This window comes from Ursus maritimus, unplaced genomic scaffold, assembly GCF_017311325.1.
Source record: "Ursus maritimus isolate PB19 unplaced genomic scaffold, ASM1731132v1 scaffold_22, whole genome shotgun sequence".
Lineage (NCBI taxonomy): Eukaryota > Metazoa > Chordata > Mammalia > Carnivora > Ursidae > Ursus > Ursus maritimus.
The window spans coordinates 21,486,763-21,557,981 of NW_024424675.1; the positions used below are offsets into that span (position 1 = coordinate 21,486,763).

The following is a 71,219-nucleotide window of genomic DNA, read 5'->3' on the forward strand; positions in this document are numbered from 1 at the left end:
CAGCCAAGTGCCCCGATTCCCCCTGTTCATGGGCCTTGCTGTGCTACCCGTACTGGAAAGCTAAAACACTTCCTGACTCCCCTGCAGCTCGAGTTCCAGCAAGTGGACACACTTGCATGAGGTTTGAAGGTGGAAGTCAGACAGCAGCCAAATAGTTTCGGCTGTTTCTGCTCCTAAGTAAGGTTGTGGAGACACTAGTGTCCTGTCTCTGGCTTCAAAAACTCATTTCATTGTCCTGGCGGTAGAACTGGCAGTGGCCTTCTGATCCCAGCAGCCTGTCCTTGGATGGTGGCTTCAGTAGTGTGTCCTCAAACTCAACCTTTCTAGGGACAGCTTCCTGGCTGCTTTCTGTGAGAATCCTTCTGTGAGAGGTAGTAGCTCCTTTAGTGGGTCGGTTCAGTCGTGTTCTTGGAGTCATTTCTAATACCCAACCTAGGCTCCATCACCTTCTTCAATACCTAGAGTGGTTTCTGTTTCTAAACCTGGGCTTCATTTGGTTTCTAGAATCTACCATGCCTCCTCTCACCATAAGGTTGTTATACTTGTTATCCCTTTTGCCTAGGCTAATATACCCTTGCCACCTGTTAACCCCCAACCCCATCTCCCAATGAACTCCTTATATATCTTTTCGATTTCGGTTCAAACGTTTTCTCTGGGAAGTTATCCCTGACCTCCAAGACCAGATCCGTCTCTGTAGGTTTCTTTCAGTGCTTGATCATAGTTTGTAATTATGTCTTTGTGTGCCTCTAGAATTTGAGCCCCAGGGGACTTGACTCTGTTGCTGTATTTCATTGCCTAGAAAGAGTTGGTGCTTAATATACACGCTAAATAAGTGGATGGAATGGAGGTGGGCACACTGGAGGGGGTCAGGACAAAATAAAGCCTCTTAAGTAACACCAACAGGCCCTGGGTCGCCTCCTCTTGGCCTTTTCCCAACACATCTTTCAGTGACTCTACCGCCAGACTGAACACCCTGCGTGCTCTGGCCTCCGGGTCTCTGCATGTGCTGTTTGTGCTGCCTGCACAGCTCTGCACTCTTCACCGGGCTTCTTCATCTTGCAGGTTTCATTCATGACGTCATCATCCCTTCCAGGAGACCTGTACTTCAGACAGTTTTATATTCTTTGCATATTTTTTTCAGAGTATTTAAAAATACTTAATATTTTTAAAACTGCTGATTACTTATCCGTATCTAAGTAACTATCTTATTCCTGGGTGTACAAAGTGCCTTGCAGGAGGCTTTGGCTCTAATGGGCCTCGGTATGAAAGCCGAAAGAAAGAATGTCAGCTAGTCAGCCAGCCTCAGTCTGGGGATCTCTGCACACTCCCTAGGAGCCCATGAACAGTGAGGGATTGTAATTTGGGGGTTGCTAGATCAGGAGAGGAAGCTGGGGGAGGTTTGTTCCGTTCCAGCCCATGGCTCCGTCCCCAGACGGCCAGGCAGGAGGCCCTGGAGCAGATCCTGTGGGGGATGGGCAGGGAAATAGTTTCTTCCTCTGCTCAGTTCAGGAGAGTTGAGAGGGGGAGGGGGGAAGAGTAGAGAGAGGGAAGATTCCTTCCAAGGAGGCTCCTTGGCACAGTGCCTGCTTAGAGGGAGGGCGGGTATGATGAACGCAGGATGAATGCAGGCTTTCTCCCCCGCCTCTGGCCGGTGAAGGAGGGAAACCTGAGGCAGAGAAGGGAGAGATGAGGGGGAGGGATCGAGGAGGGAAGGGTCTGTTTGCTTTAGGAGACAAGAGGGAGGGGCTGAGAGGGCTAGGAAAGGCAGGGCTCCCAAGAGCCAACCAGGCCTCAACTACACCTTATCAGCTCTGGAAATATCCTCAACTCTCTGAGTTAGAGAATCAAAACACTGGGAACTTTAGTTCTTACGATGGATTATTTTAACGTCTCAGAGCTGAAAATCCTTCAGTCAGTTGTGTCTGGGGTCTCCAGGGCTGGCGTGGAGGAGTGTGTCAGCTCTCTGGGAAGTTTCCTGGACTCTTTCTTCCTCCCTTAGTACCTGAAGGGATGGCATTTTATTTTTTTTTAAAGATTATTTATTTATTTATTCGACAGGATAGAGACAGCCAGCGAGAGGGAACACAAGCAGGGGGAGTGGGAGAGGAAGAAGCAGGCTCATAGCGGAGGAGCCTGATGTGGGGCTCGATCCCAGAACGCTGGGATCACGCCCTGAGCCGAAGGCAGACGCTTAACGACTGCGCCACTCAGGCGCCCCTGGGATGGCATTTTAAAAAGCCCATAATAAATACTTTGCAACCAAATCGTGGCATTTACCGTAACTCTAAAATGATGAAGCTAACATCTTCTGCCTTCTGCATTGTAACCTCCTGAGGCCAGATCCATCACTCTCATTTTAGTACCATTCAGAACTGTGGTCTCAAACCTGGCTGCCAATCAGAATTGTTTGGGGATGCTTACTGAAAATATTTTCACTCACACCAGCAATTTTGATTCCTTGGAGCAAAGTCAGGGCTTAAAAGTTAAGTTTTTACAATGTGCTAAGTGAGTGCGGTGCATACCTAGGATTGAGGTAACAATTCCAAAGGGCCTGGCACAACACAGTAGGTGCTAAGCATTGCCTGCAGGGGTTGGAAATGTATTTGTAGGGTAAACAAATGATGTGTAGAAATATGGACTGAACGAGAGTCTGTGTACCTTTGAAAGGAGATAGGGCAACAGTGTTAGCAATACAAAAGATAAATATTTATTCAGAACAAAACTTTTAACAATCGATTTTACATTCTAAGCCACAAGGAAATAGCAAAACATAAAGCAAAGGAAAAACATCAACTAAAAGAAAAGCAGTGTACTGTCTTTTCTACTTTAACTTGGTAACACTTAGTTGACCCAATGCCCTCTTGCTTGACCTATTTTGCAAGCACATTTTAGAGTTAACAGCTTACTTATGATTCCAGGTTAAAATCACCTTTCTCCTGTGAGTCAGGAAGTTGTAGAGGAGCTCCAGTTAGAGACTTCTCTGGGATTTCTAGCTATTGAGGCTAAGGTGCAAATGTAAACCTCTGGTAGGTTTCCTTATTCAGGAACACCCCCGTTTCTAAGTGGTGGCAATGAACGATGAAGGGTAAGGCCCCAAAGGACTTGGCACTTTAATCCAGATATGATAACCCAGGGAGCAATGAGTACACCCTAGATTATGTTCCTTTGCCCCTTCCCTATTTCCCAAGTAACAGAAGCCCCTGCTAAATCCCTTTCTGCTTCCTCCCCGAGATGATTTCTTAGCATTCCTCTGGGCTCATCATTCTGGAGATATCAGACTTTCCGGGCCCTCAAGTGTTGAGGAAAATGTTGTGAAGTGTGAGAGGTAGTGGAATGAGCACCGGGCTTGGGGTCAGGGAACTCTACTCTAGGCTAGCTCTGGCACCAGACAGCTATGTGATTTTGACCCATTTAACGTCTCTGGGCCTGTTTCATCTGTTGGAAATCCAGGGAATTGGTCTAAACCAATTTTTAGGTCCTTTCCAGCAAGAAAATTCCAAATTCCATGATTCTGTGAAAAATGGCTTCTGAGCCACTGAACGAACAGCTGTCCCAAAGTCCATGCATTTTAATGCCATAAGAGAGGTCCTTGGCCACCATTCAGAGCTTATTGACTCAGATTACATACACTTCTAACAACACTGGTTTCACAAATTCTCAGACCACATAGATTAGAAGCAGCAAATTAAAAGGGGAGGGGGAAGAGCTGCAAAAAGTAGCCACCCTGACAGAAGCCACAGTCAACAATGTTCTCAATTCAACAAACACTGATGGAGTGCCTACCATGTGGTGGGCCCCATACCTAGTGCTGGGGCATAAAGATGAGCAAGGCAGCCCAATGGGTGAAAATCCCGGGAGAAGACAAAGCGTGGGGAGTAAAAAGTACAAAAAATCCCACACAAAAAACACAAAAAAACAAAACAACCCAGATACAAAAACGAAAACAAAATTTTAAAAAGGGAGAGGCAACACGTCTGCACACTACAGTTCTCGGTAGTTACTGATGACAGAGTCACCAATTCAGAAAAGGCTGAAATGGAGTAAACTCGGTTTAAGAAGGCAGAGAGAGATGTCTCTTGCAGGTTTAGAAAGATCTCCTTCAAAAACGTAAAAAATGGTTTAAAAAAAAGTTTTGGCACTTAAGAGGGGTAAGCTGGCTCTGTATTCACCCTGGCAGGCAGGCGGGTGTTCAGTGCCCAGCCACCCCGGTTAGCTGAGCTGCCACGGAATTGTGAACTGCTTTGGGACACTGGGCAAAGGCGTGTCCTCTCTTGCCACAGAGGTTACACACGATGCCCTTCCGGCAGTAAGGGCTCAGGTGCCCCTCCTCCCCGCACCTGAAGCACCTGTCCTGCGTGCAGCTGCCGCTCATGTGGGTCCGGGAACCACATTTAAAGCACGTCTTGGGCTGCCCCTTGTACCAGCTGTAGCCCCTCTCAGCCCCCAGGAAGAAGGCCCCCGGCAGGTGCCTGACCCCGCCCTCCCCCTGCCGCAGCTCGATCTCACACTTGTACTCCCCGGTCCAGATCCCAAACCTGTCGGTCACTTTCACGGGCACGGCCAGCACATCGCAGTGGCGCTTGAGCCAGGTCACGATGTCCTCCACGTCCACCGTCTCGTTCCGGAAGAGGATGAAGAGCGTCTTCAAGCTGGACTTGCTCCGCCCCAGCACCACAAAGTTCTCCCAGCAGTCCTCCTGCTCGCGCTTCTCCTCGTAGACGCGTAGGAACAGGGCCAGCTTCTCCGCCGAGCGGAAGCTCACGTCGAACTCGCGGCTGCCGGGGATCTGGATGACCGCGTAGATGTCGCTCGGGTCCATGCCGATGGAGCGCAGAATGAGCGCGCCCACAACGAAGTCCCGGGTCGGGCAGGCGCCCTCGTCTCCCTGGAAACAGATGCGCACCAGGAAGCGGCCCTTGCCCGGGCCCGCAGCTGGGCCCGACGCCACTGCCTGCTCGTCCTGAGCGGGCCGCTCGGCCGCGTCCTCGGCCGCGCCAGGCCTGGCCGGGCCCGCCATGGCCGCCGCCGTCTCGGCCTTCTTCCTCCGGCCCGCCTCGGCCGCACCCTTCTTCTTGCGGGGGTCCGCCGCCTCGCCGGCCGGGTCTCTCCGCCGACCCTTCGGGTCCCCGCGGCCGGCCGGGGGGAAGTCGCCGAGGCCCGGCGCCGCCAGGCCCGCGGGAGCGCCGAGCCCGCCGCCCACGCCGCTGCCTCCCTCCTCCTCCCGCCGCGGCGGCCGCGACTCGCGGAACTCGCCCTTTTTCTCGGCCAGGTTCTTCACCACCTGGGCCCAGCCCATCTTCTCGCGGCCGCCCTCGGCCTCCTCGCCGCGAGCCGCGGGCCGCGCGGGGGGCAGGAGCTGCGGCCGCCCCCGCTTCCTCTCCTCCTCCGCGCCGCCGCCGGTGGCCATTTTACCTCCTTCCCAGCATCCTCCACTCGCTCCCGCAGCCAAAGGGCGCCCATCCGCGCGCCCGCCCGCCCGGGGCTGTGGGGGTTTGGTGTTGTGTGTGTGTGTGTGTGTGTGTTGTTTTTTTTTTTTTTTTTTTTTTTTGAAATTCGACGCTTCTCTCCCCCGCCCCGCCGAAGGTATTTACCCGCGGCGCGCAGCGGCCAGCGCCGGCCCCGAGCTCTTGGGTAACGGCCCGGCCGCGTCTCCGGCGCGCGCTCCGGCCCCACCTCCTGGCGCCGAGGCGGGATGCGCCGTTTGGAGCGCGTCCCTGTCCCTTGCGAGGGCTTAGCAGCCCCGGGCCACGCTCTCGAGGATTCGCCCTTTCGCAAGCGGTCCTCGATTTCATTCAGGCAGCATCACGAACGGCTCTCGGCCCGGAGGCGGGCCCGAGCTGAGGAAGATCTCGCCCATTTTGTTTTCTTTTCTATACCTTTTCTGTTTATCAAGAAACAAAACGAAACTAACTCTTCCTCCTCCCAAAGCACACGACAATGCATTATTTTTCCAGCGGTGGGTTATGGACATGTTCAAACGTAGAGAAAGTTGAAAGAATTTTACAGTGGACGTTTTACCTTTAACTTTGGACTATTTTAACTTTCTATCATTAGAATTTTTACTATGCCTTATCACACGACACCTCTATCCATAAGTCCTTAGTTTTTTGATCCATTTCTAAGTAATACTGCATTTTTTAAAAAAGATTTTATTTATTTGACAAGAGAGAGACAGCCAGCGAGAGAGGGAACACAAGCAGGGGGAGTGGGAGAGGAAGAAGCAGGCTCACAGCGGAGGAGCCTGATGTGGGGCTCGAACCCAGAATGCTGGGATCACACCCTGAGGCGAAGGCAGATGCTTAACCACTGTGCTACCACTGCGCTACCCAGGCACCCCATACTGCATTATTTTTTAAAACACCCTCCATCATACTCATGATGACAATTATAATATATTGAGCTCTTCAGTGCCCAGTACTGTTCTAAGCACATTAGGACATTGCAAGCTTTATCACACGGAATCTTCCAAAAGCACGCTGTAATTACACCCATTTTGCGGGAGGCAGGGGCTTGGAGACAGGGTTAAAACACTTGGTGAAGTGGCAGAGTTAATAGGTGACCACATGAGGCTGGTTTATATTTCTAAAATCACTTGCTTCTGACTTTGTGGATCAAGGCTGTTTGCGTCAGTCTCTCCAGAAAAATCTGGTTAATACAAAGATTCTCAGCTAAAGTTAGCGCTGGACAGGATTTCTGTTCCTCCTTCATCTGTTCCAACTGGTGCTTTGGAAGCATTGATAAAATCTGGGTGCTTGAGGGGATGGGGTTAACAATACTTTTTGTTAGCTTTGTTTTCTTAATGCAAGTCTGTGTGCATTTCGGGGTGCTTCAATGACCACTGTGACTTTAGTGAAAGAAGGGGTGGATTGTGGAGACAGGGAGATCCTAGTGTGAATCTGACTGCATTGAATCTCAGCCTTGTCACGTGGGGCTGATGACCTCAGTTTTCATAGCTTCAGTTTGCTCATCCATAACAAAGGGATATTAATGTCTACTCTCAGAGGACTAATGTTGGGGTTCAAGGAGATAGCCTGTGTCAAAGAGCTTGGTCCACAATGGGTTTCCAGGAAAGGTTATTTATTCTTCCCTCTGTTGGTGTTGGATTCTTTCCTATTTCTCTGCCACATCTTCTATTTCTACTTAGCATTATGGAGTCCCTGTGAGTTCTTGTCTTAAGATCCTTCGCTTCACCCAGTTCCACATATTGATCTCAGGGAAGCCGACATCTCCAGCTTTTGTGCCATTTGGACCTTCCAATTCCCTCACAGTATAGCCTCTGGTGTGCTTTCCTCCATCCCTCCTCTGCCATACATTCCCATGATCATACTCAGATCACTACCAGAAGCATCAAACTCTTGGAGTCACGTGATCCACTATTTCTTCTTTCTGCTTGCCAGCTCACTGGGACCAAACAGAATCTATACACTTTAAAATAATCTCTTCCATTTCTCTTACCCTATCCTCCCACCCCAGGTGGGAGGCGATATCATACAAATATCTACAGGATCAGACAGGTACCTTAAATAAGGACAATGTGCTGGGTGAACTGGAGAGCAGGTATTCTCTGAAGGGGCAGTCGCAAGCCAACTCTAGCTGATCATTGCTCTCCATAAGTAAGAGCCCGCTGTAGCCAGATACTCCAAATTCTAAAGAGAAAACCGAACTCTATTTTATTTATGGGAAACATTCTTCCTTCTCCTTCCACAAGGCTGTCTCAGCTATATTTGGATCCTCTGTACAAAATTTAGAATCAGTCTGCTAAGTTCCAGGAAATCATTTTTTGGGATTTCAATTGGAATTGCATTGAATTTGAACAGAATTGCCATTTTATTTTGTTTATTTTATTTATTTTTTAAAAAACATTTTATTTATTTATTTGAAAGGGAGAGAGAGAACATAAGCAGAGGGAGCAGCAGGCAGAGGGAGAGGGAGAAGCAGGCTCCCTCCTTGCCAGGGAGTCCGATGTGGGGCTCGATCCCAGGACACTGAGATCATGACCTGAGCAGAAGGCAGACGCTTAACCAACGGAGCCAACCAGGCACCCCAGAATTGCCATTTTATAATACTAAATTGCTCCATCTATGACCTCTACGATATTTTATAGTTTTCTTCATAAGGGGCTTGCATAATTAAAAAAATATTCCAAGGTATGATTTGATTGCTATTGTAAATAATATGTTAGAAATTACATATTTGTTATTGGTATTTAAAGGGAACACAATTGGGGCACCTGGATGGCTCAGTCGGTTAAGCATCTGCCTTTGGCTCAGGTAACGATCCCAGGGTCCTGGGTTCACCCTGCATCCTGCATCTGGCTACCTGCTCAGCGGGGAGCCTGCTTCTCCCTCTCCCTCTGTCTGCCGCTCCCCCTGCTTGTGCTGTCTATCGTTCTCTCAAATAAATAAATAAAATCTTAAAAAAAACCCAGAGGACATATAATTGAATTTTGTGTAGTAGCAACAATGCTGACATCTTTTAAAATTTCCAGTGGTTTTTAGAATCACTTTGCTTTTCTGTGTTGACAGTCGTATTGTCTGAATAATGAAGGCTTTGCTCTTTCTGCTCAGATCTTACACTTTTTCTTGTCTTACCGCACTAGCCAGGACCTCTCACAAAACCAACATATTGTAGACTTTTTTGTTTTATCTCTGACTACAAAGAGATCTGTTTGTATTTTGAAAAGATTTGACTTGTGGTTTGGGTTCTGGCTCCATCTGAAATTTTAGGAACAACATCTCGTATCGTAAGGTTTTGTTGGTATGTGTATGGCCATTCTTTCCATCAATTCCATTTTTCTCAGGTCAAGTTTTGAAGATCCAAGATTTCTATATCCTCTTTTGGTTATTTTTGGCTTTATTTTTTGTTGATTATCACTGCCAGCAATTTTCCCTATGAGTTGGATAAAAGACTGAACATTTATATTTATTTCTTGGTGAATTTCTTTAAAAATTGTCAGTCATTCTCCTTAGCAGTGTTCTAGCCATCAGACTGGCCTGTTGTGGAGATCACTGAACCAGGAGCTACAGGGGCCAGGCAGGTACCCTGTGAACAAATCAGTCCAGATGGGCACCAAGGCCATCTACATAGGGGAGCCTTGACTCATTTCTGGCAAATTATTGCCATGGAAGGATACCAGAATTGGTCAGTTTGGCACCTCAGTCTAGGTTCTTATTGATAGACTTTTGGAATTGCACTTTTAAAAAATTTATTTATTTAAAAAATTTTTTTAAAGATTTTATTAACTTATTTGAGAGAGTGAGTGAGAGAGAGCACAAGCTGGGGGAGGGGCAGAGGGAGAGAGAGGAGCAGACTCCCCGGTGAGCAGGGAGCCCCATGTGGGACTCAATCCCAGGACCCTGGGATCATGATCTGAGCTGGAGGCAGGCGCTGAGCCGACTGTGCCACCCAGGCACCCTGCACTTTTTTTTTTTTAAATATTTTATTTATCTATTTTAAAGAGAGAGAGAGAGAAAGCAGGGGGAGGGGCAGAGGGGGACCGAGAGGAACAAGCAGACTCTGGAGCTAGGTGTGGAGGCTGACACAGGGCTCTATCACCACCCTGGGATCATGACCTGAGCTAAAACCAAGAGTCAGATGCTTAACCCACTGAGCCACCCAGACACCCCGGATTTGCACTTAAAAAAAAAAAAAAAGGCTAGTTTAGGAGACTGTGGAGAAGGAATTAATTTGAGATGGACCTTGAAAGAAGAAACAGGTTTTGGAGCACAAGAGAGAAAAAAATCCGTGGGCCAAAATTTGGCAGGCAGGTCTCTCTGTCCTGCAAGGTGGTGGTAGTCTGGGTGTGAGAGCAAAGGGAGGTGTGTGTATGTGTGGGTGGTGATAGTAAGCAGTATGATTCCAGATGCCCTTTGAAGGTATTGCTGACAGACTTGGATGTGGGATGAGAGGTGAATCAAAAGATGAATCAAGGGTGACTCTAGGAAGAGAGTTGCCATTTTGAGTTGGGGGAAAGAGGGAAAAGAGTTGCATGTTAGAGTGGCCTATTAGGCACCTAAGTAGAGATGTTGAGTAGTTGAATGTATGCGACTGGAATTCAGTGGAGACGCTGGAGATATGAGTCTGGGAGGCATCCAGGTAGAGATGATATCTGAAATCACAAGACGGGAAGGGAACTTGAATGGAGTGTGAGTGCATAGAGGAAAAGCGAGGGTCTGAGCCCTGAGACACTCCAATAATAAAGGGAGAAGAGGAAGAACCAGCAAAGGAGAAGAGAAGGGGTCAGGAAGCCATTCAAGAGAGTGGTTTCCGGGGCACCTAGTTTAGAAAGTATTTCAAGGAGGGAGTGATCTGCTCTGTCAAATGCTGCAGATAGTCCACGTAAGATGAGGATGGAGATGTGACTGGGGTGTTTAGCAAAGTGGAGGGCACTGGTGGTATTGAGAAGGACAGTTTTAGTGGAGATGTAGAGAATGAAAGTCTGTTTGAAGAGGTGGAAAGGAATGGGCAACAGTAGGCAACCTCTCTAGGAATTGTGCTGTAAAGTGAAGCAGAAATGGCAGGATAGCTAGATGCGAAGTGGTCACTTTTAAAGTTTTTTTTTTAATGTTTTTTTTATTATTTTTATTTAATTAATTTATTAACAATATTTTATTTATTTGACAGAGAACGCGCAAGCAGGGGGAACAGCAGACACAAGGAGAGGGAGAAGCAGGCTCCCTCAGAGCAGGAAGCCCCATGGAGGATCAATCCCAGGACCCTGGGATCATGACCTGAGCCGAAGGCAGACGCTTAAGCAACTGAGCCACGCAGGCGCCCCTGGTCACTTTTTTAATAGAAGAAATTAAAAAATGGTGGTATACCAATGGGAATAATATAGAGAGGGTGATAGGAGAAAACGGGGATTGCTGGGGCGGTATCCTAGAGAAAAACGAAGAGGGTAGGATTGAGCGTACAGTTGTCTTAACAGGCAGTTTACACAGTACAGGAGGGAGACAATTAGGTGGGTAAATGAGGTGATGTGAAAATGTGAGTTTACTGATCCCCACGATTTTCTTAGTGAAATAGGAAGCAAAGTCATTAGACAAGAGTAAGGATGGAGAAGAAAGTGATGGAGGTTTGATGGGAAGAGAAACATGACATAATTCTTTAAGATGATGGGTGGGGCCAGCTGAAGGATAGTATTTAAAGCCGCGTTGAGCAGGCTGTGGAGCTCCGTTTCTCCTTGAGAGATTAGTCCCTCTGGGCGCTCTGTAGTCTGCGTCCGTTTCCTTGGAGACGGGGATGAGGGACTGGTCTCGCTGGGAAGTTCCAGTGACCTAGGTTACCACGCGGTCTCCGGTGAGACCAGGAAGTCGGAGAAGCTGAATAATAAGTATCGCAAGAGGTCAGGGCTCCAAGAACTCACTACTCTTCTACCATTTTCCCCAATGGCGCGCGTCTTTCCGAAGTAGGTATAAGAAGAATCGAAGGGTGGTGGAGTGCGCATGCGTGCCCCCCTGCGCTCGGTCCCGGCCTGGGTGTCTTTTGACCCCGCCCCCTCCCCCCGCCCACATGTTCCTAGCCCTGCCTCCCCTCGCGCTCTCCCAGCTCCCGCTCACTCGGGTTCCTAGTGAACTGTGGTCTCTGTGGAGACTGCACGCTTGTTTCACGTTTGCTGCTTACTGTCCCAGGGGTTGGGAATGATGGAAGTTCTTTCCCGCCCCATCTCTTTCCAGACCCAACCCATCTGGGATTCGCTCCGCAATCCACAACTTCCAGAGTCTGGTGAGTCCTGGAGGGCTAGGGAGGAGATGGGGACTTGCTGACCCTGGGTCTGCAGTCCTCTTGCCCCCATGGCCGTGACTGTTCCGGCTAATAGAATCTGGAGACCTGAATTCCAGGCCTAGCTGTGTCACACATTTGCTGTAGGACCCGGAGCCAAGCCCCCGAACCTGTTTTCGCATCACCTTATCAGGATGTGAGGGTGTATTAGACTGCTCTCTTACTCATCTCTGATTGCTCCTCTGGTTTCTTCTTGGGTCTTTTCCATGCCTTGTGTTTAAGAACCGTGTGCCACAGTTCTTAGCACATCACAGCCTGGATGTGCTTAGTAAATTATGGCTGGCTGATAAAACAAGTGATAGCTAACATTTATGGAGCACTTACCACATGCTTTACAAGTATCATCTCTTGGAATTCTCCCATCAATCTGTGGAGGTAGTTTTTATAATTAGATCTAGTTTACAGATGTGAAAATTGAGGCTCAGACCTCAAAAGTCACTTGCTCAAGGTCGTAGATATCTGTTAGGGGCGAAGCTGGGATTTGAATCCATCAGGCTGTGTGACTGATTGTGTTATTTCTGGTAGGATTATGTTCCATGGCAGCAGTCCAAGCAGAAAACCAAGTCACCTACTCTGCCTCCCATCCTACAAACCAGAGGCCACCAGAAGAGCAAAACGAAGACTTTGACTAGCGTCCTGCCAGGTGGGCAGAGGCACTTGAGGGCGAATATGGGGACTGGGGACAGGATAGAGTGTAGCCATTGGCCTTTAGTGACATTAGTTATATTAGAGGAGGTTAATTGCTGTGACAAACAATCCCCAGGTTTCAAGTATTAGAACAGAAGCTTATTTCTCATTTATGTCAAAATATATTTGTGGATCTGCAGGGGAGGAAGTAATCTTTTCCACATGATCATTCAGGATCCAGGCTCCTTCAGCCTTGTGGCTCTGACAGTTTGTAAGGCTTTGAGCCTCTGCTAGATACTTCTGCATTCAGCTGGTAGAGAGGGAAGAGAGAAGGAGCAGGAGTATGGGTAATTTTGTGGGCAATTTTTTTTTTCAGGGCCTGGACTTGACATGACACGTATCACTCCTGCTCATATTCCAGTGGTCATAACTCAGTCATATGACCACCCTTAACCACAAGGGAAGATGGGAAATGTCCTGCTGTGGGTCCAAGAGGGAAAGAAAACAGGGTTTGGTCAGCTCCGGATAGTCTCTGTCACTTTGTTGTCATGCCATCCAGGGGAGTTCTCAGGCCCTTGGCTGAAGCAGACGCAGGTTCACATCCTGGCTGTGCCGTTTACTGTCTTGGAAAAGCCATTCATCTTTCTGAGCTTTAGTTTTCTCATTTGTAATATGAGGACCTGATAGGATTGTTGCAAGAATTAAATGTAGAGCATTGGTGCTCTCAACCTTATCAGACCCACTATTCCTTTTAATAACAAATATTTGTAATATTTCTTTAGTATCTGAAATAAACTTCATAGATAATGTATCCTACCTATGTATATAATTTAAAAACTTAATATAATGCCCGAAGTGTAAAGTACAGGAGAAGGAAAGTTACCTATTGTTGAATAACATATATTTCAGTATGTAAATGCCCAGGATGAGCTCTACCAGAAGACAGGTCAGAGTGGTCAGAAGCTTACCCACAGATGGAGTCATGGTGAATGTAACCATTGCAAATGCAGACTGACACATGGTGGGATATCAGGGACTCAAATATCCAGAGGGATGTTTCACGGTGGGCATGATTTCCAGAGTGGTGCCCATCTCTTGGTAGAGTTCTAAACAGAACAAAGTACAACCTTCCCTTGATTGTAGCTGCTTTCTTGGAAAATTTAACATTACTGTAAAACCCTGCAAAATATTCTTTGTGTTTATATGTGAAAGAGAGTCAGGTTCTGGGATCAGATCATTATAAATAAGGTTTTTTACTACATCAGTATCTGTTGGGGCTTTGGAAAGTCATGCGGGACATAGGAGAATTCTGTGTTCCATGGGGCTGTCCTGTTCTAGGGGATATCTAGTGTCTCTGGCCCCCACCCCCAGATGCCTGATGGGACCCCCAATACTTGAGAGAAGCACAAATCCTCCCTGCCAATGTATCTAAAACACCCCTGTCAAGAGTCTTTGATGTAAAGTGCTGAGCACAAGGCCCGGTGGTAGTGACAGAATTTTTGTCTTTGGCTCTAGACCCTATTCACACAGCATCTACAAGGAAACTTTTTCCTTTCCTTCACTGGGGTGGCAGTGAGGTATGTAACAGGTACAACCATGGTAAGAACAAGAGCAATTAACATATACCAAGCCTTTAGGTACTGTTCTAAGCACTTGACCCATATCGCTTCATTTCATCTTCTCAATAACCCTGTGGGGTGGTGCTGTTATTACCCCCTCCTCTTAGAGATGAGGTATGGGCAAGTGTAACTTTGAAGGTCACATAGGTAGGAGGGGGCAGAGCCAGGCTGTGACATTTGGCAGTTTGGCTCCAAGAGGAACAATCTTTTTTTTTTTTTACATGAGTGAGGGGAGGGTCAGAGAGAGAGAGAGAGATTCTTTTTATTTTATTTTATTTTATTTATTTATTTATTTATTTATTTATTTATTTATTTATTTATGTGGGGGGGTGTAGAGAAAGAGAGAGTGAGCATGAGTTGGGGGAGGGGCAGAGGGAGAAGCAGACTCTTCGCTGATCAGGGAGCCCGATGCGGCACTCAGTCCCAGGACCCTGAGATCCTGGGCCAAAATCAGGAGTCGGACACTTAACCAGTTGAGCCACCCAGGCGCTCCTCCAGGATGCACACTCTGTTTTTTTTGTTTTGTTTTGTTTTTTGTTTTTTGTTTTTGAGAGAGAGAGAGCAGGAGGGGGGTTGGGGGCAAAGGGAGAGGGAGAGAGAGAAACTTTTTTTTTTATTATATTATGTTAGTCACCATACAGTACATCCCTGGTTTCTGATGTAAAGTTCGATGATTCATTAGTTGCGTATAACACCCAGTGCACCATGCGATACGTGCCCTCCTTACTACCCATCACCAGCCTATCCCATTCCCCCACCCCCCTCCCCTCTGAAGCCCTCAGTTTGTTTCTTAGAGTCCATAGTGAGAGAGAGAATCTTAAGCAGGCTCCACACTCAGCATGGAGGCTGATTCAGGGCTCGATCCCATGACCCCGAGACCATGACCTGAGCCGAAATCAAGAGTTGGACGCTCAGCCCACTGAGCCACCCAGGTGCCCCTTCAGGATGCACAGTCTTAACCACATATCAGTGGGGAGAGTGTGGGTGCTGGAGAAACATAGACCTGAGCTGGTGTTCCGGTTTCCCTTCTTGCAATTCTATCAAGGTTACTTGTCACAGCCCCATGTCTACAAGGATTCCTGCCTTTAGGCGAAGTGAAATCATCTGTGTAAATTATAATGACGAAAATAGCTACCGCTTGCTCAGGACTTATTTTGTGTCAGGCTCTGTTGTAGAGGCATCATTCATTCATTCATTCATGTATTCGTTCAGCAGCATCCATTCGGTGAGCACCCATGTGCTGAGCATGGGGCTGGTTGTTGCTGACTCATGGTGAAGGAGACAGATTGGGTTTCTAGCTGTGTAGAGCTCATGGTCCCGACCTCAAACTGTAACTACGCAAAACTTTAAATGCACTTGAGATAGATGAATAGAAGGATGTCATCGTTTCATTCATTCCTTATGACCTGGGAGATGTTCTCATCACTATTTTACAGATGGAGGAACTGAAGCTTAGATTGGTAACATGTCTTATGCAAAGTCATGTCCTTGAGGGCAGCTTTTGTGTATTAAAAGAGATAAATCAGGGGCGGCTGGGTGGCACAGCGGTTGAGCGTCTGCCTTCGGCTCAGCGCGTGATCCCGGCGTTCTGGGATCGAGTCCCACATCAGGCTCCTCCGCTGTGAGCCTGTTTCTTCCTCTCCCACTCCCCCTGCCTGTGATCCCTGTCTCGCTGGCTGTCTATCTCTGTCAAATAAATAAATAAAATCTTAAAAAAAAAAAAAGATAAATCAGCTGATTCCCCCGAGATGGAGTAGCCCCCTTCCTTCTCGGTCCTGCATTTGACAACTAAATAAAGCCCTAAACTAAACAACGCAGTGAGCATAAGAGGACACTGAAAACTGGACGTCATGCTACATCTTGACAGGGGACTGGCTGAAGTAGGATCCAGACCCTTATTTAAAACATCAAGGATACAATAAAAATCACTTGTCATACCAAGAATAAGGAAAATCACAACATGAGTGAGAAAAGACAGACACCAACATCGACATGAATCAGATAGAATGATTTGACTGTTTTTATTTATAGGTGACATCCCGTCTCTGTAGAGAATCTTAAGGAAGCTACTAAATTTAAGAGAAACTGGAATTAATGACTGAGTTCATCAGAGTTGCAGAGTACAAAAATTGATCACATTTTTAAAGCTTCTTTTATTTATTTATTTGTTTATTTAGAGAGTGTGAGCATGAGCTGGGGGAAGAGCAGAGGGAGAGGGAGAGAGAGAATCGCAGGCAGGCTTCACACACCCAGCGCGGAGCCCCATGCAGGGCTCGATCTCATGACTCTGAGATCATGACCTGAGCCAGAATCAGGAGTCAGATGCTTAACCAACTGAGCCACCCAGGTGCCCCAATCACATTTCTATGTACTAACAATGAATATGGGGAAACCAAAATTAAAAATCCTTTTGTAATCCAAAGAAAAATATTTTTTAAAGATTTCATTTGTTTTTTCAGGTAACCTCCACACCCAACTTGGGGCTCAAACTCACAACCCTGAGATCAAGAGCTGCACGCTCCACTGACCTAGCCAGCCAGGTGACCCCAAAAATGAAATATTTAGGTCTAAACTTAACAAAGGAAGTATAGGACCTATATGCTGAAAATCACGTAATGCTAATGAAGAAATCAAAGAAGACCTAAATAAAAGGGGAGGCATGCTATGTTCATGATTGGAGCACTCAGTGTAGTAAAGATGCCAGTTCTTCCCAATTTGATTTATATGTTTATTATAATTCCTGTCAAAATCCCAGCACGGTGTTTTGTAAACAGACAGGTTTATTCTAAAATTTATATAGAAAAGCAGGGCCCTGGAGTAGATAAACTATTTTGAAAAAGAAGAGTAATGTGGGAAGATTCACTTTACCTGATACTAAGTCATACTATTAAAGCCAAAGTAATCAAGATAGCACAGTATTGGCAGAGAGATAGACGGAGATCAATGGAGCAGGCTAGAGAAACCAGAAATAGAGCCACGCAAATATGCCCAGCTGATTTTTTTTAAAAAAGGTTTTATTTATTTATTTGACAGAGAGACAGCAAGGGAACATAAGCAGGGGGAGTGGGAGAGGGAGAAGCAGGCTTCCCCACTGAGCAGGAAGCCTGACAGGAGCCTCGATCCCACGACCTTGGACTCATGACCTGAGCCGAAGGCAGACGCTTAGTGACTGAGCCACCCAGGTGTCCCTGCCCAGCTGATTTTTGACAAGGGTGCAAAAACAGTTCAGTGGAGGAAAAGACAGCCTTTTCCACAAATGGTGCTGGAGCCATTGGACGTCCATGGGCAAGAAAAAGAACCTTGCCTTAAGTCCAAATGTAAATGTAAAATGAAATAAAAACTAAACATTAAATGTAAAACTGTAAAACTTTGAGAGAAAAACATAGGAGAAAAAAATCTTGGGGACCCAGGGCCAAGTGAAGAGCTCTTAGACTTTCTACCAACAGCTTGATCCATAAAAGAAAAATGAAATAAGTGGATAAGCTGGACCTCATCAAAATTAAACACTTGTTCTGTGAAAGACTCTGTGAAGAGAATGGAAAGACAAGCTACAGACCTGGAGAAAATACTTGCAAACCACCTCTGACAAAGGACTGCTATGCGGAACGTATCGAGAACGCTCAAAACTCAACAATTTCTTTTTTTTTTTTTTTTTTTTTTTTTTTTATTTATTCAACAGAGATAGAGACAGCCAGCGAGAGAGGGAACACAAGCAGGGGGAGTGGGAGAGGAAGAAGCAGGCTCCCAGCGGAGGAGCCTGATGTGGGGCTCGATCCCATAATGCCGGGGTCACGCCCTGAGCCGAAGGCAGACGCTTAACCGCTGTGCCACCCAGGCGCCCCAAAACTCAACAATTTCTAACAATAGAATGGAAAAACAATTCGGTTAGGAAACGGGCCAAAGAGCGGCACCTGGGTGGCTCAGTTGGTTAAGGGTCCGGCTCTTGATTTGGGCTCAGGTCATGATCTCAGGGTCATGGGATGGAGGCCCGCGTTAGGCTCCGTGCTCAGTGCTGGGGCGGCTGGGGATTCTCTCCCTCTCCCTCTGCCTCTTCCTCCCACTTACTCATGCATGCTCTCTCTCTCTGAAATAAATAAGTAAATCTTAAAAAAAAAAAATGAGCCAAACATATGAAGGGACATTTCCCTGAAGAGGATATCCAGATAGCACACGGAAAGATATTCAACATCATTATCCATTGAGGCTATGCAAATTAAGCCATAATGAGTTGTCACCACACACCTATCAGAATGGCTAAAGTGAAAAATGGTGAAAACACCAAATGCTGGCAAACAGGAGAAACTGGATCATGCATGCATTGCTGGCGGGAATGCAAAATAGTGCAGCCGCTCTGGAAAAAAGCATGGCAGTTTCCTTTTCTTTCTTGAGAGACACAGAGAAAGAGAGAGTGAATGAGAAGAGGGGGAAAGGGCAGAGGGACAGGGAGGGAGAGACTCCAAAGCAGACTCTAGGCCCAGCGCGGGAACCTGACCCAGGGCTCGATCTCATGACCCTGAGATCATGACCTGAGCTGAAATCAAGAGTCAGATGCTTCACCGACTGAGCCACCCAGGCGCCCCAGTATGGCAGATTCTTTTTTTTTTTTTTTCCTGATGTGGGGCTCGATCCCATAACGCCGGGATCACGCCCTGAGCTGAAGGCAGATGCCCAACCGCTGTGCCACCCAGGCGCCCCAGTATGGCAGATTCTAATGAAACTAACATGCAGTTCTCATCATCCTCCAACAGTTGCGCTCTTGGGCATTTATTCCAGTGAAATGAAAACTTATGGTCACACAAAAACCAGGGCATGAATGCTTCATAGCAGCCTTATTCGTAATACTCTCCAACTGGAAGCACTCCAGAGGTCTGTTAATGGTTAAATAAGCTGCGGTACATCGGTACCACGGAATACAATCCAGTAATAACAAGCAAAGAACGATTGATACAGTCAATAGCTTGGATGAATCCACAGAACTTTGCTGAGTGAAAAAAACCAATCTCAGAAGTTATATACTGTCTGATTCCATTTATATAGCATTCTGGGAATGACAAAATTCCAGAAATGAACAGATTAGTGATTGCCAGGGGTTCGGGACAAAGGTGGGGGGAGCATGGTAAGGGGAGGGAAGAGAGTGTGGCTATAAAAGGCAGCATGAGGGATGCTTGGGGTGATGGAAATGTTCGCTATCTTGTCCATCAGTATCATGATTCTGATATTGTAGTTGGTTTTGCAAAATGCTACCATTGGGAGAGACTGGGTTAAAGATACATAGGAGTTCTCTGTAGTCTTGCTTTTTAAATTTTTTTTAAAATTTAAAATCTAGTTAGTTAACATACAGTGCAATAATGTTTTCAGGAATAGAATTCAGTGATTCATCTCTGTATTATTTCTTTAAACTTCATGTACTTGAACTTGTCCCAAAATAATAAGTTTAATTAAAAAAAAGATAAATCAGGGCTACTACCACTAATGAAAATAAATAGTCATTATAAAAGCTTACAAATCTCCTTAAGTATTTAAATTCAAATTACTTATCTTATAATTTTTATGAACACTTCTAAGGGGAATTTTGGAACTTGGTTAATTAGGTTCCCCTAATCCCTTTGAGCCACATTTTAAAATTTAATACATTCATTTTTCATTTTCAAGTAGTTCACTTGTCTGATTAACAAAAACCATTGAGCATTTAAATAATTCTTGTACATCTCTGATAAATAAACTTCTAGACATGGGTAATCTATGTTCTCGTAAAAGTTTCGGTAATTTATACACATTTCATAAAAATGTCTTAAACCTTTATCTTAAAACAAATCTAAATCAAAATCTCATTTAAATTAGAACCACAAGATTAATCTATTAATCATTCCATCTTTTAAACAATACAATTAAATACCCGATATATACAGATAATTCATAACTGTAACACAGAATTAATCATCACTTCAATAGTTAATACTAAAACTTTCCCGGATTAGCTGTATAGATTCATTAAAGAAATCATATTTTCTGAAAAGTACTGTGTTGTACTTGGAGTGGGGATTTTGGTGGGCGTCGAGAACGTGGCCTCAGCATTTGAGATGATTTGGGCCATTTGTCTCAGGCTGGTGCCCGAGAGGAAGCAGGGGTTCTGAGAACATGCCCTCCGAATGCCTTATTCCGATCTGAACTCTTTCCATACAGTCCCTCTCTGGAAGGACCACAGCTTTTACAGGTGTTTCAGATAGCCAGTGGGAGTTTTGCACAGCTCCTGTGCCTTTGTGCGGGGCTGCGGTCCTGATGTCAAGCCTAAGGTCATCAGTAATGACAGTGACAATGAGGATGGCATACTCAGCGCTGAGTATGTGTCAGGCACTATTCCAAACATTTGAAGGTATAGTGACATCTTATTTAATCTTTGGGACAACCCTATGAGGTAGGCATGATGATGACTCCTGTTTTATAGGTGGGAGAAACCGAGGGGCGGAGGGGTCAGGTGACCTGCCCAAGCTCACATGGCTAGTAGAAAGCGGAGCCTGGAGTCGAACCCAGGCTGTCTGGCTCATTAGTTCTTGCCCTTAACCCCTGCCCCAACTGACCTTGCTACCGGCCAGGCTGGTGGGAGAGACTGTGGGCACCTGGCCATCTCCTGTTCCTTCTCCTCTCCTCCCCTCTGTCCATACCCACGGTCACGTGGAAGTCCCCTGCACACAGTGGGGCCTGGGAGCTTCTTGATAGATGTGAGTCCCATGCTCTGTCTCACTGTCACGTGTTATAAGGTCAAGAGTGGGTGGGGCTGGCGCCCGGACCATCTCCTGGATGGTGCATTCCCTGAGACCCGCCGCCAGGCCTGCCTGTACCCTCACTCCCTCTCTGCTCTTTCCCATGCCCTAGGGTTGCATTCCAAGCCCACCACGTTGATGACAAGCCAGCTGAGGAATCCACAAGAAAAGCACAGAGGGAGGTTGGACTCTGGGAAGACACAGGCCAAAATCCGGCTATTGAAGGTATAAGCATCCTCCCCACAGGCACCGGGGCCTGGGCTAGGGACAGCGGGGCAGGGGTACGGTGATAGCAAACATGCACTGAACACTTCGCGGGTGCCGGGGTTGACTCATTTCCTTCTCAGCAGTGCCATGGGCATTATCATCACCCCCGTTTTACAGATGGAAAACTGAGGTGCAGGGAGATCAAGGACTTGTACAGGTCGCATGGCTAGAAAAACGGCAGTACCAGGGATCAAAGCCGGTTAAGCTAGGTGTTTGCCTTAGTGTTGAAGACCAGGAAAATGATCAGAATCACTTTTCTGTTTCACTGCATTATGAATCCAATCTGGTGGCTTGTTCATTTAGAAATTTCCAGTAAATTAACCCTTCATGGAATACAGTGGACCGCAAAGCAAAGCTCAGAAGCTCACTATTACATTTTTCGCGTCGTCTCATACAGCTGTAGATAATTAGTGTTCCCACCATCTCTTGCTTTTTTTTTTATAGCTTCTGAACGATGTTTTGAAGTATTTGAAATGACTAAAGGAGGAGGAGTCTTTTGTAGAAAGTAGAATACTAAATACTCTAAATGCTACAAAATACTGGAGAAGAATTCATACTTTTTTCAAGAAAGTCTTTAAGAGCTCCGTGAACAACGACTACTATATAAAGAAATAGGGAAGAATGTATTTGCTTTGAAACCTTTTCTTCCCTTTCACCTTCAATTTTGCAGAACGGTTCAGAGGCAGCCCAGTGTTCTTAAAGGAGGAACTCCTATTTCTGACGTTATTTTTATCCTGACTTTAAAACTTGGACAATTTGGCTCTGAATCCTGGGGTCCCAACCAATGTTGTCTCTTGTGATTATTCATTCATTTAGTCGATTTATTGAATGCCTGCTATGTGCCAGGCCCTGTTCTAAGTGCAAGGATTCACCAGTGATGTGGCCTCTGACCTTAGGGAGCTCACATTCGACTTTGGGAGACAGACAATAAATAAGACAAATAAGTATATAATATGTGCCCTGATGTTAAGAGCAATGAAGAAGTGTAAAGGTAATGTTAGGGGCTGGAGAGGCACAGAGGAAGAGTGGCCATGACCGTTTCAGACAGGGTGGTCAGAGAAGGCTGCTCAAGTGGTGACATTTGAGGGAGGAATGTTCCAGACAGAGCAACAGTAAGTACAAAGCTCCTGAGGTTGGTGTGGCTAGAGCAGGAGATGAGGCAAGCTGGTGGGTGTGAGGGTGTGGGTGGTGACTTGTTTGCACCTCTGTAGTCCGTAATTAGGCTTTGTGTTTCTATGCTGAGTAAGACAGGAAGACCCTGGAGGATTCTGAGTAGACCAGGGATGTGATATGACCTAGGTTTTCACAGGAGTCCTTGGGCTGCTGTGGCTGGTGTGTGGAGAGTGGACCATGGAGACAGGGGGAAACAGGAAGGGGCAGAAATTGCTCAGTTGGTTTGCTCTTGGAGTTGGAACAGGATCCTGACTCTAATTGGTCTCAGGACAATTATTTGTTCAATCTACAACTCTTGAGAGCGCCTACTATGTGCTGGGCACTATGCCAGGTGTTGGGGACACAGCTGTGAGCATGGCACTCAGAATCTGTGCTCTTATGGGGCTTACACTGTAGTGGGGAGACCTATAATAAATGAATTAAAAAAACCCAAAGAATAGCTACTCATGAGTTTATTTAGCTCATACTTACGGAGCTCCAGGCACTGTCTTATGTGATGTGTCCTACAGCCAGTGCCCCTGCCCTCCTCTGTGCCATTCTACTGGGGGAGGCAGATAAGAAATCAGAAAAACAAGAAGGTAATAAGAAAAACATATAATAACAAATGGGGTGAAGGGTCAGGAAGGAAACAAAGTAGGGTTTCTGCACTGAATCTGGTGGTCAGGGAGGATCCATTTCTAGAGCAGAGGTCCTGGATTCTACAGTTTCTCCACATCCCCTGGGAATGGGGTGTGTGCTAAGCATACACATTCCTGGTGCCAACCCCCAGCGATGCTGGCGCGTGGGCTTCTGGGAAAGGAGCTGAGAAGAGTGCCAAGTGAGGTAGTGCGTGTGAAGTGCTGAGCAGAGTTTTGGGCCCATAATAAACACTCTGTACGTTCGCACTTTTACTGTTATTATTACATGGGGAATGTGGGAGCTGAGGGCCAGGAAAGGGTAGCTTCTAGCGAAGGACAGAGATATAAGGAAGAAGAGGAATGAAGAAGGGAGCGCGCAGGTAGGGCAGAGCCGGAGGGCCGGAGCCGGTGGGGACAGTTATCAGCTCCGGTTCCTGCGTGCGCACTGAGGGTGCCAGGGACCGCTACTCAGTGGCTTGATTGTGAACATTACCTCATTTGTTTTCCCCAGCAGCTCTCCAAAGCGAGTGTTGGCTTCCTCACCTTTAGGATGAGTAGAGCCGGGTGCCGGGGGGGTTAGCTCGTGTGCCCAGGTTCCCTGAGGGAGGAAGTGGCAGAGCTGGTATTTGAACCAAGTGGGTCTGGGGCTAACATCCAAATTTGAATCCGCTATGAGGCTCAACCATGCCTTGCGCTTTAAGCCCGTTTGCTTCCTTGTCTTGGGGTGGTGGAAAGACGGACATCGGGAGTCAGAAGGCTGGCTTCCTGGTTCCGGTGCCATGACTTTCTGGCTGTGTGACTTTAGGCCAGTCACTTAACCTGTGTGAGCCTCCATTTATCAATAAAATAAGAGTCAGTAAACATAGGGCCTCTGGATGAACCAATACCACGTACCATGTGCCGAGTAAGGCCCAGTGCCCGACACATAGTAGGCCCTCAACAATTCTTGTTGTTGTTATTGTAGATTTTATGTACCTGCTGGAGAGGCCCTTAGCAAGCCCCTTACCCTCTCAGCCCCTCCTTGTTTCCGCCGGGGCGATGTGTGAAAGGAGAGAGTACTCGTTCAGCTCAGCTGTCTGATCACCCACTTGGCTTCCCTGCTTCTCCAGACATGGCCCATCACCTCCGCCCCTTTCTTACCTACCTGGGGTGTTTCCTATTTTTATTGTTACTACTATATTTTATTGATTCTAAGAAGCCAGTGATAATCAGGTGCAGCCTTATTTCCCACGAACAAATTTTGTCAATTAGATTGTGATATGCCATCCGTTGTAAGAGGCGTCCACCCCCGAGATGTAAAATTCGGGGAAAATGGGCGTTTCAGAATGGATTAAAGAGTTCTGGGGCTCTGACCCGCAGACAATGGGGCCGCATTTACCAGTCGAGACCACAAGGGGGCGTGCGTGCGGCGGGAGGGAAGTGGTCCCCGGGCTCCGGGAGGCTCCGGGCGCCCCTCGCAGCACCGCCTCCCATCCTTGCCCTCCCCTCCGCCTGCAGACGTTGCTCAGGAACCGGCGAACCACACTCCAGGAGCTCTGCAGCCATGAGGTCTTCCTCACCAAACTCAACGGGGAGCTGATCAAGGCCATCCAGGACATGGAGGACAGCTCGGCCCTGAAAGTGCGCACGATGCTGCAGCAGCAGGACATCCTTGAGGTGAAGTCCAATCGCCCCCTCCCCAACCTTGGTCTCCGCCCCCTGCACCTCGGTCCTGCCCACGGCGCCGCCCCCTTGAGCCCTCGGACGCCCTCTCCTGGCCTCTCCCGCCGGTTGCAAAGCTGCTCTCTGGAGCTGCGTCTCTCCCACACTTCGCTCCACCTGGCTGGGCTTTGGAACAAGGAGATGGGGGCTCATCCCAACGCCAGCATTTATTAGCTGGGCGACTTCGGGTTAAGCTCTGAGCTCTGTAAAATGGAGCACAAAGCACCCACCGCAAAGGGGGTGTTGTACTTGGCACACAGTGGGTGTAGCTGCCACCACCGCCACCGTCCGTACCCACGGTGCTCTAGAGGTCCACATAATCCTTATGACATTATGGCATTATTCTCTTTATTTTACATAAGAGAAAATGGAAACAGGCAGGCTGGGTGACTTGCTCAAGGTCACCCTCAAGCTCACTCACCTAGCAGGGGTCGGACCTGGGGGACCCAGGACTTGAACACGGGCCGTCTGGCACCAGGATCTGGCTTCCTTCCACCGGGCTATGATTGCCACCCTCAGCCAGGGGTGGTTCTTGTGGTCTACGGATGGAGCCACGGGTGGAGCCACTCTTCCGAGAACCCAGGGGGCATCCTCTGCCTCCTCTGGGAGAGGCTTGGGAAAGCCACCAGAGGAGGGGACCCAGGGGTTCGGGCTGGAGGAGAGTCCGAGGAAATGGTTTCATGGAGCCGTAATGCCCTCTGGCTGCGGTCTGCACAGGCAGAAGAGGGACTGAGCTCACCGGAGCCTGTGAGATGAAGAGAAAGCTCGGTCTTGGGGACTTAGTCTGCTCAGGCGGCCATCACGAAGCACCATAGACCAGGCGGCTTACACAGAGCAGTTTACCTCTCGTAGTTCTGGAGGCTGGAAGTCCAGAACCAAGGCGCCAGCAGGGTTGTTGTCTGGTGAGGCCCTTCTCCTTGGGGTGCAGATGACTGCCTTCTTTCTGGGTCCTTACACAGCCTTTCCTCTGAGCTCACACGGAGAGAGCTCTGGAGTCTCTTCCTCTTCTTATAAGTACACTACTCTTACTGGATCCCGCACCTTTTTGACCTTGTTTAACCTTAATTACCTCCTAAAAGGCCCTGTCTGCACATACAGCCATACTGGGGGTTAGGGCTTCAACATATGAATTTGGGGGGGTACACAATTCAGTCTACAACACAGGCCAAGGACGGCGGAGTCATTCAGCCCAAGGGAACGTAGTAGAATATTCTCCAAATTTAGACAAAATCATTGTTGATCTTCTGGCATTGATCTATTAATATATTTTTTGTTCATCCTGAATGCTTCCTGTGGGTCCTTGGGAAACAGTGATGGGTGGGACACTGTCTACATTAAGCTCTCATTCTAGTGGGGTCACAGGCAGTTAGAAAGCCATTTGTGTGTACTGCCATGGGGCCGGGGGATCTGGGGAGCGGAGAGGGGCCTCTCACCCAGACATAGGAGGGTCAGGAAGGCTTCCTGGAGGAAGTGATGCTTGGGTTGAAACCTGCAGAAGTTGGTGTTAACTGGTAGAGAGCAGGAGAGTGTTCCAGGCAGAGGAAATGGGTGCAGAAGGCCATGGAAAGAGGGAGCGTAGGCAGCTCGAGGAGCCACATGTTGGTCTAGGCCAGCTCAGGTAGGGCCTTGTCAGTCACGGTAAGGAGTTTGGACCTTATTTACAGGGCGGAGGGGAGCCCCTGGAAAGTTTTGAATAGGAGAGGGATGAGGTCAGGTTTTTTTTAATTTTTTTATTTTTGAAGAAAGATCATCCTGACTGCGGCACAGACCAAAGATCAGAGGAGGACTAGTTAGGGGTAGCTGCAGGAGACGAAGAAAACTTGAATAAGGCAGTGGCAGTGGGGGTGAAGAGAAGGACATGGCTTTGAGGGCTATTGGGGGTTAAATCCTTTGCACTTGGTGACATTTCGAAGGAGGGCAGAGTGGGACCACTGCCTGGGTTTGGGCCAGTGTCTGGGTGTGTGGTAGGGCCACCCGCTGGGGTGGGTGGTAGGAGAGGGCCCAGTTTGGAGCGGCTGGGCCAGCCTCCGTTCAGGTAGCTGGGTCTGGGAGTGGGTTTGGCTCTGGGAACTCCTCTGAGGAAGTGCCGAGTCCCCCGAGAGCCCATGCTTCAGCCCCGCCGGGACAGGTTGCGGGGCGAGCTGACCCTGCCACTCCCACAGACGGTCAGGGACATCTTGGAGCACTTGAACGAGAAGAAGCTGCAGGAGCTCAAGCGTGAACTCGAGGAGTGGGAGGAGAAGGAGGAGTCCAAGATGAAGTGTAAGAATCCCTGGCGTGAATTCCTTGATTCCCCTCCCTGGCTTCGGCCAGGTCAGCAGGGCATTCATCTCGCACCTACCTTTTGGAAACCAGTAGGCCCAGCATCTCGCCTCGTAGGCAGATGGAATTGCTAAGATGCAGAGCCAATAGCTTACTTCTTGAGCACTGAGCACTTCCAGGCCCCCGAGGCTTCATTTATATGGGCACGCTCTCAGTCATGGCAACTCCCCGTGAGGCCGCGACTATTCGCCCATTTTACAGATGAGGAAGCTGAAGCTGAAGGAAGCGCGGTAGCCTGCCGCAGGTCATAAAGGCTGGGAGCCTGCCTCTGCTTCCTGCCACTGTCTTTCTGGGAGTCAGGGGCTTGGCCAGGTCCCAGGTCTTCTGGCGTGCTTTCTCTCCCTGGAGCAGACTGGAAACCTTCCGCGGGGAGGGTGGTGTGTCAGCCCACCTCAGAGCCTGGGGCCAGCGCCTGTGGAGGGCATCAATACAGACTTTGTCTTCATGGTCGTTTCCCAGGAGTCCGTGTTGCCCCGTCTCCCTGGGCTCATTGCCTTGGGAGCACGTGCGTGAGGGGACTGAGGTCCAGGGAGGGACAGTCTGGCGAGGTCCACCCCGTAAGTCGGCGGCCGAGCTGGGACTCATCTAGGGATCTGGCCCCGGTTCAGTGTCTCTTTCCTACCGAGTGCTGCCTCGTCTCCCGCGGGGGTAGAAGACTCTAGGGACTTGGCCCTGTGTGAGCTTGCTTCAGCCAGACGCCAGTCCATTGGCCAAGGAGAGCTTTGCCTCCCTGATCTCCTGGGAGGGGTCCTTGAGGGAGGATCCTGCCTCCTGTCCCTCCTGACCTCTCCAGACCTGGCGCAGCAGGTGGACCGGCTGAACGCCAAGATCGAGAAGACCTACAAGGAAGTGAGCTTCCTGAGCTCGTACATGGACCATGAGTATCCCGTCAGGTCGGTCCAGATTGCCAGCCTTGTGCGCCAGCTGCAGCAGCTAAAGGACAGCCAGCAGGTAGGTGAGCCCCTGACCCTCCCCGCTGGACCATGCCGGAGACAGGGCTGGTGGCCAACACGCTCCTGCTGGCCCCTAGGATGAGCTGGATGACCTCAGTGAGATGCGCACAGTGGTCCTGCGGTCTTTGTCGAATCAGATCCAGAAGAAGAAGGAAAAGTTCCTGAAAGCTCTGGTGGTGGTGAGTGGCCAGCTGCCACGGTGGGTGTCCAGGTCGTGCCCCGGCCCCGCGTCCTTCCCCGTCCTCTGCCTCCGGGCCCCCTGCGCCCCCCCAGTGGTCTCCACGAGGCACGGCTGCCCAGGAAGAGGCGTTTGGGGGCCAGAGCTTTTTTTCCTCTGCAGAAAAGCCAGCAGCCCCGTCAGGAGGCTCTTCTGCGGAAGATGCAGGATAGCCGGGACGTGCTGAAGTGCACGGACAGGTTCAGAGAAGTGAGTGGGCACGGAAGGGGACGGCCCCTCTGTGAGGGAGCAGAGGGGTGGGCGTGCCCCAGGACCTGCGGGAGGCAGGCTTGTCCTGATCTGGCATTCAGGAGGCCTTCAGCTCTGGTGTTGGCCTCCCTCCTAGCTAGTGCTGTTACTCTCCCTTGTCATTCATCCGAGAAGGAGGTTAGTGCGGGCCCCAGCCGTGCCTCCTTGACCAGCACCACCGGTGATGGCCCGTTAGCAGCATCACCAAGGGTCGCCTACCCCCCCCATCATTTTACTGTCATTACCACCTCCTATCCTCACCGCTTAATTCTCGCCACTGACCATCACTTGTTAGCCGTGTTAATGAACTTCACCGTCACCCCCTCTCGCATCCATTTTCATTATCATCCTCCATCCACTGTCAGTGTGAGTGGCCTTCACTGGCCCTGCCAGCCCCCATTCATTCTCAACATCCCCATCATCAGGTACTGCCCCCCTTTGCCACCTGTCTCCATGCTCCACGATCTCCGCGCCATGTTCGGTACCATCAGACGTTGGCCCTAACTTGCAAGCTGCCCTCTGGAGCCCAGGAGGCCCCTAGGACCAAGCTGTGCCATCTCCCTAGATGGCCTTCCTCCTCGTCTGGGTTGCCCTGTTCTCCCTTCTGTTGGGGGACGTTGGGCTCCTCACTATCCCCTGCTGTGCTGCTCCCCTCAGTTTATCAACCAGTTTGAGGAGGAAATACCCATATTGAAGGCCGAGGTGGAGCAGCTCCGGGTCCAGGTCCAGGAGCCCCGAGAGATCATATTTGCGGACGTTCTGCTTCGGAGACCCAAGTATGTGATCTTTTTTGTAGCTGCTTCTTAAACTCGGCATGCTGTGCCCTTGCCAGGGAAGGCAGCCCGGTGAAGAAGACAGAACCCCGGGTGGGGGGGGGCAGGGAGACCTGGGTCTCGCCTCGGCTCTGCTGCTGACCATGTGGCAGACGTGACCTTTCCCGTCTCTGGGCCTTCGTGTCCCATTAGTACCCAGGAGGCTGAATTACATAATCTTTCTGGACTCTTCTGGTTCCCAGATTCCATGTTTCCACCAAGTGGGTGTACCCTAAGCCTCTGGTTGTTCAGGAAGATGGACTTGAATGGGGTGCTTGGCTGTAGGGAAGAATGGCCTGGAAGACACTCTGTGAGGAGAGAAGGATGTCTTCTGTGCCTGGCAGACTCCTGGGCCCCAAAGGAAGAACTTCCTTCCAAAGCCAGTTCTCCGCCTGACTTTCTTGGGTCAGGCTCTTTGTGGCAGAACTTGGGGAACCCACGAGGCCAGGCCTCTCCGTGATGGCACACGGGACCTGGGGCACCTCAGTGCAGGCCCCTAGGTAGACGGTTGACCTCAGAAGACAGATACTGGCTAGAGATGGAAATTTGGGCATTGTCCGTATAGCGATGCTTTTTCTTTTTACTGTCATTATGGAGACTTTCAGATACACAGACAGTAGAATATTTTGGTGAATACTCAGTTGCCCGTGTAGCTAGGAGTTGTTACATTTTTGCCATATTGGCTTCATCTTCGTTCCTTCGCTCTTTCTTGGGAAGTCCTGGAAGTTGCAGGCGTCCTGACATTTCGTGCCTAGATAGCTCAGTGTGCGTCAGGAGAGTGTGGAATCCACGAGAGTGGATGAGAGAATTGGGACAAGGTGGAGAGAGCATGTAATCCTGTGGCCCCCTCGGCATGCTGGTCCCTGCGACGGGGGCTATACTGCAGACGGGAACCCTTGCTCTCGCTCCTTGTGCGGAAAGAAGGACACCTGTCAGTTACTGAGCACTTCCTCCCCGTCAGCACAGGCTCCCTTAGTCCGCCTGCCAAAGATCGAGGTTGGAATTATTACCCCATGTGAGCAGTGAGGAAACTGAGGCTGCTCTGGGCTCTGGCACACAGTGAGTGCTTGTTTCATGCGTGCCAGCCGAGGGATGGGGCTCTGAGGGAAGTCGTACGCTCCTGGTGACACACAGCCAGTGTCCCAGCCGGCCATTCTGACCGCGAAGAGAGCGCTGGTCGTGAGAGGCCCCGGCATTTCAGAGCTGGGTTCCTGCTCCCTCTTGACCTCAGACCTCTGGAGGGGAATGTTACTCATGCCAAACCCATCCCTTTCTCATTTTGGGTGTGTGCCTGTGTGCGCGCACACCCACGTGCACGCTTGGGCTGCAGTCACAAGTGTTTTGGGGTGGGGCTCCCCAGCTGAGTGGCAGTGTTCTGAAGAGCAGGGCTCTCCGGAGGGCGTGCTCCCCCACTCTGCAACTCTGGCGCCCCTGCTTGGCTTCTTATACCCTCTTTGCTCTTCCCTACCAGGTGCACTCCAGACATGGACGTCATCCTCAACATCCCCGTGGAAGAGGTGCTCCCCTTCTAGATGTTGGGGCCAGGGGCCAGCCTTCCTCTCTGCTCTTTTCCCCACACCTGGAGCCTTCAGTCGTCTTCTTCCATGACGGTGCCCACTCAGAGCCCCTCCCCTCCCTCCTTCCCTCCCTCCCTTCCTCCCTTCCTTTCTTCCTTCCTTCCTCTCTCTCTCCCTCCACCCTTCCTCCCTCTCTCCCTCTCCCCTTCCTCTTTTCTTTCTGGTTGGTGCTGCTGCTTGGGCCAGGTGGGCATTCCCAGTCAAGTCTGCCGTTCCTTTTTACCAATAAAGCTGGATTTGCATTTGCTCTTTTGCTTGGAGATTTCTAGTTAGGCCTTGAGAAGATGTGGTAGGAATGGACTTTGTCTTAAGATAAGGGGCGGATAGGGCGCCTGGGTGGCTCAGTCCGTTAAACTTCTGCCTTCGTCTCAGGTTATGATCCCAGAGTCCTGGGATGGAGTCCTGCATTGCGCTCCCTGCTCCATCGGGAGCCTGCTTCTTCCTCTGCTTGTGCCTCCCCCCCCCAGTCTCTCATGAATAAATAAAATCTTAAAAAAAACCAAAGATAAGGGGTGGGTAACTGCACTGACTGTATCTGGGGCACAGAACTTCTCAAGAAGTGCTGAGAGAGCCCCTCTCTGAACGGGCTCTGGGCTGCGTGTCCCCGGCGCCGTGGGAGCCCAGCTTCCCTCCTGAGGGTGCTTGGTGCTGTTGAGGCCAGTGCCAGGGCAGAGGGCAGACTCCCCGAGTTGATGCCCTGGGAACTTGCCGGGATTTCCTCGCTGATGGCCATCTGTCTTCTGGTCCGGCTGTCTGTCTGTCCAGTGTCTTTCCCCCAGCTGGGCGTGGGCGTGAACACACACTCGTACTCAGGTGCAGAGTTGGGCACGGCCCCCACCATGTGCTCCTCTGCGCTGGACTTGGAGATGTGCTGCCGCCTGGAACCCCCCCCCCCTTCAAGCAAGGACTGTTGCTCCAGTTACTGGGGGTGCGTGGGCACGTACCCTTCGGCCGTCAGACCCTTCAGGGTTTGCCTTGGCTGCAGAGAGCCGCCTCATCCAAGGTCAGCCCCCTCCCCGCATCCGATGACTGCTCCGTGGGCAAATACCAGAGGCCCAGCCACGTTGGCCTCCCTCGGGACGACTCCGAAGGCCTGTTTGGGCCCCGCACTCCCTGTAGGGTCAGCCGAAGCTGTCCCTGGGCCTGCATGACGGCTGACTTCTCCCTCTGCCCGGTCCTGCCTGCTTCTCCCTTTCTCAGTTGGTCCCCCGGTGCCGCGTCATCCACACCCTGCTGCGGTTGGCCTCAGAGCGGCTTCCCCGGCCCCAGGCCGCTGCGGCTCCTCAGACCCTCTGGCTGCCCACCGATCCACCTGTGTGCGGACAGACTTACAGGTCACAGAACAGCGGACCAGACTGTCCTAAACGGTAAAGGGCTCAGGGAAGTACGTGTTCTGGGCGAGGCGAGACTTCATCCAGAAATCAGGTGACGGCACCGAGGACCCAGTTTGTGTTTCTCTACTTCGTTCTGCAAGGTGTTTTCCTCCTGAGGCTGGCAGTACGGCTCCCAGCGTCTCCTGGGGGGTTGCGATTCCTTGTTCACGTCCTGCTGGGACAGAGTGTCTTCGTCCCAGAATTTTCAGCTGAAGTCTTCATATTCACTGTGCCTGGCCTGGCTCATACCGTGTGCCTACCTTGAACTAGTCTCGGACCCGGAGAGCACCTACTGGTTTCGTCTGGGTTACGTGCACTGCCCTTGGAGCAGGGGAGGGTGCTTGGGGTGGAGCCCGTGACCTGGGTTAAGCCAGGATGCACCTTCAGAGCCGTAGGGATTGCAAAACAGAGATGGACAATTTTTTTAAAAAAGATTTTATTATTTTAAAATTATTTTTTAAAATTAGTATTATTATTATATTTTAGCGAGGGAGGAGGAGCGAGGCAGAAGGAGAGGGAGAGAGCTGGGCGGGGCTCAATCTCACGGTCCTGAGATTATGACCTGAGCCAAAGTCAAGAGTCGGATGCTTAACTGAGCCAACCAGGCACCCCTAAAGATTTTATTTTTAAGTAATTTTCACACCCAACATGGGGCTGGAATTTATAACCCTGACATCAGGAGTCGCATGCTCCACGGATGGAGCCAGCCGGCACCCCAGAAATGGCCAATGTTGAACATAAAATAAGAGCAAACACTTAGCACTTACTGTATGCTTTTCATATACCCCGTCAGTAAGTCCTCAGAAGGTCCACGTTATGAGGTGGGTACTGTTACCATTTCCATCTTACAGGTGAAGAACCCAGTACATGAGGAGGTAAAATGATTTTTCCAAAGTCACCAGGCATAAGGTAGCTCACTCTTTTTTTTTTTTTTAAAGATTTTATTTGAGAGAGAGAGAGAGAGAGAGAGAGAACGAGTGGGGGAGGGGCAGAGGGAGTGGGGAGCCTGAGGTGGGGCTCGATCCCAGGGCCCTGAGATCATGACCTGAGCCGAAGGCAGACGTGTCACCAACTAAGCCTCTCAGGAGCCCCGAGGTAGTTCACTCTTACTGAAGTGTCAGAGCTCAGCTGAGCTGGAGAGCTGAGCTGCCAGGTGTGAGAGCAGCCAGTTAAGACAAGTCAAAACTAAGTGACAGTCCAGCCTTTCATGGCTTCCCCAGTGCAAGGAAGAGGCTACACCGAAGTGAGACATTCGTTCCATTTTCCCTAAGGAATGGCACCCAAGGTCAGGAGGATGAGCCCCTGGGGTGGTCTCACTACTGAGGGAGGCTTGAACAAAAGGCTCAGTTTCGTGAATCTAGGGCCCCCCCCCAGGGGGGTTGGGGTGGGGAAGGGAGAATGGGCAGTGCTCGGAGAAGGAAAGTGCTGGGTCCTGAGGTAGTTGGGAGACAAGTGTCTTCAGGGTCCCCCTCCCCCTTCCAGGGAGGTCTGGGCAGAGGCACCCGAGGGGGCGTTGGTGGCTGAGTCCTTGGCTGCCCCCCCCCTCCAGAGACTGCCAGGCAGTGGCCGGACACCCAGGCTGGGACGTGGAGGGCAGCTTCCTGGGAGGACTGCCAGGGCATGCCTTTGTCATGGCCAGTGGTTGGGCCTAAAAATCAAACAGGCTTTTAGCTAGGAGATGGACACCTTATAGTGAAGGACAGATGAGTTCTGGAAAGGAAAACCAAGAAAGGAAGCCAGCATAGAGATTCCCTCACATCGCACGACGCGACAGTCACGCCCATGCGTGCACAGCTGTCCACGGATCTTCCGCACTTGCCAGAGCTGATCGTGGGTCAGTCCTCGTGTGCACAGGGATGCCTCCATGCCCGTGCACGTGGATGCACACCAGGACTGTCTTAATCCACAGGAGGAGGAGCCTCACTGCATGACTTACCAGGAATTCTATGTACCGGTCAGCTTTATTGTGTATTTACATAATGCTGCATGAGAAACAACGGGCAAAACTCAGTGAACTGCGGCAAGAAGAGTTCTTTGACTCTGGGCCCTCAGGTCAACAGTTACTTGGGCTGACCTTGGTTGGCTGGCTCTGCTTCCGGTTGCATATCAGCTGGGCTCGGTTCCAGATTGTGGGTTAGGCTCAGGGGTGCTCCTGGGCTCCGGGGTGACCTGGGGCGTGCTTTTCTCAAGGAGGACCCGGAGCAAGCACTTAAAACCTCTGTGTGCATGCGTGCCACCATTGCGCCGGGCAAAGAAAGTCACAAGTCCAGGCTCTGCAGCCATTAGGCGGGGAAGTGCTCCCCCCGGGAGGGCAAGGGGAGTGAATATTTGTTCAACAGTGACTCAAGCCACCGTGCTTTTCTGCCCGTAGAGCCAGGGCCTGAGCTCTGGCATTAGTTTTCTATCGCTGCTGTAACATGACCACTACCTTCAATGAAACAACACAGTCAAAAAAATTTTTTTAAAGATTTTATTTATTTACTTGACAGAGAGAGAGAATGTGAGTTGGGGAGAGGGGCAGAGGGAAAGGAAGAAGCAGACTCCCTGCTGAGCAGGAGCCTGGTGGGATGGAGAAATGGGGGGGCTCGAACCCACGACCGTGACGTAAGCCGAAGGCAAAGACAGGCTCTTGACCACCTGAGCCACCCAGGTGCCCCAACACAGATTTTTTTTTGTCTTACCGGTCTGTAAGTCAGAAGGCTGACACAAATCTCAAAAAGCTAAAATCAAGGTGTCAGCAGGGCTGCGTCCAGAGCAGAGGCTCTCGAGGAGAACCGATTTTCGCCAGCTTCTAGAGTCTGCGTGAATTCCTTGGTGTGTGGCCGCCGCCCCCCTCCAGCGCCAGTGACTGCAGGTCAAGTCCATCTCCTGTCCCTCTGCCCTCCTCTTCCACTGTTAAGGGCTCTGTGACCTTGTATCCACCGGGAGAATTCCCGGAGATCCGTAATTCCTTTATGTCATGTAACAGAGCACTCGAGATTCTGGGGAGCGGATGCAGACATCTCTAGGGGCTATTTTCTGCCTACCACAGTCTGCCTTCTGGGCTCCAAAGATTCACATGCAACCCACACGCAAAATACATTCCCTCGTCCCCAGGTCTCACCCTGTGACAGCATCAGCTCGAAGCAAACAGTTCTTTTTTTTTTTTTTTTAATATTTTATTTATTTATTTGACAGAGAGAGAGACAGCCAGCGAGAGAGGGAACACAAGCAGGGGGAGTGGGAGAGGAAGAAGCAGGCTCATAGCGGAGGAGCCTGATGTGGGGCTTGAACCCAGAACGCCAGGATCACACCCTGAGCCGAAGGCAGGCGCTTAACCGCTATGCCACCCAGGCGCCCCCGAAGCAAACAGTTCTTATCTGAACCTCATCAGCTCAAAGGCCCCTGTCTCATCATCTGAACTAGGTAGAGGGACGGTCTGAGAATAACTCATTGTAGGGCACAATTTCTTCCCACCTGTGGATCTAAGAAACTCAAGAAACGGGTTACCTGCTCCCAAAGGTACCTAAAATTTACAGACTTCTCCATTCAGAAGGGAGAAAATGAAAGGAAAAAAGGAGCCACGAGTCCCAAGCCATTTCAAAATCTGTCTGCTGTCTAGGCCTAGAATAATCCTCTGGGCTTGAGACTTCATCCTCCTGGTCATTTTTCCTTTTTGATGCCAGCTAGTAGCTTCTTGTAGCTTCTGTAGTTCCACCAGCCTGTTTCCTGCCTAGAGGATTTTGGAGGTTGACGTCCTGCTCTCATTTTTTGTCTTCTTTCAGCTCTGTCCCTTTCCTCCCAAGCTGGCAGTGTTTCTGCTGACATGACACGCTCTGTAAGCCTGTGGGGCTCTGGTGCGCGTCCCACAAGGGACAGGAATAGGAATTCACTCCATCCGTCTTCTCCACATAGCTTTCCTAGAGACTCCCATCCCTTGAGACTTGGGACTTCTGCTCAGCTGACCGAGGGAATCTGTGATCCCATGCTTCCTCTCTTCAAAGGGCCTTTAAAAATTTTGGTGAAATATATATAAAATTTAATTTATAAATTATTTTTATACTTATATATTTATATATAAAATATATTTTATATTCATATATTATATAAAAATATTACATTTATTATTATAAAAATAAAATTTACCATTTTAACCATTTTAGGTGCACGATTCAGTGGCCATAAGTACCACACAGTGTTGTGTAAGCATCACCACTGTTTATCTCCAGAACTTTTTCATCTTCCTAAAGAGAAACTGCACCCATTAGATAATAACTTCCCACCATTACCCGCCCTGTCCCAGGCCCCTGTCACGTCTGTTCTCCTCTGTCTCTGTGAATTTGCCTGTTTTGGTACCTCATACAAGTGAAACCGTACAATAATTCTCCTTTTTGTGTCTGGCTTATTTCACTTAGCACACTGTTTTCAAGATTCATTCATGTGGCAGCGCGGGTCAGAATCGCATTCCTTTTTAAGGAGTGATATTCCATCGTACGGCTACGCCACATCGCGTTTATCCATTCGTCTGTTCATGGACACTTGGGTTGTTTCCACCTTTTGGCTGCTGTGAAACATGCTGCTATGGACTTGGGTGTACAAGTATCGGTTTGAGTCCCTGCTTTTAGTTATTTTGGGTATATACCTACGAGTGGAATTGCTGGGTTCTATGGTAATTCTGTTTAACTTTTGAGGAACCACCAACTTTCCCCCAGTGGCTTCGCCCCTTTACATTCCCTCAGGCAATGCATAGGGCTCCGATTTCTCCATACCCTCACCAACACTTGTTATGTCCTTCCTTACCCCCTTCCTTCCCCCTTCCTTCTCTCTCTCCCTCCTTTTTTTTTTTGGTAAAGATTTTATTTATTTATTTGACAGAAAGAGACAGCGATGGAGGGAACACAAGCAGGGGGAGTGGGAGAGGGAGAAGCAGGCTTCTTGCCGGGCAGGGAACCCGATGCGGGGCTTGATCCCAGGACTCTGGGATCGGGCCCAGAGCAAAAGGCAGATGCTTAATGGCTGAGCCACCCAGGCGCCCCTCTCTCCTTCCTTTTTAGTCATTCTAGGGACACCTGGGTGGCTCAGTTGGTTAAGCGGCTGCCTTCTGTTCAGGTCATGATCCCAGGGTCCTGGGATCGAGTCCTACATCCCCACATCGGGCACTCTGCTCAGCGGGGAGCCTGTTTCCCCCTCTGCCTGCCTCTCCCCTGCTTGTGTTCTCTGTCTCTCTCTCTCTGACAAATAAATAAATAAAATCTTTAAAAAAATAGTCATTCTGGTGAGTGTAAGGTGATATTTCATTGTGGTTTTTATTTGCATTTCCCTGATGACTAATGATGTTGAGCATCTTTCATGGGCTCATTTCAAAGAGCCTTTTGTGTGACTGAGTACTCTGAACTTTTGATCTTTCTGAGGTATTAGCAAAAGTTTGTACAGCCACTCTCAGCGTCTTTCCTAGAACATGCTTTCCTTACAGCGAGTCTCTTCACGTTTGTGTCCTTCGTCATTGCGGAGCCGGGGTAGTTCCCAAACCGGCGAGTCCTGGCTGCTTTTGGGTTACCAGCCCTTTCCCTCACTTCATCTCTCTTCTCTCCATTTTACCATCAGCAGCAAGAAGAAAGCAGGCTTCACCTTCAACACTGATTCTAGTTTAGGACACGAGTAGGAATTAGGAGGGCTTCGAAGGTCCTGGACGGCGGCGTCCCCCAGAGTATGCGGTGTGTGCTCCTATTAAGCCGGTGTGGACCATGGCGTGGGCATGCCGAACACCGCCAGCAGATGGCGGCAAAGGGCAAGTAAAATTCACCTGTCAACGACTTTAAGGGCGGGCTCCCCGGGAACGGATCCCGGGTTTGCAAATCACCAGTGGCCCGCTTTATTGTCGAGTTCACAGTTGGAGCAGACCGTTTTGACCACTAGCGTGGCAAGCGGGGGTCCTTTGTTATGTGCCCATTGCTATTGCCGGCTGCATGCCTCCCCCGTCTTTCCTTCCCTTTCTTCTCCTGTCCCTGTTTCTAGTTCCTGAGCTTTCCTTCCGTCTATCAGACAAGCTCATTCCCAGCTCAGCCTTTGCCCTGGCTGGTCCCCTGGTCGGAATGCTCTTCTCCACGTCGTCAAGAGGCTGCCTTATCATGCGTTGGTAGTTCAAATTTCCCTTCTCAGAGAGATCTTGCCCGACCACAGTTTCTTTCCCATCACATCGCTCTGTTTTACTGCATTTTATAGCACCGATTACTGCTGGACACCACACATTTTTACTTCTTTTTATGTTTGTTATCTGAGTCCGTCAACCATGAGGTATGCAGAATGAGGGCAAGCAATTTATCATTCTGGTTTATCGCTACCCCTGGTGTGGGGAGCAGTTCCTGGCACATAGTTGGTGCTCAATAAATATTTATTAAATTATCGAATGGGTGAACTGGCTCTGCTAGTGTAAAGCTAGGTTTCAGCCTGACACTTACATCGTCATGGAAACGAAGGCTGGGCCTGGGGGAAATGCTCCAATGAGGAGGCAAAATGGAGTATCTGGCTAGCATTCTGTATTATGAGACTATCACCAGCTTTGAGCTTCTGAGGACAGGACCAGGTGCTTGGCTGTGCCCTCCCATTGAACCGAGGCAATGAGCAGAACGTCTGGAACCCCCAAGTTGTCACAGAGGCATGTCCCTGTGTCGAACATTGCAGAATCTTTTTGTGCAGCTTTTTTACTGGTTGGATTGAAACTGCCAATGGTCTCTTAAGAATGCAGCAGCATTCACTTAAAAAAAAAGAAGGGGGGGGGAGAAAAAGAATGCAGAACCACCAGGTGCCCAGCCCACCTGCCACCTGGGCGGGGTTCCATTACCTCCATCTCCTGTGAAAGTGCATCATTGTTACCAGCTCTGAGTTGGCCCCTGTGCTCATGGAATTTCAGCAGAGCTCTGTCTTAGGCAAATTAGGATTTGCTAGGGGGATGAGTAGGGGAGACCTGCACGATGGAAGGTCAGCAGATGCAAACACTCACGGTTGAAGATGGTGGTTTGGTTATTACTAGTCGACATCTTAGGGCTGTGTGAATTTTTTATTTTAGTAGAAGCACATTAAAAATATGGATTAAGGGGCGCCTGGGTGGCACAGCGGTTAAGCGTCTGCCTTCGGCTCAGGGCGTGATCCCGGCGTTCTGGGATCGAGCCCCACATCAGGATCCTCTGCTATGAGCCTGCTTCTTCCTCTCCCACTCCCCCTGCTTGTGTTCCCTCTCTCGCTGGCTGTCTCTATCTCTGTCAAATAAATAAATAAAATCTTAAAAAAATATGGATTAAAAGTAAGTGTTGAAATAGCCATTTACACAAGTTTCATGTGGACGTGCAGTTATGGGCAGAGTCATTTCAAACAAGTCAGTGAGAGAATACTGGTACAATATCGACTGAATAATTTTCTCTTTTTAGATGTTTACAGTAAAAACAATTCTAAATTAAAAGCAAATCTGAACAGCACTCACAGTCGTGAACCATTTTTGAGACCTGCAGGGTGTATCCCATCCGGAAGCATCTCGGTTTGATAGACTCACGTACCCAGTGCTGACTCTCAGCTTTAATTTCAGGTGTTTAACAGGGGGGAGAAAGGCGCTTTCAGAGACTCGCTTGGACCTGTAACCCGGAACACTGAAACGTAGCCAGAAATTTCAGGATGGTTCTTGACTCGTATCTCATGTCTAAGTTTCTGGGGACACAGTATCGTCATGGTCGGGGTAGCTGGCTTTCTGCTTGTGAGGGGCCAGCAGGAGGCTCCTCTACTTCCTGTGATGACAATTCTGAAACTTCCAGTTGGGGAATCCACCCCGGCTGCATTCTCAGGCCCTGCGGAAGCTGGCTCTATTTCTGGATTTGGGGGTGAGGTTTATGACCAAGACTAAGACACTCGGAGTGTTCTATCCCCCCAGCCACTGACCGCTTTAGAGATGGGCACAAGACCTAAGTGAGGCCAATCGGGTCTACTGAGGCTCAGGTCTTAGACTCCTATTTGTGCTGCAGGGGGAGTGAGCTCTCTTTGCTTCTGGGTTTCCTGTGGTGGTTGAGGCGGAATTGCTGCTGCTTGAAGCCGCCATGTACACGTAGCCTGACAAGGACTCCCAGCGCAGCAGGAGGGGGAAGGAAGACGGGTTCTGATGACAGCCTCCGAGCCTTACCAACCGAGCCCTGGATGATTGTCCCTGGCCTTTCAGTTGGGTGAGCCCATAAATTACCTGAAGAGTGTTGACTGATATGTAGCCTAATTGCTCCTTTTTGTATTTAAGTCCAGCGTTTACTTTGAAATACATCAAGAAAATAAGATGACTGTTAATAGCACTTTCTAAGGTTCGCCTCTTAGGAAAAGGAAGATGTGTAAGCTTAAAACAGAATTCTTATTGATCAAAATACATGACTGAGTTCTGGAGATGTGGCTTTACAGTTTTTAAAATCTGTGACTAATTCAATCGATTTTGCATGCCTGGGGGCGCCTGGCGGGCTGAGTCGTTAGGGCGTGTGACTCTTGATCTGGGTCCTAAGTGTGAGTCCCACGTTGGGAGTGGGGCCTACTTAAAAAAATATAGCTTGCCTACTGTGTCTGTGCTAAGTGCCCATTCTAGCAAGGTCAGAGAGCTCAGCAATGGGAAATAAATGCAGTCCCTAAATGTTTTTATTTGCTTAATTGGCACACCTCGCTTAGTGGGAATATAAGTACTGCCTCGAAGAAAGAAGCAATTCTCATCCTCCAACAGCTTCAAGTTCAAATTATTTTGATGTTTTGTCACCTCAGTAAAAATCATTACTTTCTTTACCATGGGAGCCAGGGCTGGCTTCATGGGTGTGTGACCTATGTAGTCACACAGGCCTCCCTACTCCAAAGAACTCTTTGCTTGGTTTAATATTCAGCTGTAACTGTCTTGAAATTCTTATTTTATTTTATTTTTATTTTTTTTAAAGATTTTATTTATTTATTTGACAGAGACAGCCAGCGAGAGAGGGAACACAAGCAGGGGGAGTGGGAGAGGAATAAGCAGGCTCCCAGCAGAGGAGCCTGACATGGGGCTCAATCCCAGAACGCTGGGATCACGCCCTGAGCCGAAGGCAGACGCCCAACAACTGCGCCACCCAGGTGCCCCGGAATTCTTAATAATTCTTAATAATTTTAGAACAAGGGAGCTCACATTTTTATTTTGCACTGGGCCCCACGAATTATGTATTTTACACTGACTGCAGTTTACCAGGTTGAATCTCATATTCCTTAAATCCCCCAATTTTTTGATTTGCAGAAGCAGCTGACTGCGTCCTTCTTCAGATTTATGCCACCAGCCTGAATCTCTACCATCTGATTCTATGAAAATGAATGAATTTCTGTACCGCGTTTCATTGCCTCAGGACACAGCGGATGATGATTGAAGGCACGAAATGGAGAAATGTCACATCTTTCACTTCTTTCATCATGTTATTTGACTGATAAATGATGCAGTGGGAGAGGAGCTTGAATAACTGCTGGAACATTCTCTTCTGGTTTGCATTGCTCTAGTGAGCTCGGCTTTTTCATATTCGTGCCAAATTTTAAGAATTATTTACCAGCAAAAGAGCCCGAAGAGTTACAGGGGCTAAAATTAGGCCCAACGTTCTTTGCTAAAAATATCAAGAGGAACACAAATTGTTCACAGGTCACAGGTTGGATCCTTCTTGGAAGGGCCCTAAGTAAAAATGGCTCCAAGGATGGGACCTGGGAGAGATTGAATGCCGGGTGGGGAAAAGTTTCTTTCTATCTATAAGATACAACGACAGCTTTTCCTCCTTCACGGCAGCCATGACATCTTCACCCTAAATAAGGTTTAGGGGACAGTGATCAAAGGCAGCTGTGCAGGGGGCAGAGGGAAAGCACCTGAAGTGCCTTGGGAGAGCTTCGAACTCCCTCTGACTTGAAAGGAAGAGATACTCTCCAGCGAGAAACAACCCACGTGGTTAGCTCGTTCCAAGTCTTCATTTAATACGGGACTCATTTCCCCAACCCTTTCTGAGGAAAAATTTCAAACACGCAGCAAAGTGGAAAGAACACCCTTTCCCCACCACCAAGATTCTACTCTCAACAATGTACTTTACGTGCTTCATCACGTCTGTTCATCTGTCCATCTCCCATCCATCCAACCGCCCATCTTACTTTCATGATGTTTTTCTTATTTTTTTTTATGAATTCTATTTTTTTAAAGATTTTATTTATTAGAGAGAGAGAGAACACAAGCAGAGGGAGCAGCAGAGGGAGAGGGAGACGCAGCCCCATCCCCCCCCACCCCCCACCCCCCGCCTGCCGGCTGAGCAAGAAGCCCGATACAGGACTCAATCCCAGGACCCTGGGATCATGACCTGAGCTGAAGGCAGAAGCTCAACCGATGGAGCCACCCAGGCGGCCCCACGAATTCTGTTTTTTAAAATTGCGGTCAAACCCACATAAAATTGACCATCTAACCACTTCTAAGTGTGTGGTTTAGTAGCTTTAAGTATGCAAGCATTGTTGTGCGTCTAGTTTCCAGAACTTTTTCAACTTGTACAACTGAACCTACATCCGTTAAATCACAACTTTCCATTTTCCCGTCCCCCTGGGGCCCTTACTGCTTTTACGAATTTGACTACTCCAGATATCTCAGTTCGGTGGAATCACACGCTATTTGTCTTTTCTGCAAACGACTTTTTTCACTTAGCACTGTGTCCTCCAGGTTCATCCACGTTGTAGCACATGTTGGAACTTTCTTCCCTTTTTAAGGTGAGTAATATTCCCTTGGAAGCATATGCCACATGTTGTTTTCCCATTCATCTGTTAGTGCACATTTGGGTTGGTTCCACCTTTTGGCTATCGTGAAGAGTGCTGCTATGAAAATCGGTGTGCAAATATCTCTTCAAGATCTTGCTTTCAATTTTTTCCCAGCTTTATTGAGGAATAATTGACATATATAATTGTATATATTTAAAGTGTATTAAAGTACTATTTCTATTTCTTTCACTCTACCATTCTATCTAGAAGTCTCTTTTTTAGTAACAGAACCCCACATTTTAAAGACATCTTGCCTCTAGGAATAAAGACATTTTCTAGTTTTCCTTAAAGCTGGTTTTGGCCATGAGCCTAAGTTCTGGCCAGTTGTATGTAAGCAGAAATGTTGTGTGGGACTTTTGGGAAAGTTTCCAAAGGTGAGGTCCTCTCCCATTCCTTCTGCTCTCTGAAACAAAAGCATGATGGCTGGAGGCCCAGCACCCATTTTGTGCCATGAGGTGACCTTGAGTATGGAGGCTATTCAGTAGGGATGGTGAAGCAGCAAATTAGCAACCTGGATTGGTGATGACATTGTGGGCCTGTCAAACTAATGCCTGAACTGCTTTCTGCAGAAGTCTTTCGCATAAGAGAGGAATAAACTTCTATACTGCTTAAACCCTTTTGGATTTTTCTATTAAATGAAGCTGGATTTAAGCCTGACAATAAAGGAGTTTTCCCACATTCTATCTGTATCTATCCTTTTTACAGTCCCCAATTTTTTCAAGAATAGAGCTATTATAAATTCTATACTTTTACAATCTAAAGTTCAGAACATCATTTTTATTTCTATATAGTGTATAATGTCCAAGATTTTGGTGTAGGAACTTCGTGGTAGTAATTATTGTTGCTTCTGGGAACATGGTAGGTTTTTATTTCTTTGTCCCCTTGCGGTTGGATGGAACAATGTGACGATTCTGACCAATGAATTGTAAGAAGCACCTGCTCTCACTTGAGAAATGGAAGCTACAACTGCCAGCGTGAGGTCCTGCAGTGTTCTTTTACTTCTGGAAGAGCCAGCCTGGGTCCTGGGACAATGAGGAGCAGAGCACCCCATTGCCACGTGATGCTTGTGCGCATGAGCAAGAAAGGAACCTTTTTTCTTTATGACCGCTGAGATTTCCAGGTTGTTGTTACTGCAGCACACCCTAGCCCAGCTGTCCTCAAAATGTGGTCAGTGGACTCCTGGTGGCCTCAAAAACCCCTTGGTCCTCAGGGGTGGCCAAACTACTTTCATATTGACACAAAGGCTTTATTTGTTTTTGGCTGTGTGAGCATTTGCACTTCTGGTTCAGGAGCCATAGTGAGTAAACTGCTGGCGCCAAAGCATGAACCAAGGTGGTAGCACCGAGCTGTACTCTTCGTCTCCTTCCATTCCCAGTAAGAACGAACAAGTAAACAACACACCCAACGGACAAAAACAACAAAATAGTTTCACTTAAGAACATCCTTAATGAAAATTATAATTTCCATCAAATTTCATCCCTTGAGTACTATGGGGACTGAGGGCAGCCAGCTCCCAAATGTGCAATTTTGGCATATTGATTGTTTTAAATAAAAGTTACTTAAGAAACAGTGGTGCTGGGGGCACCTGAGTGGCTCAGTCGTTTAAGCGTCTGCCTTTGGCTCAGGTCCTGATCCCAGGGTCCTGGCATAGAGCCCCATGTCGGGCTCTCTGTTCAGCGGGGAGCCTGCTTCTCCCTCTCCCTCTGCCTGCCACTTACCCTGCTTGTGCTTTCTCACTCTGTCAAATAAATAAATCAAATCTTAAAAAAAAAAAAAAAGAAACAGTGGTGCAAGGACACTCAGACTCTCCTCTGTCCCCTTGAAAGTAGGAAGCAAATCTCCCATGTGAAAGATACCATCCCTATACTAAGAAGTAAAAAGACATCTTTATCATCAGAGACAAGGAATTTTATTTATTTATTTTTTAAATGATTTTATTTATTTATTTGAGGAAGGAGCCCGATGTGGGGCTCGATCCCAGGACCCTGGGATCATGACCTGAGCCAAAGATAGACACTTCACTGACTGAGCCACCCAGGCGTCCCAGAGACAAGGACTTTAAAGTATAGAGAACTTAGAAGCAGACTTTGTTGTTTTTTCTAATTTACTACCTCAGTCTAAATTCTGCTTAGAATTCTCTACTAATTAAAGCTCCCAAACATCTGTTTTCTATATCCTGTCAATTAGTCACAAATTTACCGTTTGTCTATAATGTATAAAGACTGACAGTGTTGGTCATTGCTTTAGGTCTCAATTTCAATATTGGGCTTCTGTGCGCAGGTAATAAAATCTTGGGTTTTTTCCTCCTGTTACCTTATCTCATGTAAATTTAATTCTTGGTCCAGCTGGAAGACCTTGAAGGATAGAGGAAGGATACTTTCTTCCCTACAGAACACATCTTTTTAATATTCTATGAGGAAGTGGGGATACATCTAAAGCAATTTTGAAGTATAATGTTTGTCTCAAGTTAAAAATACTTGTGCCATTGAATTGTGGGCTGTATTAGCCACTCTTCGTGAAACACATTTTACTTGGATGAATGACTCATAGACAAACCATAGAAAATACCTAGGCAGTACCCTGGAAGATGATGTGGCCCACTGATGATCAAGGTGACTTTTTTCTGTTATGCCTAGATCATCTCGGTGCCTGTGACCTGAAGTCTCTTTTCTTCCACAGGGGAGAGGTCAGTACTATAAATATCTTGTTCCTATATTTTTTGGTATTAGTTGTGGTAACATTAGCTCATATAACAAACAAAACTCCCAAATTCAGCATTTCCGCCTAATACTTTACTTCTCACATACACCCCAAACCACAGTGTAAGGGGTGGCTTGCTCCTCCATGCAGTCATTCAGGGACCCAAGCTGATGGAGGCCCTTCCGTCTTCAACATGGGGCTACCAAGGTCTCCCTTGGTGTCACCAGCTTCCTGGAGGCTATTCGGTGGAAGAGGGGATATACACAGGAAGAGTTTGCAGGTCACCCGGAAGTGGTATTAATCTCTTCCTCCTATGTGCCGTTGGCCAGAACTTGGTCACATGACTCCCTTGACTGCAAAGAAGACCAGGAGGTGGAGTGTAGAGGCAGACCTCGAGAGGGAAAGAAATTAGTTTGGGTGAAAGCTAGACTAGTTCTGTCACTTTTCCTGTGGACAGAGATGATTATCATTTCTTCAGTAGGGAAAAAAGAGGCAGAGCATTCTTTCTGATCTGGGCGCTGTAACCTCATCTTCAGCCACCCTGTGACCAAGGGCGTAGCTACAAAAATGGATGTAGAGATGACTCTTCATGTGGTCAGCAGTTGCAGGCAAACTGTGGTTGTCCCATGTGGGAGGCTTAGCCTTTTTTTCCTGAAAAAAAAATGAGCACCCAAACTATTGGTTCTAATAAAAAAAAATCCAAATACTAAAGCTTTTCAATTATTTCTTTTCTCACTTATGATTTTTTTTCATTCATCCTCTCACTTATAACTTGTTACTATTTTTTTTTTTAAAGTACTATCCCCAAGGCTTGAACTCACAATCGGAGATGGAATTGCATACTCTATTGACGGAGCCAGCCAGGCGCCCCACTTCTGTTCCTGTCTTAAATCTTAGTTACTGTCCTGTTACCATCTTAATGTTATCAACATTGTCATATCAAACTATGTTTAAATTGTAACATTATTTAAACCTTGAAAACAGTATTCATTAAAAACACAATTAGGTCTAATTTAAGCATATTATTAAGATAATACCTACAATGCACTATTTTATTTTGGACTTTAGAAAAGTCAAGGCGTTTACATTTAGACTATTTGTACCGATAAAGCTTACACAGAGACTGTGGGGTGACAGTATTTCTTTTTAACTTTTTCTAATTTGATAGCTTTAGAATTAAACACCAATTATAAAAAGTCTTTAGATATATATGGGTACTTATCAATGTATTAACGTTCCGAAAAGCATTTGAAGATAATGTAACATCTTGATGCAAATAATATTAATGCCAAAAATTACTATAGAAATTTTATTTTGTTAAATGTCAGAAAATTTTAGTGGAATTTTAGTTCACATAATTTTATAAGATAACCTGGGTATTTTTATATATGAACCAAGTTGTGAGTCCTTAGTTCATTATTCATACCAGCCAGAGAAAACGGCTTTTGAAGGCCTCACCTGAATGCGCCAGACCTTAATGGATTATCTCCATAAATTAAGGCCACTTTGACTTGAGCCTTTAATTACATCTTCAGGATCCCTTCATAGCTGTACGTAGATCAGTATTTAATTGAATTACCAGGGGACAGAAAGCTTGGGGTGGGAGTAATGTTAAAATTTTGCTTATGGCAAAACCCATGTTTATATTACATTAGCATATCCTCAAGTGTCATCATAGGTAATGAAAGATCGAATGCTTTATAGAAAGGCAAAGGAAATTAACATGTTACCAGCAGTTGGTTTTGTATAAAAACCTAATTAAAAAAACAGAATAAAACGTGCCATCTCTGTATTTTCAAAACTTTTGATATTCTGTAATCAATGCATCATTATAAAATAATTGAAGCACGTCTATATTCATCTTCCAAAACAATTACAACAATTTGTCAAATTTTCTTTGTGCTAATTGGTAAAATTAAGTATTGAAAGCCCAAAACTGAGCGTCATGGACTGAATGTTTGTGTCCCTCTCCATGATTCACAGGTGTTGTTTCCCAAACTGGGCAATTCCCGGGGCGAGGGAGGGGAGGATCTGGAACCCGCCCCCAACCCAGAGGGCAGGGAGAGACCCCCCAAAAGAAGCAGACCCCCTCCAGTTGCGGTAGGTGGCAGTTTCAGTAAGCGAGGGAACTTACCTCCAAGGCTTGTCCTGAGCCTTACCGGTTCCGCAAGGCTCGAGTCCAGCTGGTCTCATCGATGCAATGCTCTGTCAAGGCTGTGTCCTTGAAAATGGCTCCGGCTGTGGAGTTGGTGAGCGGAACGAACGTTCCAAGCCCGGGGCAGGGGGTGAGGGACCTCCAAGCGCCCGGCTCCAGCTCCCGGGTCAACCTGCCGTCACGTCGTTTCGATGATCTCCTTCAACAGTAGGTCTCAGTCCCAGCTGCCCGTGGATGATTCTGGAAGGTGGGGGCCTCTGAGGAAGTGATTAAAGATAAACGAGGCCATAAGGGATCCTACAGGATTAGTGTCCTAGTAAGAAGAGACCCCAGAGCCAAGCTCGCTGTCCGCCCTGTGAGGACACAGCCGCAGGACTGCCGTCCGCAAGCCAGGAGAGCTCTTCCAGAATCCCGCCCTGCCAGCCCACGGTGGGCGCCGTCCAGCCTCAGAACGGTGAGCAAGTCGACCTCTGTCGTTGAAGCCGCTCGGTCTATGGGATTTTGTTGGGGTAGCCTGAGGAGACTGGCGCGCTGCGAAATACCAACATTTACAGTGTGATTATTTCATATTTTATTATTTGAGTTTACATTTGGAAATAAGATAATAATTACTAAAATTTGAAAACCTGGGGCGCCTCGCTGCCTCAGTCGGTAGAGCATGACACTCGTGATCTCCAGGTTGTAAGTTAGAGCCTCACGTTGGGTGTAGAGATTACTTAAAAATAAAAAACTTAAAAATATTGAAAAATCAATCCCTATATAAGCTATTTTAGAAGAATGGTGGTTCATTCTTTTTTCTGCAGCTTACAAACCAGGGCCATAGAGCGTAGTCTTTTTAAAAGGAAAATAAACATTTTATTTTCAAAAACCTCAGTATTTCAGCTTTAGAAGAGAATGCCTTGAAAGTAGCTACTGTGCCATTTGGGCATAATGCCGTGTATATACGTTATTTTATCAGTTTCGTGACTTGCTGCCAGTTTGTTGTTGGATAACTCATAAGTTCGGTTTCTTCTGTGAATATGATTATACTGAAAGACGGAATATTAAGGACAATTCAATTTCATAAGAGCATTTTGGTTTTATTGATTGAAATTCGTCTTGAGGTGGATTAATAGTACACCCCCTTAACATATTTTCCCCCCTCCTTCTCCCTTCCCTCCCTCTCTCCTTTCCTTCCTGGCCAAGAATACAATCATCATACAATTACCCTTGAAACAAGATTCAGAATTATTTTTCTTCTTTGCAAGGAAAAAAAAAAACCTGACAAAGAAACAGGGACAAGCTAAGCACAACCTATTAAAATAGTGATTGAGACGGAGCATAGTTAGAGCTCTGGGTTCATCTTTCTTAGCATTCATCCTCCTCACAATTACTGTTTCAGTTCCTTGCAGCAAATGACAGAGAGGAAAAGGGAAGGAAGGAGAATTGTCTTTTTATAGGAGAATTGTTTGCTTAAGGTATATGTAGAAGTTTAAGTTATAGCTCTTGGGTACTTATATTTCAGTATTCTGTATTGAGATTTTATTTTATAAGAAGGGCATGTTGATATAAATTAGAAGTTCTTGGGGCACCTGCGTGGCTCGGTTGGTTTGGCGTCTTACTTCGGCTCAGGTCATGATCCCAGGGTCCGGGGATTGAGCCCCACGTTGGGCTCCCTGCTCAGCGGGGAGCCTGTTTCTCCCTCTCCCTCTGCCCCTTCCCCTGCTTGTGCTCTCTCGCTCTCTCTCAAATAAATAAAATCTATAAAAAAATTCTTTATTGTCTCAGTATATCAAAGAAGTTTCTCCCCCCAAACGGCATTTTTGTAATTGTGTATTTTACTTTTTAATTTCAAAAATTACCATATAGTAAAATGGACTCTCTTGGATATACAGTTGTCTGAGTGTTAACTACCACCAAAATCAGGATGCAGAACAGTCCTCCCACCTCCCCAGATTCCCTCGGTATCCTTGACTACCACAGAAAGGAATTCTTTCATCTTCTGCCCAGGAAATCAAAGCCTGGCTGGCAGGCCAATTGAAGAGGAGAGGGGGAAATGAACCAGGTGTCGTCTACATCAACGGGTGGTCTTTTCAGTCCTTCTAGAGTGGCTTTTACCTCCTCCTGAGTCCTTGAATCCAGCAGCTCTTTGTTCACACTCTCTCCGGAGCAGACATTTGGCTTTCTCTTTATATTAATTTCTCATCGTATTTTGCTTTGAGTAAAGACTGTGAAGTGTATAATTTCTGCTTTAAAATTTTTGATTGCAATCTAAAAAGACTTTGCCAATTTTTGTGAATCTCCCACAGGTTTTTGGAAAGAAATGTTTATTTTTTTTCTAGTTATGCAGAATGTTCTGACTGTGTTTTAATTACTTCCAAGTTTGTTAATTGATTGGTAAAAATTTTCCGTGTCCTTATTTTTTTGCTTTCTGTACTTGATATATTGATTTCTAATAGAATTGGAGGTCATTTACCTAGAAGAAATTTTAGGAGAGACATTCTGGGTGGGAAAAACTTGATAAGTAGAAATGTTATACAGCCTCTTCTCTAGGATCCCCTCCAAGCCCTGTGGGTGAAGGGGGTAGAAATAAGGTGTAGTAGCCTATCTTTTTCAGGGGTTGTGTCTCATCCTTTGATGGTTCATCATTGGTAGCTCCACAAGTAATTTTGGGATTGTGCCTTAAAGAAGCAGTTTGCCTAAATTTTGTGTATCAATGGAAGTGTTCCTTTTTATAATTATATATATATTTAAATGGAGGTATAAATGACATATATTAGTTTCTAGTATACTTTAAAGCAACTTTCAAATATATAATACAATATTATTAATTATAGTCACCGTGCTATACATGACATGCCAGGACTCATTTATTTTATAATTGAAAGTTTGTACCTTCGATCCCCTTCACCCCTACATCCCAACCACCAATCTATTATCTGTATCTCAGTTATTTATTTATTTTTAAGATTCCACATTTTTATAGTTATATTCTTAATTATTTGGAATAACAGAAGGATAATGAATAAACCATTTATATATTATATATATTACATATATTATAATATAATATAAAGATAAAAATGTTTTTGGGCATTTCTAGCTATCATGCCCCATGGATCCCTGTGAATCGTTGACGGAGAGTGAGGAAATGAGTAGGAAACTGGAAAATGTTCTGCCAGTTTGAGTCATGTTATGCTTCATAATTATCATGCTCCCGTTAGGATATTACTTTTTCTTGGAATTGTGTTTACTGTAGAAAGATTAGTAGAAAAATTGCACATATAAATAATAGAAAACATTATCCATGATCCCATATCTTTGTATATCCATTTAGGGCCTCTTGCTATCAGAAATGTTTTTATGATGATAGAGAAATAATTTACTTGCAATCCCATGCTATTTTCTAAAGAGATTAAGTGCTAAGGAAGGTCATTATCTGCTGACTTGGTTAGGGAGGGAAGGACGTGAATGGAAGAAGCAGCGAGAGGGCAAGATGGCCTTCATGTAGGGAGTGGGGAATGTGGGGGAATTATAGGGAGTGAGTTCGGAATCCACGGCGTGGGAAAGAGCCGTGATGAATGGAGGAGTGGGGTGACTGCCAAGACCCAGGGCCTGTGGGTTGAGGTGTCAGTGACTGAAAAAGAACTTGGAAAAAACCAACGATTTTTATTTATTATTATTATTATTATTATTATTATTAGAGATTTTTAATTTATTTGACAGAGAGACACAGTGAGAGAGGGAACACAAGCAGAGGGAGAGGGAGAAGCAGGCTTCCCGCTGAGCAGGGAGCCTGACGCGGGGCTTGATCCCAGGACCCTGGGATTGTGACCTGAGCCGAAGGCAGACGCTTAACGACTGAGCCACCCAGGTGCCCCAAAACCAAGGATTTTTAAAGGGAGTGGTTGTGAAGATTTGTTGGATAGGATGACGGAAAAGGTCTTCTGTATTTCCCTATGAAATCTTCAGTAAAACATTTTTTTCTCATGACTGCATTGTGGAGCTGAATCTACTTTGGGATGCGTTGCATTTCTTCTTTGAGAAGGTCATGGAACAAAAGTGATAGCTATTGATAGAACCCCACCCGGCATTTTGGGTACCTGTTTGTGCGTGCGCATATATCTTTGCTATAAATTGGGATCAGTGTGATTTTTATAGTGCTCTTTGAATTAATAACACAGTTGGATTCATTCCGTATGATTGAAGAAAGCTCTAAATTTATCCTTTTTAAAGGATGCATAGCATTACACGTTATGAATATATCTACTTTATATAACACCTCTCATTCCTGGACATTTAGGTAGTTTCCAGTTTTTCACTCTTCTAATCTAATGCTGTTAGGATTATGTTTGTACAATACATTTAAAAAAACATGGATTCTTAAAAAAAACAAACAAACATGGGTTCTTGTTATTTCCTTGGAATATATTCATTCCTAAAATCAGAGTCTCTGAGGGGGACGCCTGGGTGGCTCAGTTGGTTAAGTGTCTGCCTTCAGCTCAGGTCACGATATCAGGGTCCTGGGATCAGGCCCTGCATGGGGCTCTCTGCTCAGTGGGGAGCCTGCTTCTCCTTCTCCCTCTGCCGCTCCCCCTGCTTGTGCCCCCCCCCCCCCCAATAAATAAAATCTTTAAAAAAAATCAGAGTCTCTGAGCCAAAAAGCATGAATGTTTTTGGGGTTTTTGAAAAGGATAGCTAAATGTCTTCCAGATTTACCCATTTAGTCCTAAATAGGAGTATCTGATGACCAGATGTGTTTCTATCTATACCTTGACAAACTTGGGTTTGCAAATCTTTTGAATATCTGACAATCCAATAGATAAGAAAATGAGATCTCATTGTAGTTTAAATTGCATTTATTTGTTTTTAAAGTTTTAATATTTTGTTTATTTTACTTTTAAAATTATTTATTGTTACTGTTATTGAGAGAGAGAATGCATGAGCGGGGTGAAGGGCAGAAGGAGAGAGAGAGAGTCTCAAGCAGGCTCCACGCTCAGCACAGAGCCCGATGTGGGACTCCATCCCAGGACCTTGAGATCATGACCTGAAATGAAATCAAGAGTCAGATGCATAACCAACTGAACCACCCCAGCACCCCTCTATTTTATTTTTAACTGAAGTATACTTGACATATAATATCATATCAGTTTCCAACATACTGGTTGGACAGTTATATCCATTACTCAGTGCTTACCATGAGAAGTGTAGTTTTATCTGTCGTAAATTATAATAGCATTGTACTACTATTATAGTCTTATTGACTATATCTCCTATGCTATACTTTTCATCCTGGAAGTTTATTTTATAACTGGAAATCTGTAACTTCTAATCCCCTCTATCTATTTGGCTTCCCTACCCCACAACCACCAGTTTATTTTCTGTATTTATGACTGTTTCTCTCTGTTGTTGTTGTTCTTTGTTTACGCATTTGTTTTGTTTTCTAAATTCCACATATAAGTGAAATCATATGGTCCTTCTCTGTCTGACTTATTTCACTTATCATAATACCCTCTAGCTCCATTCATGTTGTTGCAAATGACAAGATTTCATTCTCTTTATGGTTGAAGGAGGTTTCATGTTTTCCTTCTCTTTTTAAAATTTTATTTTTTATTTTTCTTTAAAGATTTTATTCATTTATTTGACAGAGGGAGAGCGAGAGAGAACGCGTGCACAAGCAGGGGGAGCAGCAGGCAGAGGGAGAGGGAGAAGCAGGCTCCCCGCAGAGCCGGGAGCCTGATGCAGGGCTTGATCCCAGGATCCTGGGATCGTGACCTGAGCTGAAGGCAGACGCTTAACCGACTGAGCCAACCAGGCGCCCCTCATGTTTTCCTTCTTACTTTATGTTAATTTACTCTATTTTTAGGGTATCAGCACTTTATTATATATGTCTCACTTTGTCATTTGCCTTTTAAGTATTTATGATACTTTAATTTTTCTGTTTTACTTTGACATTTATTTTATTTTAATAGCTTTTTTCGAGGTATAATTGACATACAACAAACTACACGAGATATGAACAGACACTTTGCCAATGACGACCTACAAATGGCTAACAGACACATGAAAAAGTGTTCAACATCATTAGCCATCAGGGAAATTCAAATCAAAACCACACTGAGATACCACCTTACGCCAGTTAGAATGGCAAAAATAGACAAGGCAAGAAACAACAATTGTTGGAGAGGATGTGGAGAAAGGGGATCCCTCCTACATTGTTGGTGGGAATGCAAGTTGGTACAGCCACTCTGGAAAACAGTGTGGAGGTCCCTTAAAAAGTTAAAAATTGAGCTACCCTATGACCCAGCCATTGCACTACTGGGTATTTACCCCAAAGATACAGACGTAGTGAAGAGAAGGGCCATATGCACCCCAATGTTCATAGCAGCAATGTCCACAATAGCTAAATTGTGGAAGGAGCCGAGATGCCCTTCAACAGATGACTGGATTAAGAAGTTGTGGTCCATATATACAATGGAATATTACTCAGCTATCAGAAAGAACGAGTTCTCAACATTTGCTACAACATGGACGGCACTGGAGGAGATAATGCTTAGTGAAATAAGTCAAGCAGAGAAAGACAACTATCGTATGATTTCTGTCATCTATGGAACATAACTAGAATGATCAGTAGGGGAAGAAAGGGATAAAGAAAGGGGGGGTAATCAGAAGGGGGAATGAAGCATGAGAGACTATGGACTCTGAGAAACAAACTGAGGGCAACAGAGGGGAGGGGGGTGGGGGAATGGGATAGACCGGTGATGGGTAGTAAGGAGGGCACGTATTGCATGGTGCACTGGGTGTTATACACAACTAATGAATCATCGAGCCTTACATCGAAAACCGGGGATGTACTGTATGGTGACTAACATAATATAATAAAAAATCATTATTATAAAAAAAAAAAATAAAGTGTTCAGGTTGGTAAGTTTTTGCCTTATGTATGCCCCAGTAAGCTATCACCACAGTCAAGGTAATGAACACATTCATCACTTCAGAGTATCCTCATGTCCCGTTGTAATTCCTCTCTCCAGTCCTCTTCACCCACCCTCCCTATTCCTAGGCAACCAGTGGTCTGCTTTCTGTCATTAGTGCTTGCTTACTTCAAATTTTGGAGAATTTTATATAAATGGAATCATACAGAGTATACTTTTTGGGTAATTAGTTATTAAAGAAATACAAATTAAAACCACAATGAGATACCACTACACACCTATTAGAGAGGTTAAAATTAAAAAGACGGACTATATATCAAGTGCTGGTGAGGATGAAGAGAAAGTGAAGCCTGTACTGATGGTGGGAATGTATAATGACACAAGCATCTTGGGAAACAGTTTGGTATTTCTTTAAAAGTTAAACATTGACCTACCATGTGATCCAGCCATTCCAGTTCTAGGTATTTACCTAAGAGAAATGAAAGCAAAGACTTGTACATGAATGTTCACCGAAGCTTTATTTGTAAATAACCCCAAACCGGGAACAACCCAAATGTCCATCAACAAATCTGGGTAAATAAATTGTGGTATATTCATACTACGGAATAGTACTCAAATCAAAAGAAGTGAACTATTGATATATGCAACAATACCGATATGTTTCAAAATGATATTTTTTGACATGAAAGTTTAATATTTTATGCTATATAATCAGCTTAATTTTATGTGAATTTTTCCTTTATTGCCATACTTCGAGCTTCCTTGCTCCCAAATTAAATATTTAACTATTTAATCTTTATTTTAAGACAGAGGGAGTGTGTGTGCACACGTGTGAGCAGCAGGGGGTGAGGGGAGCAGAGGGAGAGGGAGAATCCCAAGTAGGCTCCACAGCCAGCACGGAGCCCAAGGCAGGCCTGGATCACACAACCCTGAGATCGTGACCTGAGCCACAAATCAAGAGTCAGACGCTTAACCAACTGAGCCGTGCAGGCGCCCCTAACTGTATAATCTTTTAATACTTTGTTTTTCACACTGTCATTTTTAAACTATCTGGAATTAATTTTGGTTTGAGATATGAGGTAGGGAATTAGCATTTAAGTTTTTTGTTTGGTTAGTTTCCAGGATTGCTTGGAATCGTTTAGGCCTGAGTGTTCTGGTTTGTTTCTCTTGGGTGGAATTTGGCATCTGTCACATAAATGTTATACAAAATTAATGGACATCAGATGTAAGAGGAAACTTACGTGTAATCCTGCTTTCCTACCAAAAAAAAGATCATAATTTTCATAGTTTCATTGTGTCATTTGAAGAGATAGTTTGACATAATGGCAACCATAGTATAAGTGCTATTTTGGATAATGTTATTAGTGTGTACTGTATTCTATAAGTATTTCCATTTGTCCGTAATTATACATATTATTAGTATATAGTATTTCATCATTTAGAGTTTTCCCATTTTCTTGCTATTTTAAATAATATTGCATTGAACACCTTTGTGCCGTTTTGCTTTTTTTGAGTAACTTAACAAGCGGATGGATTCCTAGAAGTAATGTTAACTGGATTAAACAAATAGAAGTTCTGTTTCTTTGTCCTTCGTTCCACGTGGCTTTGCAACAGGATTATGCCAATTTTATATTGTGGGTGGGCACGTTGGAGTCACAAGCATCATTGCAGAGAGTATTACCAATGTTGGATCTATGTATTTTGTCCATTTTATTACACAAACGAGTAAATGAATGCCTCATCAGTCTACATGGCTGACCAGAACATACACTCTTAGTCCTTTGCTTTCTCACCTCATGCTTCATGGCAGCCGTGGAGGTGCAGCTCTCAGACCTCCCTTCAAGAGAAGCTGCCGGGAGAATGTGCTTGGTGGATAGCCTCCAGCTGCCAGACTTCCAGATCTACAGTAACATTCACCCCAAGGCCATGTTCTCCAGGGGCTGCTCCCAGCCCATGACTATGCTCCGTGCTGTGCAAGAGCCTGGTGATCTTTGCCCCGGGTGAGGGTCCTCTGAGGGGGCGATCCTTGCTTTGAGCCTTTCCATTAGCCTTTGATCTGCAGTTTCAGGCTTCTCCTCTCCAGTCCTCCTGTCCCTCTCCTTTTACAGGTATCAGACCCGTATTGCAGTCTGACGGCTCTCCTGCCTCCTCCTGCTCCTCACCTTCCTCCATCACAGGTGTTTCCTGCTCAGTGAATCTTTTCATGTCTAATTCCACCTTGACATCAACTCTTGGAGGCCCCAAACTGACATACCTGGTGGATGAGTGCACAGGGCAGTCATTTGCATAGGATAGTTACAAACTCCAGTGTTTATTAAGTGAATGACAGAGCGATGTAGAAGACAGGAGCTTTGAGGTGGGCCATAAATTGGCGCCGCGGAAGGAGGGAGCCTCAGCCTTTTATAGGGGTACGATAGTTATGTTGAATACTTAGAAATGACAGTGGTTTTGGTATTCTAGCCATTTGATGCTCGTCATTTTGGCTTTTTGTAGTTTCTCTGCAGGGTTTCTTAGCTTCGTGGACAGGAGGTGGCGCGGTAGTCCTTAAGGGGTCTTTGATACAGCACAGTTTGTACCTGTCGCACGTGAATATGGATCTTTCCTGGGAGTTGCAGTACATCTTGCAGCGTCCCGGGAACCTGAGCGTGCACCTTGCCCCGCCCCCGCTGGCTGCAGAGGAGAAGACAAGAGCAGCAGTTAGGGTAGAAGTGGCCCAGGACTTCCCAGGGGTCGGGGCTGTCTAGGAGTGTTTGGCGTGTTATGCTGAGATGTATGCTTGAGATAGCCGGCAAAGGAGAGGTGGGAAGGCAGGGAGGAGGAGACAGAACTTGCCTCGACTGCTGGGAACTCTGAGGAGCTCTCTATCTGCTCTTCTAGTCTTTGCGGCTCTGCCTCTAGTTAAAGCCTGCACTTCCGCGATCGCTGGTACCACAGAACGTATGTGTGAAATCAGGGTGTGGGGAGCCAGGTCCTCATGTCAGGGAGGAACCTGAACACTTGAAAGGGGGGACTGGGGCTATTCTTACCCCAAAGCCTCCACTTATATGGTGTTTCTGCCTCATTTGTTCTCAGGGAATATGAAACTAAATATCAAACCAGGGCAAAGAAAATAAAAGGCCAAATCATTCCCCAAGGCACTGAAGGGCAAGTAGTGTTGCTGCTGACAGGGTATTTGTGCGTTCCTGCACTGCCTGATGCCAGGGGCCGCCTTCCGGTTAATCTGAGGGCTTTATCTCCGCTCCGTCTGCCATACCTCAGCACTGGCATTTTCTGAGAGCCCTCCTCCTCTGGCTTTCTACACACCTGTTGCCTGGCTCTCCGCTTTCTCTCTCTTTCTCTCTCTGGTTCTGCATGCTCTCCTCACTCCAGGGGTCAAGTTGAGCGCCTCGTTTGCCATTCTGTGTGAATTTGCCCTCTGAAAGGTCTCTTTGCCCTGCCTGCCAGCACTCTGTTGGGCATGAGGATGGGACCCCTGTGTCTTCCTCCCAGGCTCAGTCTCTCCTCCGAGCACTAACCCTGGGGCTGATCTTAAAGGATGAAGATGGCAGAGAGAGATGCTTTCTCAGCATCTTAGGAGTTTAGATATAGGAACTCATGTAATATGAAAGAAAGATATTTTGGACCAGGTTGAGGCTGACTCTTGTTTTAGAACAGGAAAAAAGTTTGGGAGACTGGTTTTTGTATAAGGTCGTATATAGGGTGGTCGCTCGGTACAGGGTATTGAGGCTGGGGGTGAATGTTGAGAGATCCCCCATCTTAGGTTGGAACTCAGTAGGGTGAGTCCTGCCTCCAAGCCTCAACCTGGCTTGTCTGTTACCAGATCTGTCAACCAGATCTGCTAGTGTTCCTGGCCCCCAGCCCTCCTCTCTTTCTCCATCCATTTTACCTGGAGTCACCAGGAATCCAAAGGATGCAAAGACCAGGAGCAGGAGCTTCATAGCTGAAGGGGTGGCTTGGGGAGCAGGTGGTGGTTTAATGGAGTCTGGGCCCTCTTTGTGATGTGCTTGGAGCTCCTCCCTTTATAGGAGCCACATGGTGCCAGGATACTGGGCAGTGAACCGGGGAAGAGTTCGTTGCTACCCAGAACAGTCAGATTAGATCATAATGTCTACTAGTCTGGAGCTTTGATTGATTTATTGAGCACCTGTATTCTAGGCTGTTGGGAGGGGAAGAGGCAGAGTAAAGAGAACATCAGCTCACAGCACTCATCTTTCAAACTCTGCTTTCTAGCCAGTGTTGGCGAGGGTGTGGAGGAAACGAGTACTCTCTTTCACTGTTGCTGGGAGTGCTGATTGGTATTGTTTTGCTTTTGGAGAGCAATTTGGCAATATACATCAGAAGTCTTGAAAAATGCCTTCATTCTTTCTCAGAAACTATTCTTGGACTTTTGTCTAATGGAAATAATTGAACAAGTAAGTACACAAGGAGGGATCTCAACATTGTTTGCAGTAGCAGAAAACCAAAAGCGATCTAAATGATGGTAAAACAAGAATGCAATTGAATATAGAATGTATTCGAACACCATGCAGTGGTTAGACCTATAGCAGAGACTCATTCACTAGGAGGGCAGCTCAGGAAGGACACTCCAACACTCTTCCTGTTTCAATTAGAAATGTGTGAGGTTGGGGCGCCTGGGTGGCTCAGTCGTTAAGCGTCTGCCTTCAGCTCAGGGCGTGATCCCAGGGTCCTGGGATCGAGCCCCACATCAGGCTCCTCCGCTATGAGCCTGCTTCTTCCTCTCCCACTCCCCCTGCCTGTGTTCCCTCTCTCGCTGGCTGTCTCTCTCTCTCTGTCAAATAAATAAATAAAATCTTAAAAAAAAAAAAGGAAAAAAGAAATGTGTGAGGTTGCAAGAGACTGGCAACTCAACTAACAGTGGCTTAACTCATAGAAATATCTATTATTTATCCAACAAGAAGAAGGCAGTGATTTGGTGGTGGTATGGAGTCATTCTTGGATCCTCTACTCTGCTCTCCTCAGCGTGTACATGTGCTGATAACCAGTTTATTCTCTCTTAGCTCCAAATCCACCCTTCTTTGTCCTGCTTTGTAATACTGGATTTGGATCCTGGAAACATGCCTCTTTTGCCAACTGGCCCTGTTTTAGGCTTTGACAATAGAGGGTGTTGGAGGAATACCACAAAGTGGTAATTCCGTTCTGGGTTCCAGTTTTCCATTTTTAAATTCAGCCAAGGAGCCCTGTGGCTCTCAGATGAGCTCCAGCCTTGCCCAGGCCATGCTCTTTCCACCTGGTGGCCCCTTCCAGTAGCAGTGCTGGCTGTGTCCTCAGGCAACTGTCTCTCTGCCCAGTGACCACCTCTGCAGATCAGCACTGGCCTGCTCCCTCGGGTGAGTTTCTTTGTCACTGCTCTGTGGCAGCCACATCCTCTTTGAAGAGAATGTGTGAGGTGTATGTGGCTCTCCTGAGCCCTTAGTTCCTCCCCTGGAAATCAGAAGTAGGGAAATGTGTTCTTTCTCTAACATTAATATTGCTGCTACTTCAGGTCCACAGTCATTTACCTTTTGTTTTGTTGATTAGGTCACTTAGCAGTTTTTATTTGTCTTTTTGGGGGAGTAAAGCAATAGACCCTTGAAGTAGTTTGATCCAGATGTAGAGTTTGTCCATTTCCATACCATGTATATGCCCACCCATAGGAATAATAGCCATGAGCTGATTGACCCTTGTGACTAAATGGGTCATTTGACCCTTATGACTAAATGGGACATCTCCCAGACTGGTCACTTTATCCCTTCTGGGATGTTCTTCCAATTTGTAAAAATGACTTTTCTTGCTTGCCTTGTGGGTATAAGACTTGCACCCTGGAGGAGTCAGCAACCATTTCAAAATTTCTGGGACTCACCTCGATGCTTCCACAACTACTCTCAAGAGTGGATGTGAAGGAGTGACTGTCTTGGGGAGGGTAAGAGATCTAACCCTCCAAACTCTCAGATGTCACCTTATTCATGGGGCGTGGGCAATTAAGCTGAAAACAACAGTGTGAAATCTGTTAGTCATGCTAGAAGAAAATCACCAACGAAATCACCTTAGGTGCACAATAGACCAGCCTGAATTCGTTGGCCTAGGTATCTTAGAGCCAATAGAATTCTCTTGTCTCAGTTGGGGAGCAAAGGGGCATCTTCACATTGGCTAATACATCATGTTTTGTATTAGTTGATACCAGCTGACTTATTGGGTTAGAATAATAAGTTCCCTGCACAGGAATAGGTAGAATAGTTGAACTTGGCATGCCATTTAGCACTCTAGAACCACTTCTTTTAGCTTGGTCTGGGTACCCTAAGCCCCTGGTTTAGGAAAGAACTTCAGGTGCTACTTATTGTTCCAGTTATCCGTTGCTACATCACAAACTGACTTAGTGGCTTACAACAGCAACAGTCATTTATTCAGCTCATGAATTTGCAGTTTGTGCAGGGTTCAGTAGAAGAGGCTCATCTCTGCTCCACATGGTATCAACTGGGGCATGTCAAGTAGGGCTGGAGGATCTATTTCCAAGATGGCTCACTCATACGGCTGCCAAGGTGGTGCCGACTGTCAGTTGGAAACTCTGGGCATGAGGGACCTCTTCATTTAGGCCTTTCCCTGTGGGCTTCTGTACAGAATGGTGGCTGGGTTTCAAAGGTGAGCACCCCAAGAGAAAGGGCCTAACTTGCTGATTGCCTTGTCTTCAATAGGTGTAACTCAACATCAATCAAGGCTGAAGAAGCAAGTAATAAAAGTATAGACATATTTGAAAATGTAGAGATAACATTGAGAAAGAGTATTGTATCAACTCATATTGGATGGTGTTGGAAAGGGAGGAGAAAGAAAAAATATGCTAATTATACCATTGTTCTAGAAGGGAACTAGTAGATACTAGATTACCACTCAAAAGTCTAAATCTTATTAAATGTCTGCAACCTAAATATCAGGAAACCACACACATACTATATAATGAAGGACTTTTTAAAAACATAAAAAATACTTAATTTAAAATATAGCAGAATTCAGATTAAATATTTATCTGCCCTATCAATAAATGTAAATGCTTAAATCATTCACTTTGAAAATTTCATATTAGATCATAAGGCAAGCCCAACTCTATTCTATATATAAGCTACCTAAATTTCTGTTTTAGAAAGAAAGAGAGGTCTGTCTTGAAAAGTGTTACAGACATACCAGTACTCCTCTCTTGTCTGCCCCCTTAGAACCTGGAGCAAAGTGGCTTCTTCTGGAGTGACACCACTGCTCTGTAAGCTAGAGCTTGTGGTGGAGACATGGAACCTTTGTCTTTGTGGCTTGCCCCTCTTGGAACCTCTGCCTATGAGGAGGGAGGGTGATCACAGTCCAAGTATTCTTGACTTGGTGCTCCTGGGGTAGAGCCTCCACCCTGGGAGTGGGAGTTAGGTGAGGGGAAGGGAGGTTCCGTCTTTTGGACTGTGCTTGCATTGAATAGAGCTGGGGTGAAGGCTGGAATGAGAGACACTTCTCCTGGGGTGGAACTATAACCCTATCACTGGGGTCTGGGGGGAAGAGAGTACTGTATTTTGAGCTACCCCTGCCAAGAGTTCATGGACCGGCTGTGTGTGTCTGTGTGCATGTGTGTGTGTGTGTGTGTGTATGTATTGTATTGGGAGCAAGTGCTGGCCCCAATGTTATAGACTCCCACTGTCCTATTGAGATTTAGTAGTTTGCTTGAATAAGTGCTTCCAGATTTGCTGTATATCCTTAGGTAAATTTCCAGGGACTTAACTTTAAAACTTTCTTGTCTTTTTCCCTTTTAAATGATTGTCCTTTTATGCATTTGTGTTTTGTTTTAATCACATAAATAATATATAATATACTTTCTTTTAATTCTATGACTTTTTATTTTTTTTAAAGATTTTATTAATTTATTTATTTATTTGACAGAGAGAGAGAGAGACAGCCAGCAAGAGAGGGAACACAGGCAGGGGAGTGGGAGAGGAAGAAGCAGTCTCCTAGCGGAGGAGCCTGATGTGGGGCTTGATCCCAGAATGCCAGGATCACGCCCTGAGCCCAAGGCAGACGCTTAATGACTGAGCCACCCAGGCGCCCCTAATTCTATGACTTTTTCAAACAAGTGTATGACTGCATATTGATAAGAATTGCCAAAATAAAAATTCTCAACTACACTAATTGCTGTTTAGGATGTGGAGAAAATGGGATCTCCTGCAGTGGGAATGCAAAATAGCACAGTCAATCTGGAAGATGGTTTGTCAGTTTCTTGTAAAGTTAAACACACACTTACCATCCATCGGACCTAGCAGTCCTACGCTTGGACATTTGCCCTAGTGAAATGAAAACCTAGGATCATACAGAAGTGTGTAAGCAAATGTTTATAGCAACTTTATTTGTGATAGCCTAAACTGGAAAACCCCAAATGTCCTCGATAAGCGAAAGGAGAAAAAATCCGCACTGTATCTCTAGAGCGCGGTACTGTTCACAGTAAAGAGGAATGGGTTATTGATGCACGCCGAAACTTGGATAAATCTCAGACACGCTGAGTGAGAGAAGCCAGTCACAAAATATTTTATTTAGGTGCCATTCTGGGAAAAGTAAAACCATAGTGATGGAAAATAGATCAGTGTTTGCCAGGGGTTGTTGTGGGATGAAAGTTTAAATACGAAGAGGAATTTGTTAGGCAATGAAGCTATTGCATGTTCTGTTTGTGGTGGTTGTTGCCTGAATCTAAACATGTCAAAATTCATAGAACTGTACAGCAAAAGAACAAAAAGCCAATTTACTCAATGATATTGAACAAATTATAAAAATAATCGTATCATACTTATGGTTCTTTACTTCCTTTCAAAATTTTAATATGTCCATGGGGCGCCTGGGTGGCGCAGTCGTTAAGCGTCTGCCTTAGGCTCAGGGCGTGATCCCAGCGTTCTGGGATCGAGCCCCACATTAGGCTTCTCCACCAGGAGCCTGCTTCTTCCTCTCCCACTCCCCCTGCTTGTGTTCCCTCTCTAGCTGACTGTCTCTCTCTGTCAAAATAAATAAATAAAATCCTTAAAAAAAAATTTAATATGTCCAAGAGCTCTTTTCACACCTAAAAATGTGGATCTCCGTGATTCTTTTCTAATTTTACATCACTTTACACATACGGATATACAGTGAGTTAGCCAAAAACGGTACCCTTTGATGAACATGTATTTTATTTTTCCAGTTTCTCCATTTACAAAAATGGGAATGGGGTCGCTGGGATGACTCAATCAGTTAAGCGTCTGCCTTTGGCTCAGGTCATGATCCCACGGTCCTGGGCTGGGTCCTCCCTGCTTGGTGGGGAGCCTGCTTCTACCTCTGCCTGCTGTTCTCCTTGCTTGTACTCTCTCTCTCTCTGTGTCAAATAAATAAATAAAATCTTTAAAAAAACGGAAATGATTATTTTTCATCATTTCAAATAGTGCTCACTTTTTTTTTGACAGAGAGAGAGAGAGGGAGGGGAATCTTAAGCAGGCTCCATGCCTGGCACAAAGCCTGATGGGGAGCTGGACATGGGGCTCCATCTCACGACCCTGAGATCATGACCTAAGCCGAAATCAAGAGTTAGATGCTCAAATGACTAAGCCACCCCATCCAGGCGCAGGCGCCCCCAAATAGTTCTTCTGTTTGTGGTCATGCTTCCAGTTCAACACATGGGTTAATTTGATTTCTTTGGCTTTTAATTTTTAGAGATTGCTTTTAGGATGTTGATTTTTTGTATTAGGTGAAATATTTAAGTGATTCCAAATTAAATCTTCCAAACGGTATATTCAGAGAAGTCTAGCCTTTTTTTTTTTTTAAACCTGTCCTCTCTGCTTTATTTCCTTCTACTCCTATATATATATATAAATGTCCACTTAAATTTTTTCTTTTGTTTTAAAAGTAGCTGTATCTAATGCTTTTGTTTTCGTCTCCCTGCCTTTCCATCACTCTCTTCTCGATAGGGAGAATTTCAGGGGGCTTAAAGTCATTGAAGCCTGGAACAGGAGAGCAGCAAAAGCCAGAGGCAAGAACTTCATGCCTGAAGGATGGGGACATGTCTGGGGACAGTGAAGTGGGGTGGATGGACAGAGCTACCTATCTCACTTGCCTGGAGCTCTATCCTTCATACAACTTCAGATGAGATAAAAAGTTGGGCAGGGAGCAAATAATAAAGAAGAAATCTCAGCCATCAGGGCAAATGGATTTGGCCATACTGTCTCATTGGCTACTGCATACATTTACTGAGTTCTCACAGAATATCTGGAAGACTAGCACCCAGTCTTTGAAAATACACTTTCTAGCTACTGTTGGTAAGGGTGGGGCAAAACGGGACAACTGTGTACTCTGTGAGTTTAAAATAATGCAGTATATTTTGGAGAGCAATTTGAAATACATATTCAGCGTCTAAAACAAAGTTAAACAAAACAAAACTATGCTACCCTTTGACCCAGAATTAATACATATGAAATAAATGGATAAGTTCACAAGGATGTCTAAGTACTATGTTTCCTTCTTAGCATTGCTCATAATGAGGGTGTGAAAATCTAAATGTCCATCAATAGAAAATTTGCTAGTTTATGGTACATAACACATTAGAATTCCATGCAGCTCTAAACAGTGATAGTAATTGAGGACTTATGAGATAAAAAGTTGTCAATGATATATTAAGTAAGAACGGAAAATTATGGGATAGTATGAGCTAGTTATTTGTTATATATATTGTTATATATATTGATACATACATGTATGTGTGTTTAAAATACAAAAAAAAAAATCTGGAAGGATATATACCCCAAATTTTGAGGGTCTTTATCTTTGGGAAGGATTATTTGTGATTCTTTTTTTTTTTTTAAAGATTTTATTTTATTTTATTCGACAGAGATAGAGACAGCCAGCGAGAGAGGGAACACAAGCAGGGGGAGTGGGAGAGGAAGAAGCAGGCTCATAGCGGAGGAGCCTGATGTGGGGCTCGATCCCATAACACCGGGATCACGCCCTGAGCCGAAGGCAGACGCTTAACCGCTGTGCCACCCAGGCGCCCCGGATTATTTGTGATTCTTAATTTTATTTTTCATAATTTTATATTTTATATGAATGTTATAAAATTACTTTATGTAACTTCATAATTAGAAAAAGTCAGTTTGGGGCACCTGGCTGGTTCAGTCAGTAGAGCATGCAACTCTTGGTCTCCGGATTTTGAGTTCAAGCTGCATGTTGGGTGTAGAGATTTCTTAAATAAATAAAAAAATACTTAAAAAAAAAGTCAAACTACTTCCATGTAGGGAGCACATCTTTGAAAACCTTTTTCCCTTAGTTCTTTATTTTATTTTAATTTTTCAAGTTTTTAAATTGTAGTTGACATAATGTATTTGTTTCAGGTGTACAAATACAGTGATCCAGTAATTATATGCATTACGAAAAGCTCAATGCAAAGAGCAGTTACCATCTGTCACCATACAAAGTTGTTGCAGTATTATTTACTGTATTCCCTATGTTGTACTTTCATCCCTGTGAATTATTATTAATTTTATAGCTGGAAGTTTGTATCTCTTAATCCACTTGACCTATATTGCTTATCCCCTCCACCATCCTGCCCTCTGGTTACCACCAGTTCTCTATATTTATGAGTCTGTTTCTACTATTATTGTTGGTTGTCTTGCTTTTTAGATTCCACATAAAGTGAAATCCTATGGTATTTGTCTTTCTCTGTATGACTTATTTCACTTGGTATTATACCCTCTAGGTCCATCCATGTTGCAAATGGCAAGATTTCGTTCTCTTTTATGGCTGAATCATATTCCATTGTATATATATCACATCTCCTTTATCCATCATCTGTTGATGAACACTTAGATTGCTTCCATATCTTGGCTCTTGTAAATAATGCTATAGTAAACCTAGGGGTCCATATATCTTTTTGAGCTAGTGTTTGCGTTTTCTTTGGGTAAATACCCAGAGGTGGAATTACTGGATTGTATGGTATTTCTATTTTTAGTTTTTTGAGGAACCTCTGTACTGTTTTCCAGAATGGGTTTTTTGAAAAATTTTGAGATGAATATATTTAAACAGAAATATTTGCTTTCTTTCCTGATTAACACAAAAGATTGATTGGATTCAAATCAGATTCACAGGAATCAGAGATCTTTCCCATGTTAAGCTTTAGTAACAATTTCAAGGATACAAGTAATTATGAAGCACAGGGGAAACATGCACAAGTCCAAGGTGGTGTCCATGTCACCTCCCAGCTCCTATGTGTTTCATTAGAATGAGCTGTGGATTGGGTTTATAAGAGATTTTTGAGTGATGTCTAAGTGATGCATGTGAGCATTTCACACAAAGGGGGATGTTTCATTGAGAGACATTTCCATTTTGTTCTCTGAAAATTACATAACATGATAAATGCATGACATTTTTCAAGGAGCCATGCCTTTGTAAATTATAGATTCCAGGTTTGTTTAGTAGAAACAATTCTAGATGTATTCAGAACAGATGTATTCTGTCAAAGACTATGCTGCTAGTGAATACCATTAGTGAGTTTGCCAGGTCTGCTGACATGTTTGTAAGGGGATCAGATAGAGTCAACTTTGTTTTTTATTTTCCTTCCAGGAGCATCCCTGATAAAGGGAGAGGGTTAATTGTAGGACTATTGTTAACCCTTTCCTTCCCATCTCTTAAAATAGAATCATATAGTATTACCACTGAATTTGTGACTTACAAAGTGTGTGTGTGTGTTTCTTAACAGTAATTTAAATACTTTCATTATCATGGCTCCTATTCTGTGCTCTAATGCCATTTCTCCTACATTCCTTTTACAGTATGGTAGCCAGAAGGGAAGGTAATAATCCAAGTGTGAACTAACCAGGTCTTAAATTTGACAAATGCAGGAGTTGTCCAAGTTTTGGGGGTTTATTAAGTCCTTTAGGATAGGCATATTTGCTCCTCCTCCTCTTAATGCTGGGTCACCAGCAGATGTAATAATCAAGTCCTCTATAGCTTCTTCCAAGCTATTGCTAAAAGTATGAGATGAGTTGTCCATATAGGTGCCGTAGTATGTAACTGGCACTGGGCACATGCTCCAAAGCTGTTGCCACTGGGAGTCAGGGTAGCGTGGCAACTAAGTGTAGGGGCTTTGCTGTTAGACAGACATGGACTCAAGTCCTGGTTCTGCTACTTATCTGTGACCTTCAGCAGTTTAATTGACTCCTCAGTTGTATTATTTATATGGTATGTATAGGGTTGTTGTTAGGATAAATTAGATAATACATTCAAGTTTCTCAGTCCTGTACCTGGCACTTTAAAAATGTTCTATAACTCTTAAATATTCTCATTATTAGTATTACTTTTCTATAGATCTCCTTCCAGGTTGCTATCCTTCCCTTAGTACCCTGTGGTATTATGATAAAGCACTTATTAATTCACTGGATTGCTTTTGTTTTTGTTTTTAAAGATTTTATTTATTTGACAGAGAGAGAGAGAGACAGCCAGCGAGAGAGGGAACACAGGCAGGGGGAGTGGGAGAGGAAGAAGCAGGCTCCCAGCGGAGGAGCCTGATGTGGGGCTCGATCCCAGGACCCTGGGATCACGCCCTGAGCCAAAGGCAGACGCTTAACGACTGAGCCACCCAGGCGCCCCTATGGGTTGCTTTTGAATTGAACTTCCATTTATTGATCTTGTTCACCAGGATTGATTTTTAATTCTCAGATTGTCCAAGTGTTAGAATGCATCAAGTGATGTAAACTCTAGATGTGAGGAACCCGGAGTTATAAGGGGTTCTTTGTCGTATATCTGTAGAATCTCTAGAATCAAAGTGATCTTACCATTAGCATCAAATGGTACTTTCAACGTGATTATGTGTTTATTTCTAGGATCGTGCTCAAAGCTGAAATTCAAGATGGAGGACAGACAGTAGGAAGCACACTGAGTTCTGTTTTCTTTCTTTGCCCAGACTTACTCAAGAGAGAAAGCAACTGACAGTATTAATGATTACTTGTCATGTAATTTTTAAGCAATTTGTTTTCACCTGGTAGAGATTGCAGTACTCTCTCATTATCTTGTCTTACTTTTTCTCCCTTAGATGCACAGGAAGCTTGATAATCTTATCAGCCCACAGAATATTAGCACAGGTCTGCAGTGTGCTGATTGGACGTGGCGAAGACAAAGTAGTTGGTAGTTTAGTTGCCTGCTACATATAGGCCAGGAAATGCGGCAAAGCTCCATGAAAATAATGGAGACTTCCACTTCGGCAGAGTTGCTGTAGATCCATAGTCGGTTCCAAAGAGAAAGACAATTTGCCTCCTGTATTCTTACATGTTAGCTGAGCCTCTGAATTTTTGAAGTATATTGAGATTTTTCGCTGGCTTGTGCCTTGAAGATTTTATTGTGGCCAAGGGTGGGCAAAAGCTTCCTAGTTGGTCTAGGCTGTAGTGCAAACTACTCTGTCTCTTATTATCTATTCCTTTCACCCCCCCACCATTGTTTTAGATCTCAACTATGGAATTAAACACTCTCCTCCATTCATGACACATAAGCATTGGTCTGTGCAAGGCCCATCTCTTGTTTTATCCGTTCATTTCTCTTTCACTGTATACCCCTTTTTGCTCGAATGAATTTAATGAATATCTTTTACATGTTCTTTTAAATGTATTATGCTCTGCATGTATTTTTAGTTTACATAAATGGTATTATACATCTGTTTCTTATTTTTTTCACTCAGGGCTGTAAGAGCTAATGTTGACCTACGAATCTATGTGTATATTGAATCTGTTGCTCCTGATTTATGTGTTGTATTTCTAATGTATGCATCCATATAATTTTATTGATTCACTACTCCCGAATGGCTATCCAGATTGCCTTAGATTGGTTATTTATTACCAATACCGATACTGCTGTAACTAACAACATAGTACATGCCCTCTTAGAACTTGGGCAAGAACATCTTTGCGATATACTGAGGAGTCAAATTCTTGAGTCGTAAGGTAAGTGTATAATGAATTTAACTAAGTAGTAGACTGTTCTCAGAAACATGCACGGTCTGTACTTCTCCAAGTAGTATTAGAGGGTTCCTGTGTCCCTACATTATCCAGCTTTCTAACTTTACCAGTGCCATTGTTGGTTTGGTTTGCTCTTCTCTGATTACCAGTGAATTTGAACATCTCTTTGTATGCTCTGTTGACTATAGAGTCAACACAATCGCTATCAAAATTTAAGCAGGGTTTTTTTTTTTTTTTTTTTTTGCAGAAACTGACAAGCTGATCTTATCACTCATATACTAAGACAAAAAATAATAACAATTTTGAGACAAAAACAAAGTGGTAGGGCTTTCACTTGCTGATTTCAAAACTTATTATGGGGCACCTGGCTGGCTCAGTTGGTAGAGCATGTGACTCTTGATCTTGGGGTTGTGAGTTCAAGCCCCATATTGGACCCCATGTTGGGTTCCATGTTGGGCGTGGAGTCCAGTTAAACAAAAAAATAAATAAAAAAACCTTACTATTTAAAGATTTTTAAAAAATTTATTTATTTGACAGAGAGAGAGAGAGCACATGCACAAGCAGGCGGAGTGGCAGGGAGAGGGAGAAGCAGGTTCCCTGCTGAGCAGGGTGCCCGATGTGGGCCTTGATCTCAGGACCCTGGGATCATGACCTGAGCCAAAGGCAGATACTTAACCGAATGAGCCACCCAGGTGCCCCTAAAACCAAAACTTATTATAAAATGACAGTCATCAAGACACTCTTAGCACAGTAGGAATACAATGTAGCCCCCTTAATCTCATAAAGATCACTTGGTCAGCAAACAAAAACCACACAGTGTGCATGTTCTCCTCCCTCTCCCCTACAAAATCATTCCTAATGTAATTCATCCCCTAAAATGTGTCTTGCCCTGTCCTTTCTTTTTAATGTATTTCTTTGGCCTTTCTCGGACCATTAAAAATCACCCATGTGGATAAATATGTTATCTAGAGAGAGAAAGACTAATGGGTTATCACTCCAGTTTGAGAAGTCACAAAGTTGAAGATGTCACAGACCACTGATCTGTACCATAAACCTAAGTCTCTGCCACCAGGCAGCCCTTTCAGAGCGCAGAGGAGGTCCTTCAAGAATCCTCAACAAATTACTCTCCCTCTTCCCATACGAAAACAACATAAAGCTAAACAAAGTCAAAGCTGTACTCCTTCCCAGAACAGGAGTTTACTCCGAGGGCTCATCTGCAGAGAAGAAAACTACTACTTACTGGAAAAAGTTGTTATGTGTGAAAGTCAAGGGGAGTCTGGCGAGACCTGTGGGGACAGTGCAGGGTGCTATAGTTGATGCTGACTTTGGAGGGCCAGTGACACCTTTGGGTGCTTCATCAGACACAGTTTTGACTTTAGGCCCATGGAGCTGTCCTGAAAAGAAACATTACTGATTTTAACAAATTACTCTTGGGCCCTGTTCTTTCCATGGGTGGTTAGATCCCAGGGGGCTCCATGGTTTGGGTCCTCCTCCCTCTCCCATGCTTTGCTTTTTCTTACTCAGATGTTTTTCTTACTTTAACTGAGCTTCCTGGGGTCATGTCCAGATGGGTAGCCTAGATGAGGAGAGGAAGTTTTGTGACGGAGTAATGCTCAGAGAGGCTGGACTTACGTATTTAGATCCTTA

At 45.9% G+C, this 71,219-nt stretch overlaps 2 protein-coding genes across 3 annotated transcripts; one reads left to right on the forward strand and one right to left on the reverse strand.

The window, feature by feature from the left end:
- Window positions 1-2,684: 2,684 nt before the first annotated feature.
- ZCCHC3 (zinc finger CCHC-type containing 3) lies at window positions 2,685-6,240 on the reverse strand. Its single transcript, XM_008703401.2, has one exon. The coding sequence runs from the start codon at window positions 5,405-5,407 to the stop codon at window positions 4,190-4,192; it is 1,218 nt and encodes a 405-aa protein (XP_008701623.2). The 5' UTR covers window positions 5,408-6,240; the 3' UTR covers window positions 2,685-4,189.
- A 4,500-nt stretch (window positions 6,241-10,740) lies between these two features.
- Window positions 10,741-30,923, forward strand: CUNH20orf96 (chromosome unknown C20orf96 homolog). Of its 2 annotated transcripts, XM_008703251.1 has the most exons (11): window positions 10,741-11,407; window positions 11,676-11,724; window positions 12,307-12,424; window positions 20,901-21,013; window positions 24,343-24,501; window positions 26,709-26,808; window positions 27,662-27,819; window positions 27,899-28,000; window positions 28,162-28,248; window positions 28,945-29,063; window positions 30,571-30,923. In XM_008703251.1, the coding sequence occupies exons 1-11, from the start codon at window positions 11,388-11,390 to the stop codon at window positions 30,629-30,631; spliced, it is 1,086 nt and encodes a 361-aa protein (XP_008701473.1). In that variant the 5' UTR covers window positions 10,741-11,387; the 3' UTR covers window positions 30,632-30,923. The 2 variants fall into 2 exon arrangements, with proteins under 2 accessions (XP_008701473.1, XP_008701474.1); XM_008703252.1 differs by lacking the exon at window positions 28,162-28,248.
- Window positions 30,924-71,219: the final 40,296 nt, after the last annotated feature.

Excerpts from the sequence above, each read along its gene's own strand:
- ZCCHC3 (XM_008703401.2), bottom strand. The coding sequence starts at position 5,407 with ATGGCCACCGGCGGCGGCGCGGAGGAGGAGAGGAAGCGGGGGCGGCCG.
- CUNH20orf96 (XM_008703251.1), top strand. The coding sequence starts at position 11,388 with ATGGCGCGCGTCTTTCCGAA. Across the intron at positions 24,502-26,708 it reads AGCAGCAGGACATCCTTGAG|ACGGTCAGGGACATCTTGGA; the intron begins GTGAAGTCCAAT and ends CCACTCCCACAG. Across the intron at positions 26,809-27,661 it reads GGAGGAGTCCAAGATGAAGT|ACCTGGCGCAGCAGGTGGAC; the intron begins GTAAGAATCCCT and ends TGACCTCTCCAG.